Source organism: Castanea sativa, chromosome 6 (genome assembly GCF_040712315.1).
Source record: "Castanea sativa cultivar Marrone di Chiusa Pesio chromosome 6, ASM4071231v1".
Classification (NCBI taxonomy): domain Eukaryota; kingdom Viridiplantae; phylum Streptophyta; class Magnoliopsida; order Fagales; family Fagaceae; genus Castanea; species Castanea sativa.
The window spans coordinates 53,855,745-53,920,621 of record NC_134018.1 but is presented as its reverse complement, the minus strand read 5'-3'; the positions used below and the strand labels follow the sequence as shown (position 1 = coordinate 53,920,621).

The 64,877-nt window shown below is 34.1% G+C and overlaps 5 protein-coding genes across 7 annotated transcripts in view; 3 read left to right on the top strand and 2 right to left on the bottom strand.

The window, feature by feature from the left end:
• Window positions 1-2,172, bottom strand: part of LOC142638868 (thioredoxin reductase 2-like) — a 2,613-nt gene extending 441 nt beyond the window's left edge. The window contains exon 1 of the mRNA XM_075812934.1: window positions 1,143-2,172. Coding sequence (XP_075669049.1) covers window positions 1,143-2,169 — 1,027 coding nt within the window. The 5' untranslated portion in view covers window positions 2,170-2,172. The remainder of the gene's footprint in view (window positions 1-1,142) is intronic.
• Window positions 2,173-7,849: 5,677 nt separating this feature from the next.
• Window positions 7,850-14,479, top strand: LOC142638867 (uncharacterized). Of its 2 annotated transcripts, none has more exons than XM_075812933.1 (7): window positions 7,850-8,247; window positions 9,040-9,482; window positions 10,537-10,651; window positions 11,198-11,866; window positions 12,445-12,516; window positions 13,448-13,546; window positions 14,059-14,479. In XM_075812933.1, exons 1-7 carry the CDS (start codon window positions 7,906-7,908, stop codon window positions 14,329-14,331), a joined length of 2,013 nt encoding a protein of 670 aa, XP_075669048.1. In that variant the 5' UTR covers window positions 7,850-7,905; the 3' UTR covers window positions 14,332-14,479. The 2 variants fall into 2 exon arrangements, with proteins under 2 accessions (XP_075669048.1, XP_075669047.1); XM_075812932.1 differs by having other exon boundaries at window positions 12,445-12,522.
• Window positions 14,480-16,575: 2,096 nt separating this feature from the next.
• Window positions 16,576-21,041, top strand: LOC142638662 (peptidyl-prolyl cis-trans isomerase CYP18-1). Its single transcript, XM_075812716.1, has 5 exons — window positions 16,576-16,754; window positions 16,836-16,910; window positions 18,267-18,428; window positions 20,152-20,310; window positions 20,634-21,041. The coding sequence occupies exons 1-5, from the start codon at window positions 16,752-16,754 to the stop codon at window positions 20,715-20,717; spliced, it is 483 nt and encodes a 160-aa protein (XP_075668831.1). The 5' UTR covers window positions 16,576-16,751; the 3' UTR covers window positions 20,718-21,041.
• A 750-nt stretch (window positions 21,042-21,791) lies between these two features.
• LOC142640915 (uncharacterized) lies at window positions 21,792-31,017 on the top strand. Of its 2 annotated transcripts, none has more exons than XM_075815235.1 (13): window positions 21,792-22,401; window positions 22,507-22,688; window positions 22,776-22,879; window positions 23,253-23,333; window positions 23,952-24,055; window positions 24,169-24,255; window positions 24,683-24,885; window positions 25,807-26,008; window positions 26,110-26,160; window positions 26,376-26,474; window positions 26,597-26,656; window positions 27,294-27,415; window positions 29,517-31,017. In XM_075815235.1, the coding sequence occupies exons 1-13, from the start codon at window positions 22,129-22,131 to the stop codon at window positions 30,802-30,804; spliced, it is 2,856 nt and encodes a 951-aa protein (XP_075671350.1). In that variant the 5' UTR covers window positions 21,792-22,128; the 3' UTR covers window positions 30,805-31,017. The 2 variants fall into 2 exon arrangements, with proteins under 2 accessions (XP_075671350.1, XP_075671349.1); XM_075815234.1 differs by having other exon boundaries at window positions 21,902-22,401; window positions 27,291-27,415.
• Window positions 31,018-52,289: 21,272 nt separating this feature from the next.
• LOC142638265 (4-hydroxy-tetrahydrodipicolinate synthase, chloroplastic-like) lies at window positions 52,290-55,956 on the bottom strand. The gene is made up of 3 exons (XM_075812285.1): window positions 55,535-55,956; window positions 54,111-54,191; window positions 52,290-53,330 (listed from the first exon to the last, which is right to left on the bottom strand). Exons 1-3 carry the CDS (start codon window positions 55,618-55,620, stop codon window positions 52,403-52,405), a joined length of 1,095 nt encoding a protein of 364 aa, XP_075668400.1. The 5' UTR covers window positions 55,621-55,956; the 3' UTR covers window positions 52,290-52,402.
• Between the last annotated feature and the right edge of the window lie 8,921 nt (window positions 55,957-64,877).

The window sequence follows — 64,877 nt, the reverse complement described above, 5'->3', positions numbered from 1 at the left end:
GCTGATTCTCAACAAAAAAAAAAAAATGAAACAAGTGTTTTTTTTATTTAAAATTTAGAAGATAACTTCCACGGTTAAAAGAAACCCATATATTGGTAACAGAAACACGGTATTGCAACAATGGGAGGTGCCAGTGCCATGTCTAAAATAGTTCAATATAGCATGATTTCTATATGATGGCCAATAAAAGAGAATGAAACAGAAAACAAGGAGCAGTCTTCTCTCCCCATCTTGGTGTACTTAAAACATTTACAAAGACAGGTGGTAGAGTCACTCAGCTCAGAATCAGTAAAGCAAATCCTGATTGTGCTACCAAAAATTTCAAATTATCTTTATCCTTATGGTGAACTAAAGCTCCTATCAAATTTTATGCATTTCACATAGCTAGATTATTACTGAACACATCAAGGTAGCTTTTTTTTTTTATCTCATTTGAAAACACACACACAAAGAATCCAAGCCTAGTTAAGTATTTTAAAGTACAATCAACTTGTGAAATTAAGGTCGTCTTCAAACTTAATTTTAAACTAGTGCAGAAATCAAACATACAAGACCAATCAATTTCAGGTCACCAAGCATTAAGACAAGCCGGAGGCCAGCCAAAGCTTGGTCTAACAACCCTTTCTATCTTAATTCAAGGGCTCAAAAAAATGGGTGAGGCAAAAACAAGTTTGCTAGATTCAGATTCTTGAATCCTCTATGTTGCAAAATCTAAGTTAGATGGACCTGGGGTTTGCTGATTGCTCTCATCATCTCAAAAAGAGAAGACCATTCGCATATGAGACATGGTTTTTATTAATTATTAGTGGAATAACGGGCACAACAGAACATCTTAATTATCTTTATTTGGGGTGGAGGAAGCTTAGAATTGCCTCTTGTTTTAATGTCAATTTCATCAATAAAACAGCTTCAGAGTAGTACCACAAATGCAACAGCTTAAAACTCTAATAATGATTTTATTCAACTTAGAGGCACCGTTAAAAGAATTTTAATTGATTTATTCAACCAGACAGACCTTAAAACTGTGAGCATTTTCAATTGATTAACATCTTTTATAAAATGACTAGATTGCATTATTTTAAACAAGCATTCATAAAATTGAAAGAAAACAACAAATGAGAGAAAGAGAGTGTGTGACAAACCAGTTCCAGCTGCAGTAACAGCCTGCCTATACTTCTTGTCCTGAACATCACCAGCAGCAAAAACTCCGTGCACACTAGTCTTAGTCGTGCCCGGCTTCGTCACAACGTAACCATCAGAATCAAGCTCCAGCTGCCCACCCAAAAACTTGGTAGCCGGCTCGTGGCCTATCGCGAAGAACAATCCCGACGCCTTTAAATTCGAAACCTCCCCAGTCACCACATTCCTCACCTTCAACCCTCCCAAAACTCTACCATTAGTCTCGTCCGCGTACGCTTCTTCCACCACCGAGTTCCACAGCACCTTGATCTTAGGGTTATCCAGCGCTCTCTGTTGCATGATCTTCGAAGCCCTAAACGAGTCCCTCCGGTGAATTATATACACCATGGAACCGTACTTTGTGAGGAAGGTTGCCTCTTCCATCGCCGAGTCTCCGCCGCCGATCACAGCCAGGGGTTTGTTACGGAAAATCGGTGCGGCTCCGTCGCAAACGGCGCAAGCTGAGATTCCACGGTTCCAGAACCCGTTGGCGCCTTCGCCGGAGCCGGTGAATTCCAAACGCTTGGCGACGGCGCCGGTGGCGACGATGACGGAATCGGCGATGACGGTTCTGGATTCGGCGAAGACCTTGAAAGGAGTGGTGGAGAAGTCGACGGTGTTGACGGTTTCGGTGAAAATCTCTGTGCCGAAACGGTGAGACTGAGCTCGGCAACGGTCCATGAGCTCGATCCCGTTGATTCCGTCAGGGAAGCCTGGGAAATTTTCGACTTCGGAGGTGGTGGTGAGCTGGCCACCTGGCGCGATTCCATTGGCCATCCAACCTTCGAAGAGAATGGGCTTGAGCTCTGCTCGTGCAGCGTATATGGCGGCGGTGTGAGCCGCTGGGCCACTTCCGATTATGCAGACCTTGGTTTTGAGGAGTTTCTGGTAGTCTTCCATGGCAGACCTTGAGGAATATGAGGCGGCGGGAGTATAGTCCAGTCGAACGAGTCTCTTGATAAGAGGGAAGAGTTTGTTCTTATAACTCATTAATTTCTCATGATCTCAGGGAAACGACATCTAGTTTTATTCAAAAACGCGTAAACGACCGTAAGCCATTTGCCACTTTTTGTGCCTTTTTTTCAAAGAAGGAAAATTTGAAAATTTTATTAAGGAAGAAAAAAAAATGTTAGTAGTGAGTCCATATGAAATCTACTAAGAATTTATCACACTAATAGTTTATAAAAATTTTATAAAATGGTTTATATTTGTTGTTTTAAAAAATGCAATTCAACCGGTATATATATATATATATATTTTTTTTTTACAAAATAGAATTTCTACTCTAATTTAATCTAAGTATATATGTGTGTGAAACTCCCTCCTGGAGACTTGAACCCTGACACTTGCCCCCCACACCCTACAAGCATTTATACCTGTAGAATGACCACCGCACCAAGGAGGAGCGGTGGTACAGGTATATTTTTAAAATACTCAGTAATATCATCTTATTTATGATTGCCTTTATGACAATTATAACGCCTCTCCTAACTTGATGAACATTTAAGTCCCTTCCAATGATTGGTTTATCTATTTGCTTTGGTCGAATATGCATGTTAAAAAATAAATTTATGTATCAAGTAGTAAATAATGCCTTGTTGACACAAAATTTGACATGCATGTTAAGAATATAAAGAACATATAATTGAACAATTATATTTTTATAATATGTAATAATGTCATCTTATTTATGATTTCCTTTATAGAAATTATAATGCCTCTCTTGACTTGATGACCATTTAAGTCCCTTCCAACCATTGGTATATTTGTTTGCTTTTGTTGAATATGCATGTTAAAAAATAAATTTATGCATCAAGTAATAAATAACATCCTATTGATACGAAATTTGACATAAGTGCTAATAATATTAAGAACAAGATAAAAATTGTACTTTGGCTTAATATAAGTGTATATGTGTGTGAACCTCATTCTTAAAGATTTGAACCTTGGCCCTTCTTCCCCCTCCCTACCCCACCCTACAAACACGTATACATAAGTTAAAACATGTGTTTATAAGCTCATTTAAACCTTGGCCCTTCCCCTTTCCTCCACCTCACAAACACTTATACATAAGCTTAAACATGTGTTTATAAGCTCTTAGGCACCCTGCTCTTACAAGTTGGTTTTCAATGATGAGTTCTACTAATGGGTTCCTAATATTTGGTATCAGAGTTAACCACCTAATCAAATGTAGCTTGAGTGTGGTGGTATGTTGATTTACCACCATTGAGTCAGTGTTACTAGAGTGAGCCATTGTGGACGTTGGTTTTGGAGTATAGTGGTATGTTATTATCCTAGTATTCCACATGGATTAAGTATTAGCTTAAACATATGTTTATGAGCCCTTGGACACCCTCCCTTTGCAAGCCAATTTTCAAGAGTGAGTTCTACCATGGATTCCTAACATTTATGGACTGATTATCACGCTAAGGGTGCATGATGGCAGGGTTATATTTTTAAAATATGTAATAATATCATCGTATTTATGATTGCCTTTATGGCAATTAAAACGTTTCTTCTGACTTGATGACCATTTAGTCATTTCCAACAGTTGGTTTTATCTATTTGCTTTGGTCGAATATGGTAAGGAATTGAATGCTTAGTTAATTTCGTAACCGTCATCTTATTTTATGTAAGAGCATTATTTTTGTGGTCGTAAAGTTCCATGGTCATCCATGGTCATCTCCTACGGCTATTCTACTATTCTAGAGGTTTATCCTATTTGGAATGAACATTTCAACTATCCTAAAATACTCGTAAATGCAACTTTTGAAAACATTTCAACAATAGGTTTTCAAGGGGGAGTTCTACCCATAGGTTCCTAACATTTGTAAAGTGACCATCACGCCAAAAGTGTATAGTGATAGTGTTATATTTTTAAAATATGTAGGAATATCATCTTATTTTAGATTGCCATTATGGAAATTATAACGCCTCTTCTGACTTGATGGCCATTTAAGTCATTTCCAACGGTTGGTTTATCTATTTGCTTTGGTTGAATATGGTAAGAAATTGAATGATCAGTTAATTTTGTAACCATCATCTTATTTTATGGACGACTATTATTTTGGTGGTCATCAAGTTCCATGGTCATTTCCTAAATATTTTAGAGGTTTATCTTGTCTAGGATGAACATTTCGACTATCCCAAAATACTCTTAAATGCAACTTTTGAAAACATTTTAGGTTTTTAAGGGTGCTCATGGGTTCCTAACTTTTGTGGAATGACCATCATGCCAATGGTGCGTGTTGACAGGGTTATATTTTTAAAATATGTAGTAATATCATCTTATTTATGGCAATTATAATGCCTTTTTTTGACTTGATGACCATTTAATTCATTTCCAACGGTTGGTTTATCTATTTGCTTTGGTCGAATATGGTAAGGATTGAATGCTCAGTTAATTTTGTAACCATCATCTTATTTTATGGACGACCATTATTTTTGTGTTCATCAAGTTCCATGGTCATCTCCTACGGCTATATATCTATTCTAGAGATTTATCTTGTTTGGGATGAACATTTCGACTATCCCAAAATACTCTTAAATGCAACATTTGAAAACATTTCAACAAATAGGTTTTCAAGGGTGAGTTCTAACCATAAGTTTCTAACATTTGTGGAGTGACCATCATGCAAAGGTTGCGTAGTGGCATGGTTATATTTTAAAAATATGTAGTAATATCATTTTATTTATGAATGCCTTTATGGAAATTATAACGCCTCTTCTGACTTGATGATCATTTAAGTCATTTTCAACGGTTGGTTTATCTATTTGCTTTGGTCTCAATTTATTTTGTAACCGTCATCTTATTTTATGGATGACCATTATTTTTGTGGTTATCAAGTTCCATGGTCATCTCCTACGACTATACTACTATCGTAGAGGTTTATCCTGTTTGGGATGAACATTTCGACTATCCCAAAATACTCTTAAATGCAACTTTTGAAAACATTTCAACAATATGATCAACAAAGTAAACTAATATAAGTGTATATGTGCATGAAGCTTTCTCTTGGAGATTGAAACCCGACTCTTGCCCCCTCCCTACACTCCACAAACACTTATACTTATGGAGTGACCATTACACTAAGAGTGCGGTGATACGGTTATATTTTTTAAATGTGTAGTTATATCATCTTATTTATGATTACCTTTTATATCAATTATAATGCCTCTTCTGACTTTATGACCATTTAAGTCATTTCTAACGATTGGTTTATCTATTTGCTTTGGTTGAATATAGTAAGGAATTGAATGCTCAATTAATTCTGTAATCGTCATCTTACTTTAAAGACGATGGTTATTTTTGTGGTCATCAAGTTTCATGGTCATTTCCTATGGCTATACTATTATTTAAGAGGTTTTTCTTATTTGGGATGAACATTTCAACTATTCCAAAATACCCTTAAATGAAACTTTTGAAAACATTTCAACAAATAGGGTTAACAAAGTAAATTAATCATTTTCAAAATCCTAAATTTTAGCCTCTTTTGTCTCTCTCTCTCTCTATATATATTATATTTTATATATATATATATATATATATAATTTTTTTTTTTTGGTGTGCAAGCCATACCAATATATTTATTGTTTTTCAATCTAAGATCTCAAATTTAAACTCATGACTACACCTTTTTTTTTTTTTACCTTCATTAATTCAAAAGACTAGAATCCAAATACAAATCATCCACTATTGGAGGAGGATCCTCCTCCATCCATACAATTTCATTATCAGATAACCTAGCAAATCTTGCCAAAGCATGGGCAATACTATTGGCACTACGCTTAACACAACTAACTGAGATGGCTTTAAAACCTACAGCCAAGCACCAAATATCTTCATAGATTAATCCCAGCCGAGAGAAATTTGGTTGAGCCTGTGAAACTGTCTTCATCACCAGAGCATTATTACCTTCTAGTGTCACCTCCATAAAACCAGCGTTTATAGAAAATTCAAGAGTTTTGCGACAAGCCATCATCTCCAACTCTTCACTATCCCTCACAGCACCACCCTTGGCAGATATAGCAGCCATAACCTCTCCATTCCCATTACGAATGACAGCTCCATAGCCCGAAGTCGCACCATTATCAAAACAGGCTTCATTAAAATTCAGCTTAAAGAACTCTCCTTGCGGTGGCTGCCATGCATGACTACACCTTTTTAATTGATAGTGAATGGAATTTAAAAAAGACAAAACAAAACAATGATGAGTGGTTGGATCAATTATATTTGAGAAAATACAGGATTCTACATGAATATATATATTGGACAAGCATGTAAAATATCATCCGCGAGATGTATGTATCCCATAGCGAAAGTTTTGAATGGATTGGGCAAATGAGCTGCTCTCTCATATCCTACATGACATACCATTCAGTAACTTAGTTAATTGAACATATTTACTGTTTTAAGACAAACAAAAGCCCAATAAATTTCTTTCTCAAAAAAAAAAAAAAAAAAACCCAATAAATTTGCATGTCTATTGAACGATTTTATCCTCCAATTTAAAATTTTTGTTTTGGTGAAAGTTAACCAGAAGGCTACAAGAAATATCTAGACAACAACGAGCAAGAAAGGATTATATTTTATTGTTCAAATGAATCCACAATTTTTTTTTGGGGGTAATTTCCTAGATGTAGCATGAACTTGAATAGTAACAACTTGAGAGTTGCATCAATTGACTCATTGGACAAAAAAGCACACAAACAGTCACGAAATTTAACCAAATATAATAAAGTAGACACTAATATGCAGCATATTTTATTCTCTGCACATCAAAAGCTATGTGATTTTGTGAAAAGGGTAAAATTCATATTTGAATAATAAACTTGTGTGAAGTATCAATTACATGTCTCTGGCTCAGTGGCACTGCCCTATCCTCCCACAAAATAACCTGGATACAAATCCCCTCTCCACCCACTTCTTGCAAGAAAAAAAAAAAAAAAAAAAAACTCCCATAAAGAGTACCAGAGTACAAATCCCCCTTCAACCCACTTTATGTAAGAAAAATAAAAATAAAATAAAAACTGTTACATATCTCCTTAAGTATTTATTTGTTAAATTCTTTAAAAAGAAAAAAGAAAAATAGAGTAAGATCATACATTATAAGCTAGTAAAATAGTAAATTATATTCATCGATTGGAGAATTACTTTGTATCATTAGGTTAAAACATCTTTTAGGATCATACACTTTGCAAAATACTTAAAAAGTAAATTACATTCACCCATTGAAAAATAGAATGATTAATTTTTATCGTTAAGTTAAAACACAAATTAGTTTCTGTACAACACTGATTGAATCTAAGATTTACATGTGATTTTATTATATCTTTTATCTAAAAAAAAACGTGTTATTCTAGTATTATTATTATTTTTATATAAGATAAAATTTCTACTCTAACCTAATCTAAGTGTATATGTATGTAAATTCACTATTTTTTAAAAATTTGAATCCTGGCCCCAGCACTCCCAAACATTTATTTTTGTGGAATGACTACCATACCAAAGGTGCGCGGTAGTCGTGTGATTGTAGGATTTATTTATATTAATATATATATTTTATTTAGAAAATGGTTAATCAGACTACCAATTAAAAAAAGAAAAAAAAAAGAAAGAACAAGACTATTTCGGTATTACCACTAACAAAAGTCATTTTAGTTTTTTAGTTTAGTACACATCCTCTAAACTTGACAAAACTCAAAGAATCCAAAAAATCGACGACCATGGCGACCGTTCCTCTTTCCGCCGCCGCCACCACTGACAGGAACACGAACAACCATCAGCAAGAGAAACGACACCGCTCTATCTTCGAACTTCCACCACAATTCTTTGATTCCTGCCACGTCCTCTCATCTCTACACTCTTCTATAGCTTCAATCTCCGAGTCCCTTGACAACACCAAAATCTCCGCCGCCGAAACCCTAGACGACCCTATAAAGGACGAGAATGCCTCCAAAAACGTCGCCGTAGTAGCACCTAGATTGACCTGCAATACCTGCAAGGCTGAGTTCGAGTCCCTCCAAGACCAGCGCTCACACTTCAAGTCCGACATTCACAGATTCAATGTAATAACTATCTAAATTACTCGGATTTTAAATTTCTCATTGATTAATTGCTTTTTTTTTTTTGGTTCGCTTCAATTGAATTGGGACTAATTGTTTGAGTCAGGTATGTTCTGGATTGTATATGGTATTGCGTAATCTCAATTTTGTGAAAAAAAAAAACCCAATTTTTATTAACCATTGTTTTCTCTAGAGAGTTTTCATTGCTTTTGGAAGCCAAAAGGACTTGATTTTAATGCTAAAACAAACAGTACCTTTATGCTCTTTCATAACTGTTATTTTTTGAACTAAGTCAAAAAATCAGCTAATGATTTGAGAAAAATGTTTAATTTATATGCTTTTGAAATCTTTTGAAGAAAGAAAAACACCTATGGTTCCTTTGGATTAAGGAATTGAAAGAAAAGGATTTGGATTTCAATAGGTGGTTTAATAACTTGAATAAAGTATGTAATGATAGAATTTTTATTTATTTATTTTTATTGAAGAAATTTGTGAAGGGATTGAGCTTTATTAATATGTGGATTTGAAATGACTAGGTGTAAGATGTCAGTTTAAATCCGTAACATCACTAGTGTTTTTCTTTGAGCAATTTCTAAAACTCACTTCTTCACTTGTTAAATTTATACCAAGCAATTTATAGTAACGATTGTTCTTCAAATTCCTTGATTTGAAATCCTCAAATCCAAATGCAACCCTAGTATTTTAAGTCAGTGGAATTGAGGATATGTTGATTAAAGTTTTGTTTTCTTTTGGAATGCTTATTCAAGGCCTATACTTGGTTATATGTGACCATAGGTGAAGCTTAGCGTTGCTGGAAAGAAAATTGTGAGGGAGGAAGACTTTGATGAGTTGACATCTGACTCTTTCAAAGATTATGATGTATCAAGTATATCTGGATCAGAGGATGAAGCAGAGAAGGGAGTCGGCCCCAAGGGAGCAAATGAAAACTTTAAGCAAAAACTATTTATCCAGCTTAATACGGGAGAGAGAGTTTCAGTTTGGAAGAGTTTACTTATGAATGAATCTGAAAATATTTCTTATGAAAGTGGTATAGGAGAAGATATTGGAGGGTACATGCCATGCTTAAGAGAGAATGAAGTGATCGAGAGACTGAAAAGTTTGATTCATGAACTGAGGGATAATACCCATTTGAGAATTGTGTTGCTTGCAAGCGGTGGGCACTTTGCTGGCTGCGTCTTTGATGGTAATAAGGTCGTTGCTCACAAAACATTCCACAGGTTAGAATATTTCCTTCTTTGAATGAACTAAATAGTGGTAATAGAAAGATTTTCATTAATGTTTTTATCTTTGCACCAATGTCCTTTATCTCAAATGGTTGGCACTTTCTTCTCCCACTAGAATGGGTGGAGACTGATGTCACCTATTGTGTGTGTGTAACTTACCAATAAAAAAATGTTTTCATCTTTGCTTTTTTGCTTCTCCCCTGCCACAAATGGAGGATAGAACACTGATCTCAGTGTCAGACTTGCCTTACTGTACGGAGTGTGTGCATGAGACATCTGAGGCTCATGCAGAAGTTGAATGTCAAGCTTTGTGGAGGAACTCTACAAATTAGCTTTGATTCTCGAGGCATCATCATTAGTCACACTTCAAGGCAAGCTCTGAGATTTAAAAACCACATGCCTTTTGGAAATTTTTCTTTAAAACAAGCTTTCCCTCCTAAATATTGTAATTGTTTAATCTGTGTCATGTTACATTAACTTTAGATCAGAGTCTTCTATGAAGCTTATTTCCTCTATGCACACATGGGATGAGTCTTATAATGGCTTCTTCAGGCATCCCTGGCCTTGAGGCAAGCCTCAAGGCGTTTCTAGAATGCTATCTCTAGATTTTGGTTTTCATTATATGGTTGTCTTGCAACTACCTTTTTCTTTTATAGGCAAAATTTGGCTTTACAGCTGTTTGTTGTTTCTGCTTGTGTTTACTCTCTGATTTGGGTAACTAACAAAGTGGGACACTTCTTGGCAAATTGAGGATAAAAAATTATAATCTATCTCATTTATTCTGTTCTGGTTTAAGTTAATGAGGCTCTAAAATAGGAAATGAAGTTATTTAGTTCCCAATGAGCTTTAATTTGCACCTCCTTCTGTACAAATGGGTGGACAGTGAAGGTGGGTGTAACTTACCAACTAGGGGGAAAAAAAGCTTGCACAATAGTTGTTGTGTATAATTGTTTAAACATTTTATGTCTACATGGAGAAATTGGTACTCCCTCCCTAAAAAAAATATGATGAATAGATAGTTGATCTTTCCCCCTCTGCTGTCATGTAGATATGTTGTAAGGGCCAAATCTGGAAAGAAACAGTCATCAAAAGATGCTAGTGGCAAGAGTGTGCATTCTGCTGGGGCTTCACTTCGTCGACATAACGAACTTGCTTTGAAGAAGGTATTCAATGCTAAATTTGTTTGCTATAGCTGTGTCTTAATTGTTTGAGTTTTGATGTTATCATAATAGTGAAGTGCATTGTAGTATTCTGTTTTATATTTATCAGTGCAAATGACTTGACACTAACAATTCATTGCTAGAAGTTTCCATTGTGCATATAAACATCTCTTAAGAATACATTTTCTATCTGTGTCAGTGATAGTTTTTTTATGATCCCAATATTATTTTGACCTCAAATTTGTGAAACTTTGTGGTGAATTTACTCTTCTAACATATCTTTAACTTCAATGACCATTCTAATTGATAACTTAAATTCTATTGCCTTAGCTGTAAAGCGCTGAAGTTTAAGTTGGAACCATGGACACATAACTGCTAGAATGCATGTTTGTATCTATTATTTGTTTTGTTTTTTTGGATAATTTGATAGTTACAACAATGGTTGGGGGATTTGTACCCGGTTCTCCTAATAAAGGAGATTAGGCTCTTATATGTTTTGTTTTTAATCTCTTCTAAGGTTGTTTAATTCTTCTTTCATGTATATTCCAGGATATTCAAGAATTACTTGCTGCTTGGAAGCCTTATTTTGATGCTTTCTCTTGCGTTTTCATTTATGCTCCGTCAAACAACCGTCAACTTCTCTTTAATGGGGTAAACCCATATTTTAGCCATCAGCATTGCATTGTTCGAAATGTTCCATTGACTGTTAGGAGGCCTACCTTAAAGGAAGCCAAGCGTTTATATAATCAATTGACACAAGTTGTCAATGAATTAGATGAGAAGGAACCAAACATCAAAGAGGACTCAGGTTCAAGTATGAGTATGATAAATAATGGCAGCCCAGGCTCCAGCAAAGAAGACATGGGTAACAACTTGGGTGCTGGGGATAATGCTGATGTTTGTTCAAGTTACAAAAAATCTGATGAACTATCTAGATCAAGTGAGAGTGAGATCGAACTTCTGGGTAGATCAACTCCTCTGCATGAAGCAGCACAATCTGGCGATGTTCATAAGGTTTTGGAACTCCTAGAACAGGGTCTTGATCCTTGCTGCAAGGATGAAAGAGGACGCACCCCATATATGCTGGCAAGTGAGAAGGAAGTCAGGAATGCTTTTAGAAGGTTTATGGCCTCAAACCTTGATAAGTGGGATTGGGATGTCGCTAAAGTGCCTAGTGCATTGACAAAAGAAATGGAGGAATCTCAAGCTGCTAAGCAGGTACACAATTTTTTTTATTCTGTCAACTGTGATGTTTCAGTGCAATGGCTTAAAATGAGAGTTAAATGACTTCTCACTACATGCATCAATTGTCATGGTTATTTGTTGAAGTTATTTCTTGGGTGCCATTTCTCAAATATATTTTGAAAAATTCACATATCTGTCTAACCAAAGTTTTTGAGAACTGTATAGAAACAGAGGAAAAGACTACAAAGTTGGGATTTTGGTGGTTGTTCCTTGTTGTATTTAGCAACATAGATATCCTATATTAGTTTGTGCAGTTTTAAAACAGATGAAGAACAAATCTTAGGTCTGTGTAAAAAATCATTAAAAAAAAAGTAGGGTTCCAGGGGTTCAAGTAATTGTGTCATGAATTAACACATTAACTTATTAGCAGTGATGTTTACTTATAAACTTGCTGCCTGATGTTTATTTACGCATTCAATGGTTTGGTCAACTAACCTGTCTTTGTCAATAGTGATGCATTCTACCGTGATTTCTTTATCTAGCTTTATGACGATTCAAGTTAATGCATAACATGAAAGATCGATGGTTTTCCTTCTTTTGTGGTTTTTCAGGCAGAAAAAGATGCAAAGAGGAAAGCAAGAGCAAAAGAATTGAAGAAATTACGTAAAGCAAAAGAAAAGAAGGTTCAGGTGCATAGTGTGCAGTTTTTGTTCTGATATATTATGAAAAGATTATGATGGGGGATTTATTAGCCTTTAGCATTTATGCTCCTGTTTATACCTATCAGAATTAAATCTAGGTTTAACATGGAATTAAATAGTATAAAATTTGATGTGATGTGATTCCACTTGGTTTTCCTCTGTAGCTTTTTGTACTGTATTTCATTGTAGTTTTTAGCAAAAAGAAGGAAGTGGCTGTGTGGAGTCACCTTCCAGTAACTAAATTTTAGCATTTGTAAGTTATAGTTTGAATTACAATTGCACATAGAGTTAGTAATTAGATTATCAGTGTTAGTTTTTGGAAGAATATTAAAAGGTTTGGGGCTTCTTTCCAAATTATTGGGTTTGTAGGAGATGGCACATGAATTCAGTTTTGGCATGATCTTTGGTGTGGTGATATTTTGTTAAAAGATGATTATCCTGTCCTCTTTCACATTGCTTTTGATAGGGTTCTGATTCAAGAGAGAAGGGGAGAAGGAGAAATGGTGGGAGAGAGAGAGAGAGAGAGAGAGGACTGGTCTAATCATAGCTTTCATGGGAATTAGAATCTTTGATTTGCTTTCTTTTAGAGATATATTCTACTAAGGTTTGTCAGGACAATGAGGATAAGATGTTTTGGAACCAACCAAAATTAAAAAAAAAAAAAAAAAAGGATTGATGCTATATTCTAATAAGGTTTGCCGGGACAATGATTTTTTTTTTTTTTTTCGAGTCCTTAAAAAATGGTATTGTTGAGAAAACTTTTATTAGTAAACTACTTAAGTATGTCGCTAACTGAGGTTATTTGTGTGTCACACCACAACTACTTTGTAATGTTCCTCCTTTCTTAATAAATGTACACCTCTCTAGTTCCATTGTCATGTGTCTCTAATGTCATCCTGGTGTGAATATGCAGGCTCAGGCTGCCCTAAGTCAAAATACTTCAAAAACTGCAGAGAATCAAGGGTCTACTTCAACTTCTAGTCTCAAAAATTCCCAACCTATCTCAAAAGAGGTTAGAATTATAGATCATATTGTTTTTGCTGTTGTTGTTGTGGTGGTTGTTATCATCATCATATTTTTTGCCTAGTTAACCAGGCCCTATCTCACATTAATTTATTCTTTTTTTTTTTATTATATAGGTAATCAGAAAATGTTTATAAATGATAGAAAACGATAAATACAAGACGTTCAGTAGTATATCCGTTGAAGAAAATTCCCATTGCCCTTTCTTTTATATATATATATATATATATAAGTTTCTCAAAAGCAAAATTTTGAGTTTGATTTTAGGGACTCATGCTAGTGCTTTTACAATGATATAAAAAAGGGCTTTTCTTTCTTGTTTACTTAGGTTTTTTAATAGGTGCAGGTGCTTGCTGGGGCAGTGCACTGTTCATTGTTTGTTTGAAACTAATATTACCTGACTTTATCTCCCTTCTCCTGCTACATTCACCATCTTTGACTATTCAATCTCAATGACAACCATCTTGATTGCTTTTTTTTTTTTGGGTGTGTCTGAATCAGGAGGAACTGAAAAGGGCTCAGGCCACTGAGAGGGAAAAGAGAGCAGCTGCTGCTGAGAGGAGAATAGCCGCAGCTGCATCCCTCAATGGTCAAGGTAATAGTGCCCCAATTGTACCGAGCACTTCACTACCGAAAAGTGGGTTAGCTGGCGACATTAACTGCTCCTGTTGTCATACTTCGTTGGCTGGTATAGTTCCTTTTCATAGATATAACTACAAGTACTGCAGCACCTCATGCATGCACGTACACAGGGAGATCCTTGAGGATGAATAACATATAGCTTCTATTACAGAGAGATCCTTGAGGATTAATAACATATAGCTTCTATTACGTGTAATCTTGTCTCATTCTTTGTGTAAAGCAGTTGAAGATGCAAAAACAGCTTATATGTTTACGGGAAGAAAATTTTCGTGTTAGAATTCTTTTATTCTTTCCGCAGGTTCTTTTTACTTAAAGAATCCAGTGCCACCCTGCCAATGACACCACTAAGTAAGGACTATATATAGCATCTGCATCGCAAACCACATATTGAATATAACATGTAAATGGAATTCTGATCATGATGAGAGCAAGAAATTGATGTAACCGATTTCCTTTACCAGCCTTTCCTGGTGGAAGCTTGCTTTTGATGCTCTTTCACCTATCCTTGGGTCAACAACTGATTCAAAATGAATGTGTCTGATTTTTGGTAAGGAAACGAGAGCCAATGAAGTAATGAGCCGCATGGCCACTGCAACCCCAGCTATAAATAACAGGAATCCAATCCATAGCCACCCCAAAGCCATTGCAGCCACCCACATAGGTGAAGTCGGCAAAAACACAACTGGGAATAACTCCATTGAAGCAAAGGTTGCAACTGCAAGCACCCAAGGACCAAAAGGTGTCATTTCCCACTCCGAGAGGGCTGCTACACCTTGAATAAGGAAGCAGAATCGTAGTGAATTGATATAAGGAGCACAGGGAAGCGTAACCCACAAAAACAAGCTTAATAACATGCCATTTATTGGCATACAATCCTATCACAATCCAGAATTCAAAATTTAATATAATATGGTACTTGAAGTGGCCAAGTGACTCTCTAAATCAGTCGAATATATCCTGAGTAAAATGAATCAGTATTTAACAGATTTAGCTTACTTCACTGGATTGGAGTAATTAAATGAATCAGTATTTAACAAAAGGCATATGCAAACTGCTGGACCCTTGCATAATAAATCCAAAAGCTGCGTAAGTTGACAAATTAGTTTCAAATATGTTTGAAATTATCTTTTACAACTCATTATATGGTAAATTATAAAACTATCAATAAATATTATTTAAACAAGTCACATGACTCATTGAAAAAGTTATGTGACTAAAACTATACACTTGGATGATATCTTCAATTGTCATATAAAATGTTGGAGCAAAATAACTTTAAACATGTTTAAGCTAAACTTTTTCCTTATTTTGAACAACCAACCACTTGTTGAAACCTAATCTACACCACACACACACACACAATATGATCCAATCCAACCAATTTGCCCTGTCATTTTGTCACGACCTGATGAAAGTGTTACCTAACTACCGATACACCCCAAAAATGACAAGCCAAGTTGTAATAAGGACTATAATTTTTTAGGTAAATAGTGAAAGATGGAGAACTGAGATTCAAACCACAAATATGAGGCAATATAAGTTATGTCATTACAATTGGACTATCATTTAAACTTTCTAATTATGAATGGTTTGAGGTATCACATTTCAAAGTAAATCCCATATTTTTTAAAATTTCAAATAAAATAATGTACAAAAGAAAAAAAAAAGTTTCAATTCAAATTATGATGTCGTTAATTAGACTTTTTTCTTTTTGGAGAATTTAATGGGAAATACTTAAATAAAATGACATCGCACAGTTATTTTAACATATGTAACTACTACATACAAGCGCAGTTTCATTTTATGGTTTGAATTGACAAGTATTTGAAAATGTAATTTTAATTTAAAACTTCCAAAAAATAGTAATAATATATTAAAAACCATTACCATCAAATTTGATTAATTACTTAAAAATTATTACTTATTAGTGGCATAAGGACAATTTAACATATTTGAAAAGGGATTTGAACATGAGTTAATTAGTATATCGTCTATACCAATTAATACTGATTCTGTCCATTTCAATATAAAAATCGAGCACTAAAAATCTTTAAAATATAATCCTATCAAAATTATGATCCCAAAGAATGACATACACAAGTGAAAATCAAACACATAAGGCTTGTTTGTTAAGAGATTTTTAATAACTCTGTTTAAGTTTTATGGGTAAAAAAGTATGTAAAAATACATGTAATGTTTAAACAACAATTTTCGTTATTTAAATACCCATAATAGAACCATGTAGTCCAAAACATCCTAGATCACAAAATTTTATAGATGTAACTAGCACTTTCTTGAATCGATGTGAAATTCAGTAGTGGTCTAATTTTCCAAAAGAGGACGATATTTAAATTTTGAATTTTCCTATGAACACCTTTTGTTTGCTGAGAATAGAATACAACCGACATAGCCTAACATTCTAGAAGGTTTCTTATACTTTAGCCCAAAATATAAAAAATCGTCCAATTTGGAAAGCTCGAAGTCTCAAACGCTTCAGAAATACGTTCTAAAGAAACAAAACAAGCAAGAAAAGAAGCACGATACGCAATACAATGGTTAGCTTTTCTCTTTGTGTAATTTCATCGAACACCTTCAGTTCATAAATTTACGTTTTTTCTTTGTTTTTGGTTTTGCAGTCAGTAACGCTGCACACAAACCTCGGCGACATAAAGTGCGAGATCTTCTGCGACGAGGTCCCCAAGACTGCCGAGGTCAGTGCCCCACATAGACAAATACTTTTCTTTTCTGTTTGTTTTCCGGGAAAGTTTTGGTTGAACCTCTGTTTGCAAAAAAAGAAAAGAAAAGAAAAGAAAAAGACCCAACATATTATACTTCTAGAATTAACTTTAAAATGGTCCCCAGTAAACAATTGAAGCAAATTTAATTGAATCTTATTTAGATTCACACTCAGTCCCAAGCTTTCGGTTATGCTATAATTTCCAGTTTTACCATGTTGTTGAATTGTTGTATATCATGATGTATTTTCTTATCACCTTTACCATTATCACTTTCATATTATTACTCTTTTGACCTGAAAGGGTATGTTTGGATGGAGTTAGTTATCCATTCTGTTGTTTGGATATATATTTTGGGAGAGCTATAAAGGATTTGAAGCGATTTGAAGAGGTTTAGTACACTTCAAAGTCCATTTTTCATATCACTAAAATTAGAGCAACTTGGAGGAAAGAGATATGTATTTTTTTTCAAGTAAGGAGGTAATGGAGGGTACAACTTCGGATATAATAGATTGGTAGAAAAGAATATATGTTACTGACCATGATTAATCTGTTGAGAATCCATAGCTGACCCAAAATTTTGGTACTAAGGTTTGATCATTATTGTGTTCTCCCTTTTATCCTTCATATCACTAAAACTTTATAAAAATAAGAGGAACATTTTCACTTAACTCTTTTTTGTCAATTATATAATTTCTTCTCATTTTCACCCTACAACCAAACAAAGGAAAGCTCCTTTCCCTCCTTTATTTATCAAAACAGCAGGATAGAATAACTATTTCCTCTCCTCTCCCACCAAATTCTCGTACATATTGGAAAGGTGTTTTTGTGTGTAGCTTTGGCAGTTTGTAGAACAGTAGTTAAAGCAGGACAAATTCTTTTTGCTCTCACAACTCAAAGGAAGGATGTGAAGTCTTAAGATCATTTTTCAAATTAATGGATGTAGCACTGAAAAAATATAGAGCGAACAGCCTTACTATTATGCTAAACCCAACCAAGAAAGAGCCTGTCTGAATTGTTGACTGGACATCTGGCTTGCAGAGTGGAGAATCTGTTTGTAGAATGAAGTGTTATATAGTTTCATTGTTCCTACCAAAAGAAAAATAGAACTTGAGCACTCTCGCTTCCAATTAACATTGAGTGTATTGTTTGTTTATTTTTTATTTTTGGTAATGCATTTGTTTTGATGGTTTACCTTACTGCATTTGGATTGGCAATTTAGAGTTCTGTGTAATGGATCACCATGATATGTGTTGATGAATTAATCTTTCTAACCTTGTTTTTAGTGGTGATTTGCTTGTTAATAATTCTAGTGATTTTGTTTGAATACAGAACTTTTTGGCACTATGTGCAAGCGGTTATTATGATGGGACCGTATTTCACCGAAATATAAAAGGTTTTATGATTCAAGGTGGAGACCCAACAGGTACAGGCAAGGGGGGTACGAGTATATGGGGCAAGAAGTTCAATGATGAGATAAGAGAGTCTCTCAAGGTAATTTAGTCTAATGCAGAAGTATAGTTAGGCCATTAGAATTTGCCGTTTGTCACTGTAATATCTTTACACATGCTGTAAACTATGGCTGGAACCTATTCTAGTGATGTGCTATTGCAATAGCTACCATGTGGTTTTATATCTCAACTAGGCGGGGGACTTTCAAGTTATTTGACTCTTAGACTTATTCAATGCAATATTAACTATAACTTTTATGACCCTCGGACTATCCTGCTCACCACAGCCCATACCAGCAGGAACTTCCAACAAGTCCAAGGAAAAGCAGTTGCATATATATATATATATATATATATATATATATATATATATATATATATATTGCAATTGTACTTTCCCCCTTTAAGAATACGGCAGTTGCAATGTCCCCCTTTATCTTTTCATAATGAGCACTTTATCCCTTTGTTAGTTTTCTGTCAAATTAATGGAAATTTTTTTATTTTGTTTTGAAAAATTTATCACTACCCACATGTTGATTGTTGATGACCTTAACACCCTCCAATAACAAACACATCACATGCACAAAAACATCAATGCATGCACAATTTGAAGGACCATCATTGTGCCTTGGTCGTGTTGTTATTAGAGGGTATTGGGGTCACTAATGAGTGGGTCCAAGCACATTTTGTTTAAAAGATTAAAATTTTCCATTAGTTTGATGGAAAATAATGATGGAGGTGGTATAGTATTCATCATAAAAAGATATGGGGGACAAATCAACTGCCCAATACTTAGGGAATTTGGTTATGTATTGGTTGCTCTTAATGGCTAGGGTGAATTTGGTTATGTATGGGTTACTCTTAATGGCTATGAATTTACCTTTTGGGTCTGGGCCTTCTGGGGTATTCATCTTTTGTCCTCTTTGCTTCTCTCATCTTTGTAGGCCCCAAGCTAAAAACTGCCTATCAAGATTTTAGCTCTCCTAGAATAATCATGACCTAATCCAAAACTTCCAACTTTATTAAGCCATCTTTATAGTAGTATCATTTGGAATACAGCTCCTCTTTGCCTTGTCTAGATGATTTGGAGAGGAATATGTACACTTTTAATGGTGTGAGCACTTGAGCTGCCTATAATTTTTATTCTTGAGATCTTTTTTGTATGAGTTGATATCTGCTTCTCACAGTATCCTCTTATTTCTTTTTGTAGATTTTATTTCTTTTTGTAGATTCTATTACATGTTCTTATTACATCATTTATGCTTGCAAAATTTCAAGAAAAAAAAAAAAAAAATTGCTATGTCATCAAATAAATGTTAAAATTTCAAGTTTTTGTGGTCTAAAATTATGTATAAAAAATAAGTTAATGATTGAATAGTAAATAATATCTAATTTAAACGAAATTTGATATGCATGTTAAGAAAATAAGAAACATGAAATTGAACGGTTAGATTTTTAAAATTCACACTTAAAAAAAGAAATATATGAGAAGCTTGAAAAGTTTCCCTCCAAACTAGTTTGGAAAGAAACTTTGTTTTGGGAGCAAAGTGGGAGTGATGCTATGTGTTCAAGAGCCAATAGGGTGTGTGCATAATTACCAATGAAAAAAAAGTCTAACAGTTGTATTCCTTATAGTTCTTTCCATCTTTTGATATCCGCACTTTTGGGTGGGGACATGATTAATCAGTTAATTGAGTAAGAATGGTTTTGAGATGCTTCATTCTGATCTTTGTACCACAAATTTCCCCTTTTCCTCTATTTTCCAGCACAACGCGAGAGGGATACTTTCAATGGCCAATAGTGGCCCCAATACTAATGGAAGCCAGTTCTTCATAAGTTATGCAAAGCAGCCACATTTGAACGGATTGTACACTATATTTGGCAAGGTGATTCACGGTTTTGAAGTCCTTGATCTCATGGAAAAGGTACATTATTGTGCTTCAGTACAAATTATACCTTTTTGTCGTCTGGTTGGAAGTGTACTATTCTGAGCTTTTTGCAAAAGGCTACTTATGAAATTCCTGAGATTTGATTGGATGAGTAGTTATGCGCTCTAATTTGTGTTTAACGGATAGTGACTTCCTTATCTCATGTTTTACCTTTATTACCAATTCTTATCTCATGCTTCCCAATCTGATTCTATTCTGGTGTAGCTTGTAATTAACTTTAAAGGAAATTTTCTGTTCTTGAATTTCCTAATAAAGAAAATCAAATGTACTAGTACTGATTTGAATTTGGTTTTCTGTAGACTCAAACAGGTCCAGGAGATCGACCGCTGGCAGAGATTAGACTCAATCGCGTGACAATGCATGCTAATCCACTTGCTGGTTAGTAGTGTGTTATAACAAGTTTAGGATTTGTACTCATGACCGCAGTGTTACACTTATGATCAGTCGCAGCAATGAACATGCATGAACTGACAGAGAATTTTGAGAATTATAAAATACTCTGATTATGTGGGGCAGCATTTGGAAAACTCCGGAAGTGTAATATTTGAAGTTGGCATTTTACTTCAATTGCTATTAGTATTTCCATTTGATATTTTTGTAATTACCTTTTGCTATAGGGTTCGTCAAAGTGCCAATCTTGTTGGAACAATTTTACTGCTACTGAGTTTACCTCATCTATTGCACAAGCTTTTTTTTTTTTATGGGAATCTATTGTACAATCAGATTATCAGATATGCAGGATTAGGCTGGAATATTGCACAATATTTGTGTGAACTATGATGAGTTTTTTAATCCAACAAAACAAAAACAAAAAAACGTAAAAAAGAATTGCAAATGGTGAAATTAAGAAAACTATCTTTAAATTTAGAGTCTTATTTGAAGCCTAGTTTTCTTATTCAATGACAACAATTGAGTTAATTAAACCCACCTGTAACATACTTTAATATAAAATATATTATCTTAATAAAACATGAGTTAATAAAAGTGTAAACACTTGTTGAAGTGCGAAGATATCCTTTTTTTTTTTTTTTTTTTGAGAAACACACCCACCTATATATAGAGGAAGAGGATGAAATGAGAAAATATACTTAAACGCCAACACCAAAACTACATGCGACAATTAGTGTTGCGGAGCAAGTGATAAACCCTTTCTTAAAATCAGATCTTACCAATGTGACAATTATTGCAATCATGTTTGGTAGGATTCATATTTTATTATCTAGTACATTATATGAAATGATATAGGTTATAGGTTATATTTTATAGATAAATGTTTTAAGTGACATGAAAGATAATTCTCTAAAAAAAATGTGATATGAAGATGCTTTCTCAAAAAAAAAAAAAAAAGTGATACGAAAGATGGGTAGAACATGAATAGAAGTTAAATAATAATAACAAAAAGAAAAAAAAAGAAGTCATAATAATCAATTAATCATGTAGAAGAAGAGATAATTGACACATGAATAAAAATTAGAGGCCCACAAACAGAGTTGACCTCCTGAAGCGGAATAAGACCCAATTTGCAGTTAGCTAAAACAGTGACATGGCGATACCACAAACTGTTACTTTCGCTCATCGTACCCAAACAACCGGAGAAACCCAAGCAAGCTCAACATAAAATCAAAAGAACCCCTACCGACTCCGACCTCCTCCACCTATCTCACACTCACAAACATGAAAATCAAAAACAAAAACAGGTGATTAGTTTAGGGCTGTTGAAATCCCCCGCCAAAATTTCCCTCACTCACTCTCTCACACTCACACACACAGTCACTGTACTTAAAAAAAGTCAAAATGGCTGCCGTTGTGGACGATAACAATCAAGCCACCGCAATTGGTGCTCCAAAGTCAGGCTCACCCTCAGCCTCCGCTTCTCCTCCAAACCCTAACAACAACAACAACAACAGCACCAACAAAAACGGCACGTCGTCGTCGACGTCGTCGAGCTCGAAGGACCACATTCTCTCCGTGGCCTCCAAGATCGCCTCCCAACCCCTCCAGTTCTCTGACCCCAACGTCTGGGCTGTCCTCACCGCTATTTCCACCAATGCCCGTAAGCGCCACCAGGTCTCTCTCTCTCTCTCTCTCTCTCTCTCTAACCCTATTCATTCCAATTTCATTTTTTATTTTCGTTAATTACTTCAATTCAAAGAGTAAATCGTAAAATCACAGAGCATAAACATGCTATTGACTGCGGATGAGCATTGCATTGGTCGTTTAGTAGAAGATACGCGTTTCCAGATTGAGTCCAATGCGGTTAGTGCTAATCATTGCAAGATTTATAGAAGGAAGCTCGCATTAGCCTCCGCCACTGCCGATGATTCCGACTATTCCGTCTTTCTCAAAGATACAAGGTTGATTTTTTTTTTTAAAAAAAAAAAAAAAAAAATCTTTCTTTGTGTTTTAGTGACTAATTAAGTGTGTTTGTGTTTTGGTTGCAGCACAAATGGGACATATCTAAATTGGGAGAAGCTGAGAAAGAATAGTGCCGAAGCCAAAGTTGATCACGGAGACATTATCTCATTTGCTGCTCCTCCTCAGCATGGTAATATTCTTATATGTGATTAGTGTTATTGATGTGGTAATTGTTTCCTATTTAAAATTAAAAGGCTAGTAGGCAGTGTGCAAAGATCCATCTTCTGCGAGGTCTGGGAGAGGTGGTTTCTTGGTTTATACGCAACATTACTCAAACCCCCCGAGTCATTTTTTTGGGGCAGAGGGCACTTGCTGTGGCAATGTGATCTATTTAAATTGCCTTTATAAACTATAGGATTGGTCTCTGATTCCGTAGGTTGGTTGAACAAAGTAAATTTGCGGGTTTTGTTAGTGCTAGAATTAGTATTCTTATGGTATGCAAGTGATTGTTTTTGACAATCTAGAGAGCTATTGACCATTTTGTCTTTTTGAATTTATTACAGAACTTGCATTTGCATTTGTGTATCGAGAAGTTCTGGCGTCCACACCCGTGACAGATGGTGCAGCTGCAAAAAGAAAAGCAGGTATATTATTGATGAGCAGGGGTGGAACTAGAATTTTAAGAGTGAGGGGGCCAAAGTAATAACAAAAATAAAATTTATCCAATTTAAGAATGCTACATGGGAATTATGTGAGATTAGGGCCTCAATGATTATCCACCAAAGAGAAGAGAGAAGGAATTAGGCAAATGCATAAGTGACATGAATCCAAATGCGATTCCTTGATAAGTGAGAATGATTAAGTTTAGAGGTGATGAGTGGCTTTTATTAATAAATAATAAGTATTGGGTTGTTGTTGCATTGCTGTTGTAGATACTCCCTTAATACTATTCTTATTTTATTTTTAAAAAAGTTGTAGATGCTTCATTAACATCACTGTATCAAGACAACTAAGTTCCAGTTCCAGTATCAGTATCAGTAGGTTGAATTGTCAGAAATGACCATGGCTTAGGTGGAAAATTTGTAAGTTTGGTGCTATTGTATGCTCATTTGCCCATTAGATCAAGCAAGTCTTCTGTATGATGTTGCCTGTTTGCGTTTTAGTTTGAGTTGATGGCTTGAAATTTGGACATTTTAGAGAATTTGATATATTGAATGATACTTACAGGATATGTTCATTTATTTCTTTTTGTTTCTGTGCAGAGGATTTTGTTTCTGAAAACAAGAGATTTAAAGGTATTGGCATTGGTGCTCCTGAGGGTCCAATCTCTCTTGATGATTTTCGAAGCCTCCAGCGTTCAAACAAGGTATCTTTATTTGGGTTACTGTTATGATTGACTATGGAAATAACTTAAGTTATGGAGTTAGATAAAAGGTCTTTGTTACATAATTTATTCACATCAAATATTCCATTAAGCAGGAACTGAGGAAGCAGTTGGAAAGTCAGGGCCTTACAATTGATACATTGCGCAATGAGAATCGTGCGTCTGCTCAGCATCATGAAAATGTAAGTGGTGCTGGTGGATTGAGACTCTCTCTCTTATGTGTGTGCTAGGATGTGTTCAGTTGTCACAAGTGAGCGAGTGCATATGCTTGTGCTCATGTTAATTTCTTCCAGTAAAAAACTTGTGTTTTTTCTTACAGCATGAATCATATGAGGTCATTGTTTATCAAATAATCCTTAGTTTAGGCCAAGAAGAGCCTTGAGCTCAATTGACACCTCTTGACATTTCCAATGGAGATGTTTGGGATTCAAATCCTTCCTCCCCTAACTATGGAATAACCCCTCCCCCCCCTCCCCCCCCCAAAAGAAAAGAAAAGAAAAAGTAATTGAAATTAATTAGTGGAAATGTCTGCCAACCTTGACCTCTTTTTTTCCCATGTCTAACTTGACTCTAAAAATACTCAGCACATATTGTCATTTGATTATGAAGGAAATGAAAGAACTCAAGGATTCTGTTGCAAAATCATACGTGGATCAACTAAATGGATTGAATCAATTGTTGGAGGTCAAACAGATAGAGCTGGATTCAGTCAATAAAATATCTTCTGAACAAAAACATTCTATAGAAGACCTTAACCGAAGGCTTAGTGCTTCTATACAGTCATGTACAGAAGCAAATGCAATAATGGAGAGGTAAGACACATTTTATGGTCACTTTTTTGCTATTATAAGCTTTTCCTTTAAATATTGAGTTCCTTTAAATTAGATATGTTGTTTCCATGGTAACATTATAAAGCTACTTTCCCTAGCTAAAGTAATCTAACCAAATAGAAGTGAAGTCCAAAGGTACCAAGCGAACTAAGTCACTCCACTCTTTTAGTCTTCCCAGGCCTAAAAGACAGGTCTTAAGGTTTTTAAAGTCCCCTCAACTCTCTCTCTCTTCCTCCCCCCCCAAAAAAAAGTTTCAATTGCCAATAAGTTTTTGGTCAAACAGTGATTCCTCCTGTTGTAAGGTTAAGGTAGAAGGTGGGGGTTGAGTATTAACTTCCTTACTTAACAATCAAACAATAAAATATGTATATTTTATTTTTTGATTTCTCATTATAAAAAAAACACCTAATTTATGAAGTTACTTGAGCTTGTTTCGACTCTTTGAAGAATGGTGTTTTCACCATAGTTTTCGTAACCAGACTGGCCCAGCTGATTCAACCACAAACTAGAGGTCCGGCTGGTTTTTTAAACTGGTTCAGATGAATATGTTGTTTTGGAAATTTTTTTTTAAGTTGCAGGTGTGGGGACTCGAACCCATCCCTCTCATGCTCTAAATGTTGTCTGACACGTTAACCATTAAGGAAAATTAGCTAGTTGTGTCTTTCTTTCACAAACTATTATATTTATTATGTAATTGAATTAAAAAAAAAAAATGTCATGGCTTGACCTCAGTTGAACCTTAGTCCAACCTCAAAAACCTTTAACCTCTCCCTTTTTTAGTTCTTTGAATAGTCCGGGTTTCAAAACCATGATTTTGACCATGTGATTCTCTTTGGTTAAAAGCAAAATGGTCGGAAAATTCTAAGGAAAAAACATCTGAATTGCCTGATTACTTGTTTGTAGTCAAAAGGCATCTATAGCCGAGCTCAAGACACAATTAATTGAAGAGCGTGACCAGAGAAGAGGAGAACGAGAAAAGGCTACAGCAGACTTAAAAGCAGCAGTGCAGAGAGCACAGTCAGAGGCGCAAGAGGAATTAAAACGATTGTCTGATGCAGGCCTAAGACGAGAAAGAGAGCAGCAAGAAGTAATTAATAAACTTCAGGTCTGAATGCTTTTTGGTAGTAATTAAGAAGCTGGATGTTCCATATGTATATTTTGTTTTAAAAGAATAGCAGAATTATATATCCACATTTGTGTTCTCAGGAATCAGAGAGAGAAAGGTGTTTGCTAGTGGAAACGTTGAGGTCCAAACTGGTATAGTTGCACTTTTTTTTTTAGTTAATGCACTTTTTTTTTATTGGTAATTACAACACACCATTGGGTCTTGTAATAATGAACTCACACTTGAACTTGCTTTTACAAAGGAAGGAGATGCCATTTGAGCTAGAGCTTATTGTCATTAATGCACATTTCATGTAGTTTATTTCAACCTTTAGAGGTTTATTTCTTTGTTGCCTTGACTGCTGCAGGAAGACACTAGGCAAAAGTTGGTTATCTCTGACAATAACGTTCGCCAGCTGGAAACCAAAGTTTGTGAAGAGCAGTTAGCCTCTGCAAATGGAAGAAAAGTAATAACTTTGGTTAAAATTAAATACTATTTTTAGTGCGTGCCTTACCTTTTTGGGGTTTTTTTCACCTAAAGAAGATGTTGAAGCTAATGCTCTTTTTGCTTGTTGGGATGTTGAAGCAGAGAGTGGAAACACTTGAACATGAAATGAAAAGATTGAGAAAAGAGCTAGAGATTGAAAAGGTAGAAATGGAAACTTCTTTTTGTTCATTAAAATATTCTATTGGTTCAATATGAATCCTTGTTACTGCATTTTCATATATAGCTCTTTGACCCTCAGTGTTAGGGTGTATCTTTGATTTTTTCACTGTCCCATCCTAAATCCTTGCACACGAGATATCCATGTTTTTTAATTATGTCATCGACTAAGATGATGCGTTAATATTGATGACATGAATTTTACTGACTGTGGATTACATATAAGGCGAAGTCAGACAGATGCCAGGTTTAATGCCCTTTGTGGCTTATTGCGTGTGATGGTATAGGGTGAGAGTCGATTTCTCAAACCCCTATGTTATCCACACAAAAAAAAAAAAAAGGAGAGTTAACTTCTCAAATATGAAGTTTTTCAATCTTTCTATGAAAAATAATATGGCATGTGTGTGTATAGATGCTGGATTTTTTAAGGCTCTTGCAGTTTACTTTCTTTCTTTCTAATCCACTCCAGTGAGACGTTTGAATATCAGATTTGAAGGATTTAGCATTGTGTTGAATTCTTCAAATATGATTTTGGTTGCAAGCTGAGCATAAGTTTCTTTTTAGGCATCTTAGTGAAACTATTCTAATTTTAAGCTGAGTCTTTTCTTGCTGTTGGTAGCAGTCAGCTCGAGAAGAAGCATGGGCTAAGGTTTCTGCCCTTGAACTAGAGATAAATGCCACACTGCGGGATCTTGATTTTGAGAGACAAAGGTTAAAAGGTGCCAGAGAACGGATAATGCTTCGGTAAGAGATCTGAAGCTGTAGATACACTGTGATTATCAGCTATTGGAAAGCATTTTGTTCTACGTGCATGACACAAGTTTTATTAAATCTTGCTGATAATATGAAATTTTCCCCATAAGTTATGTGGTATTGCTCAAGCTTGTACTTCTAATTTCCATAAACTAATTTGTTAAATATCATATTTTATTATTGCTTTCATTACTTCATTTTTCTTTCTCCTCTTTGAATTGGCCAGCTTGGTGAAAAGAATAGTCTTGAATCTTACCTTCCTACAATACCATTGGCCAATGATGAAGGGCCATTGCGTGGATTTTATGAACTGATTCTGACAGACATTGTTGGTGTCGTTAACTTGCTCTAAATCAAAACAAGTGCCAATATTTCTTAGCACCTTTAAATTAGAACATTTGTGGCAGTTCCTTTGTGTAATAGAGAAACCAAAAGATGTCTGATTTGGGGTATACGGTTTAAATTTCAATCTGATTTGTTTTTGGAGCAGTGGAAAATCGGAAACATCTCGAGATGAAATATTGATTTGCAAATGCCTTGGAGAATTTTAAAATTTATTACAAGTTCTAATTAAAACTGTAGCCTGTAATATAACCATATGAACTTGTTCTTTACTGCTCTGGCATTCATCTTGTGTTTGGTTCACCCTTTGACAATATTTTCTTGTCTCTGAAGCCTATTTTGGAATAGCTTGAGATATATATTGGTAGATAGGCACATGTACTTGTTAATTCCTTTGTCAAAAGAAATGCAAAATGTTGCTTTTTAATTCAAAGTAACATTGTGGGAGACATGGAGCAAGCAGGTAACTGTAAATGTATTGATCCAGCTGGTATATGAGGAGGTAGTTTTTTTTTATTTTATGATTTTGTGTTAGAAGTTAACACTCCCATCTATATCATTACTGGATGTGTGAGTCTCAGCAAGTTCCTGGCTCAGAACTTGCTTCTAGTCTACCTAAATATCTGGTCGTGTGCTTTCTGTGCATGCTGGATATCAAATGATATCCTTGGGTTATATATTTGTGACTTAAGTTGGAAATAGAATATTAATAAAAGGGAAAACATCTCTTCAGCTTTATTTATGGGCTTTGTAATTCTCTAGGCTACTTCATGCTTATTTTCACTAAGTAGTCTCTATCAAAAATAAAAAATAAAATTTATGGGCTTTGTACCATATGATATCCAAGGACCTCAACAGCTGACATTTTCATCTTTAATGAGAGAGAGTGAGAGAGAGAGAAGAGGTGGGGGGGAAGAGGGAGGGAGGGAGGTATATTTAAGTTTAGAAAGATAATATCAATGATGTCTGCATGGACTTCTTAAATTCTAGTATGGTCCTTGTTGCTATCCATTGCAAACAACATCATTTGTTTTATTTTAAGCTTGAGTTGTGTGCTGGTACTTGACTTAAAAATGTATGTGAATTATATAATCCCGTGCTGCTCAGTAGCTCACTTTAAAATTGTCATTCTGCTTCATTGCATTCTTTACTAGTTGTTCTTTCTTTTCTTTTTCCAATGTGAAGCTAATGTTTGGTAAGAATGAAATTACTTGTTTACTGTCTTTTTTGGGCTTACGTTGAATTTCCCATAGTAATAATTGTCTCTGTGCATGCGTGTGTGTTTTTGGGATTTACACCTTCCTGATGTTCTGCCAAGTCTGTTATTTTCTGATTCCAATTATAGATCATTTTGTACTTAAGTCACAGATTAAGGGCCTGTTTGGATGGAGGGGGGAGTGAAGGGGAGTAGAGTAGAGTTGGCTAAAAATAGGCTAATTTTGGGTCAAATCTATTCTACTCTACTCTACTCCTCTTCCCTCTCCCTCAATCCAAACGGACCATACGCATGTATTTTGCTACTGCCAGCTTTTCATTTGATATAAATACATGGGTAACAATAGATAAATAGAGAGAGTTTCTTAATCTACAATTGCATAAATTTATCATTTTAGAGCTAGGTAGCCTTTATACATTTTCATCTAGGGATGGATTTTTTTTTTTTCCAAATTTTGTGTCTTTCAATATGCTTGAATTTGCAGTAGCCTAAATAGTGGTGACTTGATTGGTTTTGGACATATGGTCCATGCAGGGAAACACAACTTCGAGCATTTTATTCCACTACCGAGGAAATTTCAGCACTTTTTGCTAAGCAGCAGGAACAACTGAAGGCAATGCAGAGGACTTTGGAAGATGAGGAGAATTATGAGAACACATCAATTGATATCGATCTCAATGTACAGTACGGGGTCATAAATGAAACCTTAGGCAGACAGAAAGATGCAACAGGTTACTGTGGTAACAGCACTGCTAAAGCTGGCCCAGCTGCTTCAGCACAGGGTATTGACAGAAATCAAGTTGAAACTTCTAGTGATGAAGCCAGCGTTACTGAGAAGCATGACTGTGATTTCAGAAGCCAAGAAGAATGTCAAAATACCCAAGAGGCAGATTTTACTAGTGCAGACCATGGCATCAAGGCCGCCTTTGGTTCTGAAATTGATGGAGTTGGCACAGCACCTGTTTTGGAGGGAGATGCCATAGGCACTGAGCAAGTTCTTGAAACTGAAAGCCTTGGATTTGATGGTGAACGAAATATTGATTTGAACAAGTCCAGTACTTTAGCTGAGGATACAATGCAGATTGACGATGAAAGCCATGTGCAAGAAACTGATGAGCAAGGTCAAACACTTTGTCCAGAAGCTAGGCATGACTCTCAATCAAATAATCCCCTTGAAAATTTAAAGTCTATGGAAGATACAGAAGCTGGAGGCACAATTAGAACAACAGACCTTTTAGCTTCTGAAGTTGCAGGTAGCTGGGCTTGTAGCACAGCTCCTTCTGTCCATGGAGAGAATGAATCTCCAAGAAGTAGAGACGATGAAGAAGGTGATGTAGCTATACGTGATTCCAACATGCAGGTGGCTGAGAGTCAAAGTACCCCCTCTCCTGTGGCTATGGCCACCAGAAGGACTGAACATTCAAGAAGCAGAGACAACGATGAAGAAGGTGCTATGGCTCTACATGATTCCAATGTTCCAGTGGCCGAGAGTCAAATTACCCCCTCTTCTGAGTCCATTGCCAAAAGACGGAATCATGAACGTCAAGCACTTGGTGAAATGATTGGAATTGTTGCTCCTGACTTAAAGGAGCAGTTTGACGGTGCTATAGATGATGATTATGATCAAGGGAGAGAAAAGCGGGGTTCTACTTCCAACTCAGATACTGAGAGTTGCACTGACAATGACGATGATAATGGAGTTGATGATAAAGGTGGATCGGTATCAGATACTGAGGGTAGTGGTCAAGCTGATATGGATCACAAACTGGATGATGCAATGGATGAGGATGATGAAGCTACCCAAGACGATTCTCTTGGATAACATTGTTGAGAGGTGCACGTGTTTTCTTCATTTTTCTGGTCTGATGTAAATACCGATGATCTAAGTTATAACCTACTTATTTATCTTTCCCTTTTCTGTTAGAAATTTGCTTTTATGTATCTAAGTCCCTAATTATAGTGTACAACTGTACATGCTGTATATGGCTCTTCCTGCCTTTTCTTTGAATGGCATTCTGTTAGCAACTTTTGATTCTGTGCAATGCAAAGCAGCAAATGAAGATGTGTGTGATTGTGATGGAAAATGATCCTCTTCTTATCAAGTTTAATGCAAATGGAGACGATTCATTTTGAGGTGAAGATTTACCTTCTCATAAATCTAATAGTGCATATGGATGGAATTCGTACCACATTACTTGGAATTTTATTTATCCAAATAAGGAATGATAACCAACTAAATGGAGGAATAGAAAGCATAGGGTCATATGGACAATGAAAGAACTTGTAACTAAAAATTGCAGGAACATAAGAATGCTTCATTAATTTCTCCCATTTCACATTTAATTTTTTGTTTTAAACTTATTTCCGTTTTATGATTTTGAATGATTTTCTTTGCTCAGTCAAAAGGGAGTAACAGTTGGTAATTAGTCCTTGTCCCCTACTACAATTTGCGTTGATGATTCAATGCAAGTATCTGTAACCACTGGTTAAGGGCAAAGTAACTCTCAAGGAACAGAAGAAATTTCAAGCGACGAGGTGAAAGGCAAAGTAACTCTCAAGGAACATAAGAGATAAGAGAGAAGGGGTTGAAGCCTCCTTTAAAGATGATGCATAATCTATAGTTTTGTCTACATTATTTGCACAGTCCCTTCTAAATTTTTGAATCCCCTCATGGTATCTATTTGTCCATAAGATTTTCCCTTTTTATTATGCCATCTTTTAAAATAAATGGCTAGATATATATGGGCAGTGTGAGAGTTTTAGTAAAAAATTCATTAAATCTAATTTTATACCCTCAAATTTCTCTCGATTTTGTAAGAAATGAAAATTTGAGATTTTGAGGGAATAGAGAGGAATGAGTATTCTATCTATCTATTCTATTTCCTCCCACTTAAATTCTCAAACAAGAGAATGGAAGAATATTCTAAAATTATTATTTTTCATTAATTTCTATTTCATTCATTTCCCAAACGAGACTTAAAGGATTGTTTCTCAAAAAAAAAAAAAAAAAAAGGTTTCAAATTAAAGCAAAAAGCCGAAGGCTCAATCAAAGGTCCAAATAACTTAACTTCTCTAGCCACATTCACACGGGCCTAAAAGTAAATAGCAACAATACCCTTGTTTTCCCATCTTGGACATGCTTCTCCATTAAGTACTTGAGAGGATCCGATCCATTCGAGCTATCAACTAGGCATGAGAGGAAAGCAAAAAGTGTCTTAATTTTTGCACAGCCCATATCAAGCAACACAAGTCTTCTCTAATGATGAATATTTCTCATTTCAAGCAACACAAGTCTTCTCTAATGATGGATATTTCTCTCAGAAGTAGTTGTTTAGTTGTTTCAAAATAAATAAAAATTTTAAAACTAAAATTTCAATATGCTATAGAATTATTATATTTAATTTAATTTTTTTTATTATTGAAAGTCATATCACATTCAATATAAAATTAATAAAACTTTCAATTATTACAATGTGCGGTAAATACTTGTACCAAATAGACACAAATTGTTGTGCGCTGATGCCAATGCTCTAAGGGGCTATTAAATTATCAATGCTCTTAAAAAAAGCATAGCCATTGTTGGGTTCATCAATGAGATGAAGAAAGAAAGTGAGAAATGTGGGGGAATGGATTTGGAGATAGGCAAAGACAATAAAATTAGCAAAGAGATTAGGAGCCTGTTTGGTAGCAAATTTCAAGTTTTGTTATTTAAAATGATGTGAAAATTGTGGTTTAAAGAGTGTTGTGAAAACACAAGTTTAAAGTATTCATAATGCAAAAAATGTATTTAGTACCATGTTTCAAATAACATATTTTAAAATGTGAAAATACATAGATGTTGCAACTTGGCCGCAGGTGCTTAGATTTATTTGTGAGGTGCAAATAAAGAGAGAGGGTTTGGTTCCATGTGAAAATACATAGATGTTGCAACTTGGCAGCAGGTGCTTAGATTTATCTGAGGTGCAAATAAAGAGAGAGGGTTTGGTTCCAACGTGTGACTGTATGCAAATAACATCAACATTTAGCAAAATTAGCAGGAAAAAAAAAACATAACAAAATAAAATGCATCATTTTATTTCCTTAAAAGATTGATATTACATTTTATTTTGAACATAAAACAAGAAAATTACAGTACTTTAATTTCAAGATACAATCTAAGAAATTGTTCCTAGGTTTGCACTCAGTTATCTGTGGGAAAATTGGGCAGTGTCATTGAGCCACAAGGCTATTAGCAGGAGGCATGTAATTGATGTTTATGCATAGTTGCTGGTGATTTGTAGGTATGTTTATTATGACACGCCAGATGTTCTGATCCTTAGCGATTGGATCGTAGTATGCAGTGCATGTTATTGCTGTGATGTCCATGAAGATGTCCCTAAAAACTCAAAAAGATGCTTTGTGACTTCCCTATCAAACTTTACCTCCTATGATTGTAATGTTAAAATATTGTATTTACAATTTCCTCCAATACTCCATTTCTAATAGTGTAGTTCAATTAAAAAAATTTAAAAATTTAAAAAAAATAAATAAAGAAACCTAAATTTTGTCAATTTTTTGTCAAAAAAACTATATAAAAAAATGCTTGCCTGTAGATTTTTTTAAAATGCTAATATATACCAAGAGCCTCGTTTCTCAACTAAAAAAAAAAAAAAAAAGCTAATATATATATATATATATATATATATATATATATATATATATATATATTCTTTAGGTAAGAGCTTAAAAGCATTAATATGTAAGAATCATATTTCCATATCCATGGCCAACTAAATAGTAATCATTCATGTGTAACATGCGATAATAATACTTCATACATAATATATGTCATATTGATATTACAGATGATATTTATAATTAGCGAAAAGATGATTACGCATAATTTGAATGACATTAACTTACCCCTTTTGCTCCCATTATTTCTTAAAGGTTAATATAGTTTTTGAGTGAAATTTGTGGTGTGTCCTTGTGTTAAAATCATATTTTCCTAAAATAAATAAATAATATTATTCCCTCTCTTTTGTGTGTGTGTTTTTCTTCAAAAAATACCTCTTTTTTTTTAATGTCTATTGGGTTGTTTTTGGGCCAATCCCATATAAAATATTAACATCTAGTGAACATAGTTCTCGTATAATTTGGATAATTTAAGATAAGATGAGATATTTCCTCAAAAAAAAAAAAGATAAGGTGAGATCATACAATCGTACTATCTATGATAACTACGGTGTAATGACTATCAAATATAATGATAAGAATTGATTATTAGGAGATAAAGATAAGAATCAGAAAGAGATAACAAATAAAAGCAAGTCGACATCAGTTATAATCCAACTATCACAAGTTCTATTCGACTAAAACACTCCAACATTATACAAGTTCTTATTAAATCACATTTGGTTTTATTTAAATAAACTTGCATTAATTAACTTTATGTTTGGTCTTCTCTACATATTCTTTGACTTGATATTTTATTTGTTGTTCTCTACTCGCATTTTCTGTTATTGATTTGATGAGTTGAATATTATAATATAAATTTAACAATGTTAGTATCAGATAAGTCTTCTCAGCATGTCACTTTATACTTGAAGTCTTAGTGTAATTAATGTGCTCTGTTGATTTCTTGTGCTCCCTCCCCTAATTGTCCGGTATTTTTGACATGTTTCCATTGATCTCTTCTGTTTCTTTTTTCTTTTTCTTTTTTTAGTGGAGGATATGTTTCTAAATATCGAATCCACTTTCCTATCTTTCTTCAAGTTCATTGATGGCCACAACACCCAAACATGCACCAACCACAACTGAAGGCACAAAAAGGACCAAATTCTTACGTTTTTCATGAGCCTCATCAAGTAAAAGTTTCTATTCCAATTAAAATTTTTAGGGTATTATTACTAAGAGAATTTCAATAGAATAGTGGAAAGAAATTCCTAGCGTAACACTGAATGGAATCAAAAGTCAAATGCCTGCTGATAAGAGCAAGTTTTATCTATAAAGTTCTATATAACATTGCCTCAAAAGTCAGAACCAGACACTTTGTCAAACCAAGTGGATTGGAAATTGTTTGGCCTTTTGAGTACTTTGACATAGAGGTTATCTCATATCTATCTTAACTCTTGATAGAAGGAAAATATATGTCAAGAACCTAGCAATAATAAGTCGGATAAGTTTCAAAATAGATGTTATTTTTACTTACTCATTTGGATAACTTTTCTAATTTAAAAGTTTCTTCACATAATTTCATTTGGCTCTCGCGACTTTTGATTTGTTAATTCTCATTCTCACACATAGGTTCACGGCACCTTACTTTACTTGTAAAAGAAAATTAAAAAAACAAGAATAAAAAAGTTCCCACTATATATGACTTACTTTCTACTATGAGTTGCTTTTGTGAATATTAATGCAATTTAATAACTTTTATTGGATGTATTTTTTTTAAAAAAAATTACGGTTAGATAGATTACATTGTCTCCTCAAACCATCTACAGTCTACACTTGTAAAATATTAAAATTATATGCAATTAGGAATTATATTATTTATGAAATATATATATATATATTTGGTATTTTAAAATTATACATAAAAATGAGTTTATGGATAAAATAATAAATAATATTTGATTTACACAAAATTGTACATGTGTCTCAACATTAAAGCAAACTTTACTAATCAAATTAAAAATTATTGAATTGTGTAACATTAATAAAAACATCACATGTAACTTTGATCCTAATCCTTTGACTAAAATTGCTCTTATCTTTTTGTGGGAAAATTATAGAATATTTCAGGAGAACAATAAATACATACGCCATGTCTCCCTCATTTCAAATGAATAATTGATCTTAATATAAATTTAGGACAAAACTTAAGTACAGTACCTTAAATACTATTTCTTAAGTTCTCATCTTCAGATTTAGTCATGTGCCTACTTAAATAAAAAATACACTTCTATCTCATGAGAAAAAATTCCATGACAAAATCTTAAGAGGGGAACCTAAGGAACGGTACTTAAGTACTGTACCTAAGTCTTGCCCATAAATTTAAGGGTCATGCTAACGAATGTCCTTAGGGCATTGGTTAACAATCTATTTTAGGAAAGTTTTAATATCACTTTTATGGGAAATGAAAAAAACTGTCAAAATATTAATTGCTTTTCTTTCTTTCCCCCATAAAAACTTTTCTTTAAATGGATTATTAAACAATGCCCTAAGGGCATTCATTAGTATTTCCCTAAATGGGTCATGTTAACGAGTGCCCTTAGGGCATTGGTTAACAATCTATTTTAGGAAAATTTTAATATCACTTTTATGAGAAATGAAAAAAGCTGTCAAAACATTAATTGTTTTTCTTTCTTTCCCCCATAAAAACTTTATTTTAATGGATTATTAAACAATGCCCTAAGGGCATTCATTAGTATTTCCCTTTGTTATTTTCCTCGTTATTTAGCTAAGTCTAGAGATTACTTGTAAGATCTCTTGTCCTTCATTCTAGTTTGATAAATTCATAAATTTTCATAAATTTTCTTTATCTTGTGGATTCAAGATTCTTTGCTGGGGATTCCAGAAACTGTTAGTGGACCTTGACACTAGGTTTCGCGAGTAATGTAGAAGTTGGCTACAACCTTCTATTGCGTTTTTTTTTTTTTTGCACTAATTTAAGTGATATAAGTATATAACTCGTCCTGTTCTTTACAAAATGAAGTAATTGTAGAAATATTATATAAATATGTACTCCTTTCTCTAGTATAATAATGTGTCATACTAATTAAATTTTTAAAGAAAGTTTTTATGGGGGAAAGAAAGAAAAATAATTAATATTTTGATAGTTTTTTTCATTTCTCATAAAAGTGATATTAAAACTTTCCTAAAATAGATTGTTAACCAATGCCCTAAAGGCACTCGTTGGCATGACCCAATAACAAATAATCATTAATCAAAAGGATAAACAAAGAAATAACAAGACGGAAACCAAGCAAATCCTACCTAATCTAATATAATTAATAGGCAAAAATTCAAAACTGACTCTCTAACTTACAGTTTTTGTCATTTCAATTCTCTAAGTTTCAATTTTTGTCAATGTAGTATTTCGTTAGACCTCAAATACCTGCTGCCGTTACGTACCTGTTTGGTAAGAGATTTTTAGTAACGTTGTTGTTGTTTTGTGAAAATATGTGAGTGAAAAATTGTATGGAAATACATGTAATGTTGTTTAAATATTGAAAACCGTTGTTTAAACAACAGTAACAAACACCCCTTCTGTGGGGAGTAAAAGGACCCCAAATGTTTGGTAAGAGATTTTTAGTAACGTTGTTGTTGTTTTGTGAAAATATGTGAGTGAAAAATTGTATGGAAATACATGTAATGTTGTTTAAATATTGAAAACCGTTGTTTAAACAACAGTAACAAACACCCCTTCTGTGGGGAGTAAAAGGACCCCAAATGGGCATATGGGCCTTTGGACTGTAGCATGAAGAGCCGACCTGCTCCAGAATTAAACTCTACGAATTGGCCAATACGCCGAGGGTCCAAGGGTGCTACCGAGGACGAGCTTCTCCTCGGACAAGCCCAAGAGAATTCAAAGCTTCATTATGAAGGTCAAAGCTCAACTCTAGAAAGACTAATGGTTAAAGGGGGAAACCCTGAACCTTCTTGATATACCAGTGTTAAGGAAAATATCTAGAGCAAAGGCTGCCATCTCCGCATTAAAGACTCTGCACCTACCTCCCTGGCCGCATTAATGAGGAAGTGACCCCTGAACAATAGGGCAGAAACTTCTAGTTAGGGTCCCAAAGGGCATCTAAAAAAGGGGTATTTAAGGGGGAGGAATGCAAAAGGATGGGGAATCTTTCTTTTCTCTCTCTCGTTTACTCTCTCTCTCTAAAGAAAAAGAAAAAGAAATTAAGGATTGTAACCTGTAAGAAAGAAAGAAAAATAATAAAGAAGTAGTCCTCGGCTCGAGTCCGAGGAGATCCATTACCAATTATCGTTCGTTATTTACCTGTATTTGTTTATAAAAGCCTGTTATCAAGCTCCCAGCACTTCTAACCTAGGTTTCAAGCCCACACTCTACAAATTTTATTGTTTAAGGCTCATTGGGCCTGAGCCCATAATCTTCTTTGGGTCCAGGTGCAATTGTGCACTTACACCTTCAGTGACTCTTTTTTTCTTTTCTTTTTTAATAAATTGGAATTAAAAGAAAATTTTTTAAACAAAAGCTGTAAAAAAAAAAAACATTTAAGGGGGACAACCAATTTGTAAAGAGATTGCAAGGTTTCTATTGCTAACATTCTAATTTTAGAGAATCAACGTGAAGAAAAGGATGTTGAGTTCTGTTTTCAAGATTTAAAATATGTATAGTATGTAACAACATAAAATGCCCATCCACACATAGAGCTAACAACCACATACCAAACCAAACGATACAAACAATCACAAAAGCAAAATTAACCACAAAATTCATTAAATCAAACACAAACACCATAATTTAATATAAGAAAAACTAAATAATTATCCATCCATATCATCTAATAACCTTGAAATATCTCGAAATTCACCGAAATATCCGATTTTTTTTTTCAAAATTAAAATAGAAGAACCTCTATCTCTCTCACTTAGTCCAAAGGGACTTCCGCGTCACCATCGGAGATCTTCTACTGCAAATCCTTAGGGTCTTTCCCATCGACCGTGCAACCCACAAAGACGCACGTGCCAAGAATCTCCTTGATGGTCCCACTGAGGTATTTGACCATGGATCTAGGGCGCATAACCATGGTGGTCTCAATGACGTCGTCAAGGGAGATATTCCCGTTGTGCTTGATACTCTTTATCTTCTTCCGGTCACGCTCCGGCTCCTTTAGTGCCTTGATGACTAGAGCCGCCACCGATGGCACCATCGACACCTTGGCCTAATGATTTGCACAGTCAGCTTCACTGCGGACTGATCTTTGGGGCGAGTGAACTCTTAACACCGACCTTACCTCTGGTGACTTGGTTTCTCTCTCTCTCTCTCTCTCTCAAACTGACCCAATTTTCCCCAAAATTAGAAATTCATTGTGTTTTCTGGTTTTGATTTCAGGGGAAGGGGAACAACGTCGTTCCCCTTCAATGTTTTTTTATTTATTCATTAACAGTTTTTTTAAAATAATTTTCTTTTAATTTCAAAATTAAAAAAAAGAACCAAAACGGCGTCGTTTTGGCTCGCTTAACGGTAGCAGGTAATTGAGGTCTAACAGAATACTGCATTGACAAAAATTGAAAGTTAGAGACTAAAATGACAAAAGTTGAAAGTTAGATGGTCAATTTTGGATTTTTGTCTAATTGATAAAAAGGCAAACCTCTTATTTCATTCTCCAAAGTCCAAAGTTTCCAAAGGCAAGAAAGTGACTTATAAGAAAGAGGGTATATTTTTAGGTGGTTTTGTCAAATCATAAAACTGGTCTAAATTTAATACAAGTTGAACTATAATAATAATAATAATAATAATAATAATAATAATAATAATAATAATAATAATTGTAAGGTCACAATTTGCACCCAAACCCAACAGTAAGAAGGGGATATGCCCAAACAGCCCAATACAATGAAATTTTTAAAGAGTGGTCTTAAAATCTAGGTTCTAGTGATGTTGGATAACAAAAATGATGGGCTAGATTGCAACGTCACACACAATGAATTGTTTAAGTAACAGAATTTATCCTTGGACACAAGTCGATGATGAATTGTATTATATTTCCCTCTTTCAAAGATAGTTTACAATTATGGATGTTAATGTGCACAGTGTTTTCTCTTTCTTTTCTCTCCAATCCCCTCTCCTGAACGTCTTTTTTTCCTTTTATATCAATCTCGTTCTTTTCCCCATCTTCCAAGTATGGATCAGATTATGAATTTAGATACTTGTTCCATCAACCTATCCCTGAAGTCTTTGGATGCAACTGTAAGGTTGAACCTTGATACTCAGGCATCACTTCCCCATCAATGCGGCCAGAGTAGTAGTTGCAGAGCATTCAATGTGGTGGTAACAGCTTTATCTTGGATATTTCGTATCTCTTCTTCTTATCTTATACATCCACCATGTCTGCCCTTACTTGTAGGATTTCTTAGAATATCGCACTTGGACGACAGATAGCCTTCTCCTACCTTGGCTTTATATAGCCGAGAACATACTCCTCCTCGGACCACCTTTTTTGATATACTTGATCAGATATCACTTCTTTACCTACTAGTATTGCTTCGTGGGTTGACATTCTTACATCCTCGAACCATTCAGTGTCCTCGGATTGGGCCGTTAGCCCAACAAATACTCTTGGGCCAACCCAACATATATTCTTGGGCCCATTGACCCTACAACAACAACAACAACAACAACAACAACAACAACAATAATAATAATAATAATACAAGCTAAACTTAAAATGCTTCCCAATCATTTTTCAATTGATTTTATTTATGGGTCCTATTATTAAATGACCTAAGGGCAATCATTAAGGTAGAAATTTTAATACAATCAATCTGCTTTTCCTAGACAATTAAGCCTCTTTCCTTAAAAAAATCCAACTTTTTATAAACTTTTGTTACTTTTTGATTTAATTGGAATGCATTTTATTCTTCTTAATAATTGCTCTAAGAACATTCATTTTAAATGGAAAAAAAATGTTAAGAATAAGTTTTTTTTATTTATTCTTTGCACCAAATTTTTTACTAAATTGAAAGCAATTATAATTGGTTATATATATATATATATATATATATATATATATATATATATATATATATTTTTTTTTTTTTTTTTTTAAATTATGACATAGAACCTTGTCAAGGTAGGGCCCTTAAACAGATTCTTTGACATATACCAAACAGCACATTAAAGTCATATATCCAATCTTTGGTTCCCTTCATTCTCCTTAATTTACAACGATCCCACTTCAAAGTAGCAACAAGAAGGATATGTTCTCAAAAATATGCGAATGGAATATCATACAAACCATGCTTTTGATCCAAATGGCCAAGAGGAAAATCATGTATTTCTATTGCGTAGTAGGATAGCCTTCTCTTAGTACTTTTCTTTTTCCCCGATCGTCGTTTACCACATCGTACATTCATATAAGCTATGATTGTACACGTAAAAAGTCTCATGATGATTATAGAAGAAAAAAATGAAAACGAGGGTGAATAACAATCTTGAGCGCAATCAATTGCAGGAGGGGACAATTAAGTGGCACAGAGAGAGAGAGAGCATGGATTTCTATTTTGAATTTGGAGAAAGGATGGTGATGGTGATGTGGACCATATGGTTGACGAGGAGTGGTGCATGAACAGACATAATTCATAATGCATGTGAAACTACTAACATCCTATGTTCCTCTCTTACTCACTAGCTTTCAATTTTTGTCTAGGTTTTTTTTTTTTTTTTCATTTTAATGTTTAACTCAATTTTATTTTTTGTTTTTTTAACCTTCTTGTGTTCTTCTGATTTAGGAGAAGGAAATGCGTAGATGAGTACTCTTAACTTCCACTGTAGCTTAGGAACTTAAAATAACCAACATCCAAATCACTCCTTAACAATGTCGAACAAAACCCACTAGGAGACTATTTAAAGGGTTTTCGATATTTTAGTATATCCTAAATGATGATGTTACTTATTATGCCTGAGAAAGATGATTTGAACTATTGTTATGCAAATTAATTCTTTTTATTTGCAAGCTCTGTCTTCAAACTTCAAAGTAAAAGAAATCTCTTATCAAAAAAAAATAAAAATCTACCTTTTTAAAGGTGTTCCGCTTTATATTCCATCAACTTCAGAATATTCTATACTTACTTTTCTTTCTTTCTTTTAAACTTTGGTTGTCTTAAAAGGGATAAACAAAAAGAAGAAGGTATGATTAGTGAAACATAAAGTGAGTATTACACATTGAGACAATCTTTATTCATTTTCAAAGCGCAAAGCCCAATGCTTAGATGCATTATCAAGAAGTTCACAAATACAAAGAATCCGATTGTTTTTCAATATTAAGACTATATTTGTATGGGTTAGTGATAACTTAACAATAATGACATCCCTCCCTCTGTCTCTCCCTAACAAAAACTATTTATTTATCAATGTATTCTCAAGAAAAATTTATGACTAGTTATGTCTAGTCAATTCATTCCCAGAAAATGAATTCATCAATTAATATTGGATTTTCATCATAATTTTGAAAGCAGAGAACTTTTCTCTTCTGACTTTCACAAATTGTAAGGATTTAGACAGCTACCATACCTAGATCGACCATCATCTCCTTCACAATATTTTTGTTGGATGTACCATACTGATATTGCCATAATTACCACAGGAGTAATCACCACCACTAACAATCACTGCTACCAATGCGACCAAAGTTTTTCTACACTTCCATCCCTGCCATCACCACCTCTTGAAGATGTAACCAGGACACCATTGCTATGGTCACTGCTAAAACCTACCATTATTTATTTATTTTTAATTGTTACAATAAGGGGTAAATTCCAACTTAATTCTCCTCATAAACGAGACTACAGACTAGACAATACCACTAAATTACACAAGATTCTTGCCAACCCACCACCTTTTTTTTTTCATTAATATCGTAATATTGTAAAAAGGCTATCACTATCTATATAAAACACTATTTGCCTGAAAAAATGACTTTCATAAAATGGTCTCTCTCGAATTCATTTTGTTACCAAAATCTTTTCGTCAAAAGTGATTGTTTACTTCCACAATAAAATCTGAAGTCCAAACACAATCTCCCCTATTCTATTGTTCTAATTAATGGTTTAGGGTTTTACTCTTTTGCTATAGTGAGTGGAAATTAGATATTTGTAAATTAATGCACACCCAAATGCACCATATGTACCAAAGCACTAGGCATTTGGTACTAGGCAACCCCAAGCACAGGTGCTTAATTTAAGCAATAATTTACATTTTTTACAATTACTTTTATGACAATATTATTAGCACATAATAAAAATGATGTCCATGTTAAATTCAGATAAAGCAATGTTACCCTAATCACTACAGACTATAACTATATATCAATTTCTATGAATAAAAGTTGTTCCTTATAGTTTGTGTTTGACATTGGCTAAAAAATGCAATTTTTTTTAACTATTTAGTTTATTTTTGCTACTATTCAGTTTATTTTTGTTACTATTCATAGATCTCATAATATTATTTTAGTTTTATCTATAGTACTTTAAGTATAAAAAAAAAAAAAAAAACAGTTTCAGCTAAATAAATTGTTCTCAAACAAACTAATATCAATAATATTACTTTTAGGCAATCCAAGCTTAAACAACTCATGTCCAGGAAGGAACGTACTTAGACAGAAGAGAGGAGTAGTACCCGCCAAAACTAAGCCGTATTTTAGCCTAGGGGGGTCGAAGGGGGGCACTCCCCCCCCCCCCCTTGGCCCCATCTAAAAAATCTATTAATATTTCTTCTACTTTTTTTTTTTTGTGAAGATTTCTTCTATTATATTATTTAATATAATAAATGCATTTAAAAATTATATAAATAAATGGTTAATAAATAGGATGGTTTTTTAAACCAAAACCAAAGCCCTCCTATGTAACATTTTTATAATTACAATTTCAAAATGATTTTTTTGTAAACAAACCCCTAATAGATAAATAATATAATGAATATGTTTTTTTTTTTAAAAATTTATTGCATTCAAATATTGCTTAATATACACATGAATAAATTGTTATTTTGCAAATTGATCTCAAATATTATATATATATATATGTTCGCTTGAATGTGCGTAAATGTGCTATCAAAATGTAATTTTCGCCCCCCCCCCCCCTCCCCCTTCAAGTCAGATCCTAGCTCCACCATTGAAATTATAGCCCCACTTCATTATTTCATTTTATGTAAGCTGGTAAAAAGAAAATGATGCAATATAAGAATTTGTGAAGAGTGGTGATGACCCATCTTAATACTATAAATAGTATCATATATATTCTCGATAACTAGAAAATATTTGTTTTTGAAAAAGGTACGGGTAATCTCAGTGCAATCCAAAAATATATATAGGGCAATTATATCAATTTAAATATGGGGGTAGAGTTTCATTTCTTAGTTGACTACCTTCATCTCATATCCCTCATATGGCAGTGCAAAGCATTTGGTGGTAGTGATCACTAGTAATACAAGAAATGAGTGAGGGCTTGTGGTCCTCGTCCTCATCAAATGGCTCGACCTTCCATGTTCAAAGAGGCATGATGAGGGTTTGAGTTCCCTATTTTAAACCTGCATTCATAGATTGACGCGCATATATACACATGTAGGCACCAGAAGAGGAAAAAAAGAAAAAGAAAAGAGGATCTAAATATAAAATGAAAAGTCATGAGTCATGATCACTTTTTAAAATAAAATAAAAATCTTTATTAGGCTATTTCTTGCTGGTATATATCTTCTTTTTTCAAAAAGTGAGAAAAGAAATTTGTAATTTCATCTGCTAGGCCATATATTTTTATGCTTAGTTTTATGCTATTGCTCAGCAATGCAAGCTTAATCTTGGTTAATCTTGCATCCTCATTAATTTAGCTTCTAATTCCATGAGATAAGCATTGTGATTAAACCCCCAAAAAAAAAAGTTGCATATATAATTTTTTTTTGGTCCCCAATCCATTGTGGGCTAGCAAGTTAAATTGCCAACCATGCAGGGCAACAAGTTAAGGGACCATGTGAAGAGGCTCAGCTGAAGTTGGACAAAATACCACCACCACCATCATCATTATGATGGTAACATCAAGTGGATGAGAGAGATAGATAGAGAGAGAGAGGTATGGTGGTGATGATGATGATGAAGAAGAAGATGAAGCCAAAATGGGGGTTCATTTTCCAAATAAATGAGCATGGCTTTGGTACTCAATTACTTGAAGAAAAGGGACAAAAGAAGGACCTAACTACATTGACTACTCACTCCTTTCATCCTCGTGCCCCTTCCTTTCCTTCCAATACCCTACTCATTTTCTCTTGGCTTCTTATAATGACCCAAATTGAATGCCCAACGTGATTGGCACGTGAACCTCATATGCCTTCTTTTGCCGACTTGGACTTAGGTGATGCCTTTAAAGTTTAAAGTATGTAAGAATTTAAATTTTGTTTAAAAAATAAAAATTAAAGTGGTAAAATTCTTGAAATTAAGTTATGCCTAAATTACAAAGTGACACATGTTATGCAAGTGGCTCCAATTTATTTGTTGTGCTTTTACTTTTTAGATTAATTAATAAGTGGCCCCTCAAAAAAAAAGATTAATTAATAAGTGGTTACGTGTGTAAGAAATTAACTAATATTCTATTTTGCATGGAAATCTAGCCAGAAGGACAATAAAAAATTGTGGTTTACTAATCTTTCCAAACTAATGCTAATGATTACGGTCGAAGATCAAACTTTTGGACTTACATTGTTTGAACTTGGAGGAAATTGCATGTAAATTTCTTATGTAAAACCAAGAAGATTGGCGACGCGGTGTTGGCCCATTCAAACACAACCTTTCTCGTAAACAACGGTTAAGAATTAGTCTTCAATTTCACCGATGATATAATGATGAAACAAATCATAACTTTTTGACCTTATGCTGTGTAAATTCTCAAGTGATTATATGTCATAGTCTTTATGTAGATGAGAAAATTGACCCAAACCGATAGAACCTAAGCTATTCCACATTCCACTATCAATTACCCGTAAATTAAGTACTCATGTACCCAAGTGTTGCTATAAGAAAAAAAAAAAATTTAAGTTCAGTTTGTTTTGCAATAAATTTACGTATTTTATTGTGTTTATCATATTGTACAATTTGGTCAAACATAAAATGTTTTTTTGTTATTGGACCGCCAATTTGGTGGGTGATTGGGAGACACTAATTTTAGTGATTTGTGCTTAAAAATTTTATATTACACCAAATACTTAAAAATGTTTACAGCGAAATAAATAAAGCGATAATTGTGTTTTAACTCTTAGGTTTTGATAGACAACAACTACGTATCCATTTGGAATTAAACCCAACCAATAGGACAACATTTACTTATCACCAAATATTTTCCTTTTGGCGTTCGAGAGGATATACCAGCATCCTCTATGGTGTTCGATATTTGGGTTCGAACCCCACATTAACTTGTTTGATGCCTAAAATAAATTGGTTGAGTTCTTAGCTAATTTTCTATAGTTTGCTCATGTTACTCTGAGTTGGTTTGGATTCACACTAAGTTCGTTTGGTTTGAGGGAAAAAAAGGGGGAGTAGAGTAGATTTAGTTCAAAATTAACCTATTTTTAGCCGACTCTACTTTACTCTGCTCCACTCCTCCTCATTCCCCTCTCTATCCAAACGGGTCCTAAGTTTGATTAGTCTTCTTTCTTGGAACTTCAATAAATTTTGTGTTCCCTTTAGCCGCTTACTTGGTTGGCCAATCTCCTGGACCAGCTATCCCTTTCTCTAGGGAGGCTTTTTAGCCTAATTCTTTGGTCTTGATGCTAACCCGGTCAGCCACTGTTTTGTTTCAGCTCTTTCTCTAGGGACTTTGTTAAAATTTTCCTCTCTTTAGAATTTTGATCCTCGTGTAGTGTCAACCATCAGTGTTCTTAAGCCAATAAGTTTAAGTGTCCGTTTGGATAGAACTTATTGCTAAAAACTGAAAACTGAAAACATTGTAACAAAATAATTTTTAAATATGTGAATAGTATTCCGAGACCCATTTTTAATAAAAATTGCTGAAAAAGTACGTGAACAGTGCACGCACAGTATGTGAATAGTGCACACAGTACGCGCACACTGACCCATTTGTCCCCCGCAGTAGAAATGAAAAAAAAAAAAAAAAAAAAAAGGGAAAACGCAGCCAGCAAAACACTGAATCCAAACAGGCAATAAGTGCCACACACTTCCTCATAATTGTTCTGCGTAGAAAACTGTGATCAGCACCTGATTTTTTCTCCATTACTAAATACAATCTAGCATGTAGGACAATTGTAACAAACTAATAAAGTGTGTGCGAAAGCACGTAATATTAAACTTACTCCTTGAAGCTTAAGCCAAAGATCAAGTTTTTTTGTATTATTGGAAGGCATAATTTTATGGAGTAAGTGATTAGCTCCTTGTTGACTAGATTATTGCAAGTTGAGCTATGTAATTATATCCATATCAAAATTCTCTTTGAATAACCTTCCTGTGAGTGTTATATATATATATATATATATATATATATATATATATATATATATTGACAAAAGTTAAAAAAAAAAAAAAAAAAAAAGCAAGTCTCAACTCGTAAGATAAAAAAGAAAAGAAAAGGAAATTAGTGTGACGTTATTGACCCAATTTTTTAAAAACTTGTAAGAAAAGTTATTAAATACTTGATAATGGTATTTGACATAAAAAAAGTCGAGTTGAAAAAAGTAAATCTTTTATATATATATATATATATATATATATATATATATATATATATATATATAATAACAAACGGTGCTAAAAAGTAGAATGGGTTCAAGTAGGTCTTAGCTACAAACTTTATTAAGTAAAAAAAAAAAAAAAAAATCAGGGCGAATCAGTAGTAACCACATGGATTCCTCACTATCTAAAAATCCATTTCTAATTTTCTAAACAGATTTTTGGAGGGCCAATTAGAAAATACAAAAGTAGGAAATTTTGGTGAGGAGACCCGTGTCCTTACGATAAGACTATACGATGGCCAAATAGCAATTGAGTGATGGTACCTACATAAACTATTCAGCAAAAAATAAAATGATGGAACCTAAGCATAAACTCTATGCCTTAAGAGACAAAACAAATTCATGATAAGCATGTATAGGCACTAAGCACCCTAAACATTTTTCTCCACTATATGACACATTTTTTGCCCTGATTTCACAGAACTATAGTGAAACTGCAAGTAATCACATGATGACTCATTTTATATTGGATAACGATATCTTCTTCAAATTAACAGTGTTCACTCGTCATGTATAAAATGTGAATATTATTATTCATATTTTTTAAGAATGTTTACATTTTAAACATAACGTGTGCAAACTGTGTACATGGTTGGTGTTAAAAGTAAAAAAAAAATTATTTTTTATTTTACTACCCTGGAGTAAATGCAGGGGCTTAGTTGAAAATTATGTCATATGTTTTTTCCACTGTAATGATTACATAGACTAAAATACCATGTATCTTTCCCATTTTGAGGCAGACCCCTACGCTGTTAATAAGGACCTAACGATCTTGAAACTGAAGGGGAAAGTTCTATAATTCAAAAAAAGTAACCCCAACAGTCCAACTTGGGAAGGGGTATGGTCCTATTCTGTGTGCCCTAACCAAAAACCCACAAGTTAAATAGTTGGACTATATATGAAATTAAGTTAAAAAGTATTCGTAAAGGCCAAAGAATGGGAAGCCTTTTTCTTCGCCTTCTTCTTCTTCTGCATTCTACACCTATCGATGGCCTTTGTAATCATGAGACTTTGTGCCATCATTGCTACGAAAAGCCTCTCTCTCTCTCTCTCTCTCTCTCTCTCTCCATGTGCCCATACAAACACATATCTGAGCTGTATGACTCTTACTAATAACGACTCTCCTATTTAAAGTCCAAGGAGCCCTTCTCTTACGAACCAAAATTCTCTCTTATAGCTTTCACTTTCTCCCTCTCTTTTTATTGCAGAATCGAAGTACCTCTTTCTCAAGTCAAGAAACGAAGTTTCAGAGAAAAAAACAAGATGTTCACTAACACTTGGTCTAGTTTTCGACATCCAAGGCTGTCAAAGAGACGCAACCTTAGAGTTCGCCGGCTTAACAGGTTCTTTCCTTGTAAACTCTCTCTCTCTCTCTCTCTCTCTCTCTCTCTCTCTTCTGTCTGTCTGTCTGTCTGTCTGTCTGTCTGTATATCCCTCTCTGACAACAAAGTTGTGTACACTAACAGGAGAAGAGTTTTGAAAGAAGAAGCAAAGAAGAATAAAAGGGTGAGAGCAGTGAAGATGGAAATGAAGAACTTGAAATTGTTCATGGTAAACCGAAGCATCATAGAAGAGAACGAGAAGCTGAGACAGAAAGCTTTGCTGCTTCACCAAGAGAATCAGGCCCTGTTATTTCAGCTCCAAACAAAGATCTCTCAACAACAGAAACAGCAACAACAATCGCTAATATGAATATATATATATATACTGCTTTTTGCAGAAACTAATTAGAAGAATAGGAAGGAATAGGGGCCTCTGTTCTCTGATCTTTTGGGGGAGTCTCATCTCAATGTATTCTCTCTCCTCTGTTTTATTTTCCTTTTCTTTACTTTTATTTTTTGGTTGTCTGGACTCTGGAGTTAACTTAAGTTCTTTGAATAATTAGCTAGGGTGGGGAATGAATAAAGGAAAAATGGGTTATTAGCCTTTTTATGAGTAATACATGCATGGATTATAATGTATCATAGTACAACTATGAGTCCTTAATTGAGTATTACATGGAATTTAATGTAGAATGCAACAACTATGCATGTAAGAGCAATCACACCAGTGTGTATAGTGTATAATAGTATATAATACAAAAAGAGCTTAAATTTACACATTTTTCACCAAAAACTACCCACATAAGTGGGTGTATAAGTTTGCAAATATACTCATCTGTTATAGTAACCGTGTATATTTATAGTAACCGTGTAAATATACACCGTTACGGTATCTATGCAAATAATTTTTTAATATTTTTTTCTCTCACCCACTCATCAGACCTCTCTTTTCTCTTCTTCCCAAAATCTTTTCTTTCCCCACCTCCATCTCTATCTTTATTTTCATCTTCATCACTCACTCACTGTTTCTCTAAACAAGACAAAGCCGCTCAACCACCCACCACACCCAAGCCAAAAAATCCCACCTTTCTCAAACCCCTAAACCCAAATCAAAACACAAATCAAACTACACCCACAACTTAGAACTCCAAAAACCAAACAAAATTACCAAGTCCCCAAACCTAAGAGAGAACCAAAGTTAGAAGCCTTTTGTTTGTGGTGGTTGATTAGCAACCCATAGTGTTTGCCCATAGTGGTCTAGGCTAGGTGGGATTCGGGTTTAGAGAACTAGAAAGAGCAGGGTTTTAATTTATGTGGGTTTCTACCTTTGTGATGGTTATGTGATGTTTGGCCATCGCCATGGAGCTCTAGCCATGGAGATTTGGCTTTGTGACGGTGTGTGCATGTGTGGAGGCAGGGGGTTTGGGATGAGAGAAGGGCGGAGATTTGAGATAAGGGAGATATAGATATTAACGAAGAGGTTTTTCTTACCCGACCCGATTGACCCGCAACCCGATTAACCCGTTTAAAAATGACCCGTTTTGACCTGCGACCCGATTGACTCGCGACCCGATTGACCCGACTCGAACCCGACCTGACCTGCCTGTTTTGCCACGTTTACCAATGTTGAGTAGATTGAGATAATTCTTATAAAATATTTACTTATTCTTCTTTACTTAATATGTTACGTGCTCCATTTTAGTTTGTCATTCTTTACTTGCTACCTTCATTTTTTCTTCCTACTTTAAATAGATCGAAGATTATACCAAGATTAGCTTCTAGAAAGCTGGAACAAGAGTTGTACCAAATTTGGGTATCAAGTATTTAGTGGTAATTGGTAAGTGGTAACAGTATCACCAATGAGAATCTAATCACAGTTAAGGAACTTATAAATAATTGACAGATTGCATCTATTTAAAAATTTAAAAAAAAAAAAAAAACTTGTTTGAAAAATACAGGTCAACTCGACCCGACTCGTGACCCGACTCGACCCGCAACCTGATTTACTCGACCCAAACCAAATCCGACATGCTCGTTTTGCCACATCTATGTATAATAGACAAACTGATATGAGTGTTTTGTAAAGATGAGTGTAAAATAGAAAAAGTAAGTTTTAAATGCGTAAATTTACAAAAATTTTGCATCCACGTCAGTGGATGCTCTAATTATATATATAAACCTGTGTTTTTGAGTTTTTAGAGAAAGAGCATGTGTATCTATTTGTGAGTGGTGTAAACCTCCAAGAACCTAAGAGTTTGAAATACAAGAGAATGATGAATTAACTGATAAACTGGCATTGGCTCAACGATTATTTTAATAATAAATTTTACATTAGAAAAACATTAGCACCTGTTTTTCATTAGAAAGTCAACATTAAAAACTGGGAACTTTAGAAGTACAAGCACATGAATATGCAGTTTTTGTCAGTACTGCTGGAAATTCTACACTTACCATTCCTACTTCTACTTTCTCAGAGTCAACAATAGCCCAAAAATCTCAGAGCCCTAACAGAACCCTTAACTTGTGAAGCAATATTAGGAAACGCAATGGCAAGTGGATGAGGAAATTCAGCCATAAAATATTGTGGGGAGCATGAAGCAATAAGTAATAGGAAAAAAAAGGTGGAAAACATTGATTTACATTACTGGAATATGTGTCTAATTAGAGAGCGCTGAGAAACCGCATGAAGCCTAAATGCTACAAAACCAAATAAGATTGTATTGATTGAGTGATCCTAAACTAACTACCGAGAGAGATTCAAATTTTAGTTTCTTTTGTATTTGAGAACCGAACGGTAACCACAATACTCTTGACAGAATACAGAACTCTCAAACGCAAATGGATAGAGAGTGTGTGTGAGAATCATACACAAGTATAACAAATCCAGAAACTTGCCAGGTTTTCAACACCCAAGCTACAGTTTCTCTTTCATAATTACAGGCCCATTTAGCCTACCTATAAGTCAGACACACCTGTAGCTGTAGGTAATTCTCCTCTTTAAGGTATTCTTGAAACAGGAGAGGAATCCAATGATCGGAATATACTAAAATGGAAATTCAATATTATATCCTATGTACACTATCATCTGAAGCAACTCACACTCACATCCATCTATCCAAGGCACTTTTATTTTTTTAAGTAAGGCAAAAAAAAAAAGTTGCATCCAAGTTACATTCAGCCATCTTGAGGAAGAACTTAAGTTTAGAATTCAGACTCCGTAACTCAACTCAAATGTCCCTTCAATCTAACCTAGCAAGTGCAACTAACTCAATGACTGAGCTCCAGCATTTTAGCAAAATCTATGATAATCCGTACTATAATCATGAGAAGCAGCAAAAAAAACTCAAATTGAAAACATTTGGGCCTACCAATCAACAAAGACTCACCTGCAAAAAGGAAATCAGTGGACATGTTCCATAGAAATTATATTGATACCTTTTTTTAAAAAATTTTATATATACACAAATTATACTGATACCTACGATAAGATACTACAGATTTATTGCCTTAATAAGTTCAAACTTAAAAAAGAAAATCTAAAGAACTTTATTTATGAATTTATAATGGGTTAAGAAAGCCAAAGACAAACTAGCACTTCAAAACCCAGACCAAATATCCAGAACAAGGAAAACAAACTAATACCGACCAATTAAGATAAAGTCATCATCATTGAGAACCTGAACATCTTTTTCTCCTACAAAATTCTCCCGGCCAATTTCCTTCACCAAATTAACAAACTCTACCCTCTTTGCCAGAGGAAGAGGAACATATGGGAGCCTGAAAACTGGCCTCACAACTCCTAGTTGAGCAAGAGCCGTGTTTAAGCCAATGGGATTTGGCTCTTCAAAAAGCCACTCAATCAGAGGCATGAGCTTTGCATTCAGTGAAGGATTCTTTCCTCCAAACATAAGTTCCCTCATTAATCTGGGAACCAGGTTGCTAGCAACAGATATCACCCCAGTCGCTCCATAGCTCCATCTAGAATCATGGCACTCATCATCATTCCCACTCCACACTACTATACCATTATCTGTATACTGTTTGACCCGATCATTTCCAACACACTCCTTAACACCAGCCAAGTAAGCACTCCGGGCTATAGTGTGAATTACACGTGGGGGAATATCTTGGCCAGTCCGCGAAGGCACATTGTATATGATGCTGGGACCCATGGATAGAACACTTTCAAAGTGGGAAACCATTCCCTCCTTGGAGGTTTTGCCATAGTAGGGATTAATGTGAAGGGCACCATGCATTCCAACAGCAAAACCCTGTTCGGTAGCATGAATTGCTTCCCTTGTGGAATTGCTTCCAGTGTTTCCAATAACCTTAATTGATCCACCAAAACAGTTTACCGTGTGGCCAATAAGCATTATATGTTCGTCCCAGCTCATCAATTGGCCTTCACCAGTTGTGCCACCAACAATAATACCTTCAACACCATTGACAATCTGCATGTTCACCAAGTCATCGTACGCTTCTACATCGAATCTACCATCAGGTAGGTATGGAGTTTTGATGGCTGTTATCAATCTAAGAGCCTTTATATCTTCTGTTGATGTCCTGAAAACATAATGAGAGCATAAATAACAATCTAAGGCACCAATTCTCACTACAAAAAAAAAAAAAATGGATATCTAAGGACAACTGCTACAGTACTACTATTTCTTTAAAAACAAAATAAATGGTTCCATCATTTTATTTACTGACAATGTTAGATATGTTAAAACACAACCACACTTACACCAGCACAAATGCACAACATTATGTAATTTGTACAAACTGACCAGTACGCTACCAGCAGTCAGTAAGACAGCCAGTAAATTTTATTTTACTTGATCAATTCACAATGCCAGACAAATGACTCTGACACTCACACTCACCAGCCAGCAATGGATATTTGGGCATAGATTTAGATATTGTTCATGTGTTGCCTCAGTTATTTGAACTTAGAATCTCCATTTGAACAATTCAGGAGGAGAGCATATATATATATATATATATATATATATTGCAACAATTTTTATTTAAGCAAAAAACTTCCATGTATACACAGGGTATACAGAGAATGCACCAACATCAGCCTCTCAAATTACATGAGTGTATATATCTTCAGTCTAGGGACAATAAATGCAGATGGTATGAAAGAAATATTGGATATATAAGCTTTTCTTTCAGAACCTAATTAAAGCAGAGCTGCTCTCTGAAAAATTATAAGTAAAATACACATTCACACACCCAGACATTTAAAACATTAAATACAAGGCACCACAGATGGCACAACAGTCAAGATATTTGATATGAAAAATGCATTTATATGGAAAATGTCATTTGATAATTTACCTATTTTTAACTTCCAAACTGCGCATTGGAAGATGAAAATCAGGTATTACAGCTGCTTGCGGAGACCTCCACTTTGCATTCCTACCTCATAGCAACAGAGAAAATGAAATTAGCAAAACAGAGTTTTTGGCATGAAACTCCCTTTCTAAGTTTCATGCCAGCACTTGTTAGCATTAGAGGTCAGCAAAAGGACAGCCCTCAATACAAATAAAAATCAATCTATAAAGAACAATTATATGTCTAAAAGACTAAGTAAAAAAAGTAACAAACCAGAGAAATTAATTGCAAAAATAAATCAAATTTACACAAGACTATGCGGCTGAGCAGAAATTGTATTTCATTTGATTCTCAAAACAAAAGTTTCACACAGCGGTTATTCCAAAAAAAAAGAAAAAAAAGAAAAGCCAACTGAAGGCTTGAAGCAAGTCAATAAAGAAATGTTCTAAATTCAAATGAAAATTTTAAGCACCTAAAAGTTTGTCTATCAAACAAATACTTTCTAGTTTTTAACCAAAAATGTTTTCCAGTTGCTTGGCACAAGATTTCTCCTGCATCCTGGGCTAACAAAAAATAGCTGAAGTAAGCATTAACAATGGCAAAGGAACCAATACTATGCTTTTCAAAATCGATACAATGTCCATCCTAAACTTCAAACGGGAAAAAAATTTCCTGAGTTATTGTTAATAAGCACTTTGCCCTCTACCGTTAGGATTTCTGTCAAATTTAAAATTCAAAAAAATCTGCCAAACACATTATATATACACACTACCAATTGCTCAGCTTTGAAGAGGGGGAAGCACAATCAACCAAGAATAAGTAAAAAAGAGGAAGCTATTAGCATGTCTTCATGTCACAATACTTTTATTCAACAACCTCATTTTGTCAGATATCATCGCCACAAAAATCTTCATTGATTCAACTTAATTAAAACAATAAACAGATTAATATAATATAAGATATATATAATTTGATAGTTACAACTTACAACGGTAGAAAAGGGCGATTTAATCTACGGACGTCTCCGTTAATATATTATTAATGTTACACTGTTTACGTCATTGTCACGTCCGTTTGTGAGTACTATGTTAGATGTGGATGCAGAAAACAGGTTTGTGAAACTCGAACATAAGACACCAAAAAAATGTGCGTTTGTCTACGCGCTTTAAGGATACGAACAAATACTACATTCTAATTTCGTCCTAATAGCTAATATATATATATAATTTCATATTTCTGTTTCTTTTTAAATTGACGAGAAACAAACACCACGACAACAAAAACGGATCACAGATCAGAATTTAAAAATTAAAAAAAAAAAAGTATAATAATGGAGCTATTACTTAATATTAATTAATTAAATAAATAAGTAAGTAAGAAAGTGACAGAGCAATTGATAAAATAATAGTAATGACAATAAGATTAACCTCTTATAGTTATCAGGAGAGCTGGGACGCGCAAACTGGAGAGCAAGGCCCCTCAGAGACAAGCTATCGCTCTTCAAAGCAGCCATTGCTTTGCAAGTGAGATTTAATCGAAACCCGGATTCGACCCGAATAGAAAGGAGGGAAATAGATTTCAAATGAGATTAGAAGAAGCAAAAAAAAAAATGTGGAGAAGTGGGAGTGGTAGTGGTAGTGGTGAAGAAAATAATGGTGACAAAGAGAGATTGGTTGAGAGAGTTGAAGAGGCTAGCGCCAGAGGAGGAGGGCTGATTGTGGTTGTGGAGAAACAACAATGAGCGGTGGCTTTCAGTTTAGAGGCGGCTGGGTTTTTCAGAATAAGGAGAGGAGAGCTCCGTTTTGTGTTTGAGGCGGGACCGTGTGGAGGAGGAGACTGTGAAGTCAATAATTGGACCGCTTCTGTGCTGACGCGCGTCACTTTTTAGCAGACGTGTATTGATTAAGATGTTTATACGTATTAGGAAGTGTAATTTATCACTAATAGATCGGAACATGATAGTAACTAGGAGTCTAGGAGTAAGAAACTGTTTTTTTGATAAACAACTAGGAGTAGTAGAACTTAGATACGAACCGAACATGCTCACTATAAATCTAGTTTCAATCAAATCTAAACACCTAATTATTGTATATTTTTAATATTTATATTGATTAATAAAATTTAAATAATATTTGTCTGTTTCAAGAGAATTCACGCTATGTTTGTTTCATAGAGCATTTTTTAGAAAACTATATCATTTTTCAGTATTTGGTAATGATCTTGAAAATAAGTTTGAGAATGTTTTTTGGTATTTGGTATGCAAATTTTTATTTTTATTTTTATTTTTTATATTTTTTGTGTAATTTAAAATATGTGTATTGTGTAAACCAACTAATGTAATCAATATAAAAATAAAAAAAAACCAATAGTGAATTTGGTTTCCATACTAAAATTTTGACAATAGATACAATCAAAATTAGTTATCAAATTTTCATGATCTCTACCACTCATCTTGCTCATATATATGGACAGAAACGTCCACACACACACACACACACACATATATATATATATATATCAATCATTTGTCTATATACATAAAATTGATAAGGGAGTACATCTTTAATAAGTACAAATAACAATAACTTTTAACTGCCTACTCTTTTTGCTGGTATACTAATTGTCTACTATAGTCAACCACAAGTCATTAATATTACTCAAAATTATGTATTCATATAATGTATCTACATAATATATCATCACTACATAGTATCTACATAATGTATCTATCAACGAAAAAGATTATCCTATTTAAAAGCAATTTAGAGCTATATAGGCACTGTGTTTAAAATTTTCGTCTTTTACTTCATTCATTCATTGTTTCTTCTTTTTTATTTTTTATTTTTTTATGTGCAAAAAAAACTTCTACCTGGAATCCATCAAACCAAAAATTTCTTAGAGAAAAAATAAAATCAAGTTTGAAATTCAAAGTAAAGAATTGGGATTTTGGTAAAGAAGAATGAAATAATTACCGCTGCAAATATGTTTTCTTTTGCAAGTTGGTAGAGAGGAATGAAATAAGAATGAAATAATTATTGAGCAATGAGGGAAAAAAATCTACTCAGAGAACTATGTTATAAACGGGAAGAGAAATATGCAGAGAGAGTGAGGGAGAGAGATCTATGGAAGAGGAGAGACCAGAGTTAGTGACAATGATGGTGTGAGGAAAGGAAAAGAAAAGGAAAGAGAGAAAGAGTGAGAGAGTGTACTGTGAGAGAGAGATTGTTTTACAAAAAAAAATTTTGGAAAACAACCTAAAAAAAATAAGATTTATGTTTATTAGGATTTTCCATTGACTAAAGATAGTTTTCCGTTGACCAGTTTTTTTTGTGCTATCAAACACTGTAAAATATGGAAAATTATCTTTACAAAAAAATTTCCAGCAAAACAAACAGAGTGTAAATTGAACATGATCATACTCCACACTTCAATTGTTAGGCACCAAGGATGCCTAGTCTCATTTAAGAGCATTCACGTCAGAGAGCTCTATTGGAGCATTAATATTGGTGGTATTAAATTGGCTTTACAGATATTACAACCACAACCAAAAACCCATTCTGTCCAAACTCCCAAATACCACAACCACAGGTGAAAATGGCCAAATACCACCATTTTACAAAATTTGTAGCAAAAAAACACTGTATACTTATTAGTGATCTACTACTTTTCTAGTACTCGAGTTTTACAAACTCGAGTTCTAAATGGTACTCGAGTTTATGAAACTTGAGTTCCTAGAAGTTCTGCCACCGTGGCACTGCTGACCTAGAATTTGTGCAATTAAAAAAAAATAATGTGGTACTCGATCTTGGTAAACTCGAGTTCCATGTAACACAATACTTGAGCATACCAGGCTCGAGTTCTTTGTAAATAAAATTTTTATGTTTATTTTTTTTCTACGGTACTTGAGCTCAACAAGCTCGAGTTCCTTATAACTTTTTTTTTTTTTGGATAATCGACAAAGAAACGTAAACATAAAAATAAGTAGTTTTTTATGTTTTTATTTATTTAAATAAAAGCATTGTAAAATATAGAGATTTTGATTTCAAAATATGAATTTTTAGGCCACTCATACCCCTTGTTCATTCATTTTTAACACACTCATCAATTTCTTACTTCTCGGAAGCGTTATGGTTAAATTGGTTAAAATATTGGGGTTACAATGAGAAATTAGAACGTCTAAAAGAAAAATCTCACTCCATTTTCAGTCATGGGCATACTGAAAGAAGTTTAAGCTACATAAATTGTTCACTGTTTTCTCATAAAACACCTAGTGAAATCATGCTTTCTAAATTTAAAAACCAAATCTGAATGTTTTTTCATGTTTGAACTTCACAATAATCGAATCTATTTTTTTGCATTAATATAATCTGTTTCTACATTAATAAAATTTTCTCTCTGCACATCATGTTTACTGTATATTCAAATCTGCTTACTGCATTCATAAAATCTGTTTTCTGCATTAATTAAAGCTGTTCGTTGTTTTCTCATAAAAAGTGTTCACTATTTTCTACATAAACTATTTCTAGCATTCTGCATAAAATTATTTTCTATTCAACATTATTTAAAAAATTGTTCACTCTCTTTTCTGCATAAATTATTCTCTGTTCATTGCATAAATTGTTCACTGTTTTCTCATAAAACACCTAGTGAAATCGTGTTTTCTAAAATTAAAACCAAAATTTGAATGCTTTTTCATGTTTGAATTTCATAATAATCGAATCTATTTTTCTGCATTGATAAAATCTATTTCTACATTAATAAAATTTGCTCTCTGCACATCATATTTACCATATATTCAAATCTATTTACTACATTCATAAAATCAGTTTTCTACATTAATTAAAATTATTCATTTTTTTCTCATAAAAATTGTTAACTGTTTTCTGCATAAACTATTTCTAGCATTCTGCATAAAATTATTTCCTGTTCAGCATTATTTAAAAAATTGTTCACTCTCTTTTCTGCATAAATTATTCTCTGTTCATTGCATAAATTGTTCACTGTTTTCTTATAAAACACCTAGTGAAATCGTGTTTTCTAAATTTAAAAGTCAAATCTGAATGTTTTTTCATGTTTGAATTTCACAATAATCGAATCTATTTTTCTGCATTGATAAAATCTATTTCTACATTAGTAAAATTTGCTCCCTGCACATCATGTTTACTGTATATTCAAATCTGAATTCTTTTTCATGTTTGAATTTCACAATAATCGAATCTATTTTTCTGCATTGATAAAATCTATTTCTGCATTGATAAAATCTATTTCTACATTAATAAAATTTGCTCATTGCACATCATATTTACTGTATATTCAAATCTGCTTACTGCATTCATAAAATTTGTTTTCTATATTAATTAAAACTGTTCATTATTTTCTCATAAAAGTTGTTCACTGTTTTCTGCATAAACTATTTCTAGCATTCTGCATAAAATTATTTTCTATTTAGCATTATTTAAAAAATTGTTCACTCTTTTTTCTGCATAAATTGTTCTCTGTTCACTGCATAAATTGTTCACTATTTTCTCATAAAACACATAGTGAAATCATGTTTTCTAAATTTAAATGTCAAATCTGAATGCTTTTTCATGTTTGAATTTCACAATAATCGAATCTATTTTTCTGCATTGATAAAATCTATCTCTACATTAATAAAATCTATTTTTTTTTTGCATTAATTAAAACTATTCACTGTTTTCTCATAAAAATTGTTCACTGTTTTGTGTATAAACTGTTTTTAGCATTGGCGTGGGTAATGCACTTAAATGGTTTTTATGTTTTTTAAATATGTAACCATATGAATAATGGACAAACTCCATGAAAGAAAAATGAATGATTCGTATAAATCACCTAATGATAAATGCCTCGAATAAATTCAAAGAGTAACTAATAATCCTACTATACAGACAAAAGTAGTTATTATGCCTTTTTTTGGACGAATCATAGTCCTAAGATTGTATGTAAACATGTTTGTTGTATGTAAACATGTAGTGAACAGTGAATAATTTATGCAGAAAAAATAGTGAACAATTTTTTAAATAATGCTGAACAAAAATAATTTTATGCAGAATGCTAAAAATAGTTTATGCAGCAAACAGTGAACAATATTTATGAGAAAAAAGTGAACAATTTTAATTAATGCAGAAAACAGATTTTATGAATGAAGTAAGCAGATTTGAATATACAGTAAACAAGATATAGCACCAACTGTGGCATGAGTAGTTTTTTGAAGACACGTCACTAGCCCGCTGCTGTAGCACCAACTGTAGTCATACAAGCCACATGTGCCAACAGACGCCACTATTTCACATGTGCTACTCAACAGCTAGACACTATTTCACACACTGTCCAGTCATATCATCCACATTCACGTGAATACTTAAATATATGAATAATCGTACCCTGGTGCTAGGGACATAGCACTATGTCAATTAAATATGATGCTTTGTTCAAGAACACTACAACTACCACCCACATCTTCAAATCTCACTGTGACATCGGGAACATATAAAATCCTATTCATGTAGTGTTTTTCCAGCCTGTATAGACATGACAAGCCCCAATAACTAAAATTATAAAGCTTGAAACATGAAATGAGGTTACAAATGCACCATAATAATGATCTTATTTCTAGCCCCACTAACTTCATAGATTGACTAAGCTATGAGTCGCAACGTCTCAACATCAAATCATACAATGCGAAACAAGTTTGGATCTACTTCAACAAAAGGATTATCACAAGTTCCAGTAGATCAACAACTACAAACATACACTGATCACTATGGAGGGAAATGGGTTGGAAAGAAGAGAGATTTCGTTAATATGCCAATATACACGTACGAGAGTCTTGGAAGCGTTGGGCACATCATGGTCGGCTAACCTACAAAACTAAGTGCAGATACCACCACAATAGAGCTCATCGTAGCAAAGCCATCATGGTCAACCCTATATGTATATAAGAAGAGGTGTGAGTTGGAGGTGTATTGTCGATAGCACGAGTTACAAGTTCCTAAGGCACGCTTAGCCGAGTTACCTAGAGATGAACCTGCCAACATACTTGCTCGTCTTGAACAAGAGAACAATCAAATGCAAAGGTGACTAAACCGTTTTCATGCAATCCAAAAAACTAAGAAGCATCTAAAGGGAAAGGCGCAAGAGTGAGTCATCAAGTCTATTACTGAAGTTACTGCGTTAGATGATAAAAGAGATATTTTAGACTTCTCAGATTCAAGCAATGATGATTTTCAAAAATTTCTACCTACGAACATTAGATGTTGTTTTTGATGTCTACACGTTCTGTGCAATACATAATGTTGTTAATTTTTGACAACTGATGATTATGTACATTCAAATTTTGCAAATATAAAGATTAACTATTCATTAGTTTTGGATAAGTTTATATGAAATCATTTGCTCATTTTTCCCCTGCTGTTCTTTGTTGCTGCATATGATTCTTGTGCTTTGGTTGGACAATGTCTTCTGCTTTGTAATGTAGGAAACACCTTAAGAAGTGAAATGCCTCCAATTAGATATGTTGATGTTTCCAATATTCTGTTTGTATAATTTGAAATGTTACACACATAGCACTTATCACCCAAATTAGATTTATTGTACATTACTTGTAACAAAATTTAATAGATTCAATACATACAAACTCATCCAAACCACACAAACCAACCACTATTTCACAGAAAAACCATATGCTTTCTAAAGCAAGGACTCGCCACATGAATACATAAATATGCAACACTTTGCAATGCACCATTTTCATGGATGCAGAGCATCCCTAGAAAGTTTATGCATCAATTTTGGGGGTGAGTTGTGTCCACCATTGCTACACTAATGTTCGCAATTTTGCATATGTCGCTCAACAACTTGCCACTGTTTCACACACTGCCAAGTCAAATCATCTTTATTCATGTGAAAAGAGATCATAAAAGTGATGGTTCGCAATGGCTATACCAAAAAAAGAAAGATAAAAAAAGTATATTAAACATATATAAAGGGGACCTCAAGCCACCAATAACAAAGTTATAACAGATTTAAAAGTCAGTTCTAGTTAGGCTTCACTTCAGACTGGCGAGTCTTTGATTTAGCTCTCATAATCAAACATATATAACCACGATGTTTGATCGAACAGTCAAGTAAATATGTATTCAAAATCTGTAGCGTAACAGTAATTGGCTACGATTACAAGAGATATTTTAGTATTACTTCTAACCAGCAGTCACGGATTATGGGAAGAGCGTTTTGACTAGCATCCTTGAAAATGACCAAAGATAATAAATAGCTCAGCACTGTTGAGCTCTGACCAAAAGTATCCATGTAATATTACTTCTAACTAGTAGTCACAAATTATGGGAAGAGCGCTTCAACTAGCATCCTTAAAAATGACCAAAGATAATAAACAATTCTACTTCTGCTGCTCAATAGCTTGCCACTGTTTCACACACTGCCGAGTCATATCATCTTTATTCATGTGAAAAGAGATCATAAAAGTGATGGTTCGCAATGGCTAGACCAAAAAGAATAAAAAGAGATCATAAAAGTAGATTAAACATATATAACAGGGAGCTCAAGCCACTAATAACAAAGTTATAACAGATTTAAAAGTCAGTTCCAGTGGGGCTTCACTTCAGATTAGCGAGTCTTTGATTACGCTCTCATAATCAAACGTATATGACCACAATGTTTGATCGAACAGTCGAGTAAATATGTATTCAAAATCTGTAGTGCAATAGTAATTGGCTACGATTACAAGAGATATTTCAGTATTACTTCTAACTAGTAGTCATGGATTATGGGAAGAGCGTTTTGACAGGCATCCTTGAAAATGACCAAAGATAATAAACAACTCGGCATTGTTGAGCTCTAACCAGAAGTACCCATGTGCTATTACTTCTAACCAGTAGTCACGGATTATGGGAAGGTCGTTTTGACTAGCATCCTTGAAAATGACCAAAAATAATAAATAGTTCTACATGCGCTGCTCAATAGCTCGACACTATTGAGCCTTGACCAGAAGTACCCATCCACACTCACGTGAATACACAGATATGCATCTCTTTGAAATGCACCGTTTTCAAGGATGCAAAGCATCCTTGAAAAGTTTATGCATCAATTTTGGGGGTGAGCTGTGTCCACTATTGCTACACTGATGTTCGCAGTTCTACATGTGCTACTCAACAGCTTGCCATTGTTTCGCACACTGCCGAGTCATAGCATCTATATTCATGTGAAAAGAGATCATAAAAGTGATGGTTAGCAATGGCTATACCAAAAAAAAAAAAAAAAGATCATAAAAGTAGATTAAACATATATAACAGGGAGCTCAAGCCACCAATAACAAAGTTATAACAGATTTAAAAGTCAGTTCCAGTGGGGCTTCACTTCAGATTAGTGAGTCTTTGATTTAGCTCTCATAATCAAACGTATATGACCACGATGTTTGATCGAATAGTCGAGTAAATATGTATTCAAAATTTGTAGCGTAACAGTAATTGGCTACGATTACAAGAAATATTTTAGTATTACTTCTAACCAGTAGTCACGGATTATGGGAAGAGCGTTTTGACTAGCATCCTTGAAAATGACCAAAGATAATAAATAGCTCGGCACTGTTGAGCTCTGACCAGAAGTACCTATGTGCTATTACTTCTAACCAGTAATCACAGATTATGGGAAGAGCGTTTTGACTAGCATCCTTGAAAATGACCAAAGATAATAAACAGTTCTATATGTGCCGTTCAACAGCTCGGCACTGTTGAACCCTGGCTAGAAGTACCCATCCACACTCACATGAATACACAGATATGCAACCCTTTAAAATACACCATTTTCAAGGATGCAAAGCATCCCTGAAAAGTTTATGCATCAATTTTGGGGGTGAGTTGTCCACCATTGCGAGTATTCATTACTAAACTCGGTTTTCCTTTCATCAATTAAACACACGACAAGAACACCTCATGCGTGAACAGGTAAATGAAATTCACTAAGTGTTTTATGAGAAAACAATGAACAATTTATGCAGTGAACATAGAATAATTTATGCAGAAAAAAGAGTGAACACTTTTTTAAATAATACTAAACAGGAAACAATTTTATGCAAAATACTAGAAATAGTTTGTACAGAAAATAGTGAACAATTTTTATGAGAAAACAATGAAAAGTTTTAATTAATGCAGGAAGTAGATTTGAATATACAATAAACATGATGTGCAGAGAGCAAACTTTAGTAATGTAGAAACAGATTTATGAATGTAGAAAAATAGATTCGATTATTGTGAAATTCAAACAGGAAAAACACTCAGATTTGGCTTTTAAATTTAGAAAACACAATTTCACATGGTGTTTTATGAGAAAATAGTGAACAATTTATGTAGTGAACAGAGAATAATTTATGCAGAAAAGAGAGTGAACAATTTTTTAAATAATGCTGAATAGAAAATAATTTTATGCAGAATGCTAGAAATAGTTTATGCAAAAAATAGTGAACAATTTTTATGAGAAAACAATGAACAATTTTAATTAATGCAGAAAACAAATTTTATGAATGCAGTAAGCAGAATTGAATATACAGTAAACATAATGTGCAGAGAGCAGATTTTATTAATGTAGAAATATATTTTATCAATGCTAAAAAATTGATTTGATTATTGTGAAATTCAAACATGAAAAAGCATTCAATTTTGGCTTTTAAATTTAGAAAACACGATTTCACTCGGTGTTTTTATGAGAAAACAGTGAACAATTTCTTTCGGTGTGCCCATG

Excerpts from the sequence above, each read along its gene's own strand:
- LOC142638867 (XM_075812932.1), top strand. The coding sequence starts at position 7,906 with ATGGCGACCGTTCCTCTTTCCGCCGCCGCCACCACTGACAGGAACACG. Across the intron at positions 11,867-12,444 it reads AATCTCAAGCTGCTAAGCAG|GCAGAAAAAGATGCAAAGAG; the intron begins GTACACAATTTT and ends GTGGTTTTTCAG. Across the intron at positions 12,523-13,447 it reads CAAAAGAAAAGAAGGTTCAG|GCTCAGGCTGCCCTAAGTCA; the intron begins GTGCATAGTGTG and ends GTGAATATGCAG.
- LOC142638662 (XM_075812716.1), top strand. Across the intron at positions 16,911-18,266 it reads AGGTCCCCAAGACTGCCGAG|AACTTTTTGGCACTATGTGC; the intron begins GTCAGTGCCCCA and ends GTTTGAATACAG. Across the intron at positions 20,311-20,633 it reads TCCTTGATCTCATGGAAAAG|ACTCAAACAGGTCCAGGAGA; the intron begins GTACATTATTGT and ends GGTTTTCTGTAG.
- LOC142640915 (XM_075815234.1), top strand. The coding sequence starts at position 22,129 with ATGGCTGCCGTTGTGGACGATAACAATCAAGCCACCGCAATTGGTGCT. Across the intron at positions 26,009-26,109 it reads AAGTAATTAATAAACTTCAG|GAATCAGAGAGAGAAAGGTG; the intron begins GTCTGAATGCTT and ends TTGTGTTCTCAG. Across the intron at positions 26,657-27,290 it reads AAGAGCTAGAGATTGAAAAG|CAGTCAGCTCGAGAAGAAGC; the intron begins GTAGAAATGGAA and ends TGCTGTTGGTAG.
- LOC142638265 (XM_075812285.1), bottom strand. The coding sequence starts at position 55,620 with ATGGCTGCTTTGAAGAGCGATAGCTTGTCTCTGAGGGGCCTTGCTCTC. Across the intron at positions 54,192-55,534 it reads TCTCCTGATAACTATAAGAG|GAATGCAAAGTGGAGGTCTC; the intron begins GTTAATCTTATT and ends GCTATGAGGTAG. Across the intron at positions 53,331-54,110 it reads AGTTTGGAAGTTAAAAATAG|GACATCAACAGAAGATATAA; the intron begins GTAAATTATCAA and ends TTATGTTTTCAG.